The sequence below is a fragment of the Marmota monax genome, unplaced genomic scaffold (genome assembly GCF_021218885.2).
Source record: "Marmota monax isolate L192 unplaced genomic scaffold, Marmota_monax_Labrador192_F-V1.1 WCK01_AAM20220418_F8-fsc00035, whole genome shotgun sequence".
Taxonomy (NCBI): domain Eukaryota; kingdom Metazoa; phylum Chordata; class Mammalia; order Rodentia; family Sciuridae; genus Marmota; species Marmota monax.
The window spans coordinates 9,581,582-9,639,033 of NW_026691961.1; the positions used below are offsets into that span (position 1 = coordinate 9,581,582).

The window sequence follows — 57,452 nt, forward strand, 5'->3', positions numbered from 1 at the left end:
GGTCCAAAGGACATGCAGGGATAGACTCAGAGGCGTGAGGGTTCCAGGACCGCAGGGGTGGCACAACCTCTTGGGACCAGATTCCCTGGGGACCTAGGGAAATGGGCGTATTCCAAGAGGCGGAGGCCGGAAGCAGCAGCCTGAGGGAGGACAGACTGACCCTTGCTAAGCAGAGCACCGCACCTGCCAGGGAGACGAAGCGTGCATTCAGACGGTGGGGAGGGCCCAGCCGGCAAGGGAAGAAACTGGCTGTCCTCGGGGGCTGGGCAGGCTGCAAGTCTAGCTGTGTGTGGGGGGGTGCTAACTCGTTCTCTCACCAGCATCCAGACGCTGCTCGCAGCGCACTGGAGCCCGGGACCCCCCAATGCCCCGCGGCAGAGCGCTGGGACTCTTGCTGCCGGCAGGTGAGCACGTGACTGCCCTAGAGCGCAGCGCGCTCGTCTGCGTCCGACACCTGCGCTGGACCACCAGCAGGGGGCGCCCGGTCACCTTCGGGCGCCCTGGGGGCCGGAAGTTCCGCGTCCACCCTCCCGCTCCCGGCCAGCAGGTCCTGTCCGCCAAAGACCAGGGCTGGTTCCTCTGTCTCTCGGGAGCCTGTCTCCCAGAGAAGCCGTCCACCCAGGGGCCCACCGCGGTCCCAGAGGAGCCGACCTCCAGCGTGGACCAGGGCTGCGGAGCAGGTTCTACACCCCACCTGGCGCCGCCGCCTGGTGCCCCTGTGCGCTCACCTGGTTGGGCTGGGAGATCTGAGGACCCCGGGCTGGAGGCATCGAGGCCAGGGCGACCCTGAATCCCCGTGTTGAATAGTTTCTGCACCTATCTGAGCCCGTGTGGCCCTCGTCACCACAGAGTTTTGGCCCTACACCGGCGCACGGCTTCTAGGTCTGCTCAGTCGGACCCGAGTTCCCCGAGAACGCACGCAGCACCCCAGCCAGAGCTTGTCTCAATGCAGGGTCTGGCACGCAGGGCTCTCTGAGTGTTAGCTGTGGGCACCATGAAGGAATTCCCTTGAAAGTCCCCCAAAGGATTGCTGGTGCTGGCTTGCGCTCTGCAACCACTCCTTGAGAGGGCGCCATCGCTTTCCTTGCTGTCACGCTCCTTGAGCTCCCGGCCACCTCGACCTCTCCACCTCTCCACCTCTTCATCTTCCCTCACAAGGCGGAGCTGTCACTCATCAGCCCCATTCCTGACCATCCTTGTTGCCATACCAGGAAGCACTGGAAAACAGGGGCTCCCCTCCCCCGCTGCTGTCCGCCCAAGAAAGGACGAGAGTCTGGTTGATGCTGAAAACCAATTCCCCTTTTAGAAGCCGGTTGCAGGAAATAAATTAAGTGACAGGACTGGCTGCCCAGGATGGTGGAACCACAGGGAAGGTGAGGTGGGAGGTCCCCAGCCGACCCCAGTAGCTTCTCTTTCCCCACGAAGGGAAAAAAAAAAAAGGCACCGATCTCCCTTACAAGGCAACTGCATCTGCACTTGCCAGAATATTGTCTTAAATGGGTTTCATAAATACCTGCGCTCAGTGGCAAGGCTGGTGACAACCATAATTTCCAAACACTGATGGCTGTGAATTTTGAGGTGCCTGTGATAACTGTAACTGGCGTGGCAAATTCACAGGTGTCATGTCACATCAGGTTCATACAGAGGGGAACACAAACTATCCAATGGAGAGCAATACAAATAAAGACACCCCCACTCTACCCCATTCCTGGGTTCCCTGAGGTTACCGGGCTCTCGAGAAGCATTTTCAATTAAATAAAAATGAAAGTAGAGAACAGTATCAGAGTGGATCTTATGCAGAACACTTAGGATTTTGTGAAATCCCAGGGTTCAGGGTCCAGACTCTGCAGCTGGGCCCTAACTCTGCCACTCTGTGCCATGTGAGCCAGGTCAAGTTACTCTGTGCCCCATGCCTCAGTTTCCCCATTTTGCACCCAGAGAGATGGACATCTTGTCCGTGAGTTGCTTTGAGCAGGGCATGCAGCAGAGCCCTGTCCTCAGCTTTCTCTGGCTCTTCTTGCCTTTAGCTGAGTTTATTTCTGAGCCTGAGGTGCTCTCCTCACTTTGTCCACTGGTCGATTCTCCCTCATCCTTTAAGATTTCCTAGATCCTGCCTCCTCCAGGAAGCGATCCTTGAAGCAATGCCACCACCTCACTGCCAGGGTCCTGCCCTAGCGGGGTCCAGGGAGTCCTGAAGGATGAGTGGCGTCGGTGAAAAGATGAGACAGGAGTCGTTCTGCTGGAGCAACCTCCAGAGAGAGAGCTCTAATGCAGCTTTCTCTGGGTCATCTTTTATTGCATTTTTTCTCATCATTATAGATTCAGAATACGTCACTGATTATACAATTTAAAACTTTTGCCAAGACATGACATTTCCTTAACCATAATTAGGGGTACAAAAAATGTAACATTAATTTACCTTTTTCCAGGATATGACCTTTAGTTACTTAATTATTAAAAGTACAGAATCATTAATAAAATGCATCACTAATTTACATTTTTCAGATTTTCCCAAGATTTACTATTTTCCCCAAGATATGCGATTTTCTTATTAACTAATGCCAAACTACGTAACCAGACTCTAAGTCTCCTAACCAATCATTAACCTTTAAGTTTAAAGTACACCTTTACTTTATTTCTAATCTAAAATTCCCATCTAAAAAAGTCCCCTTAAATCTTATACTTAAAATATAAATCATTCTTAAAACATATCAGAAACCCATACAACTAAAAACTTAAGAATTTCTAAATCCAAAAATCTAAATAGGATAATATTTCTAACATTATTCTAAAAATACATCTTATAAAGCTACTTTAATTAATTCCTAAATTTATTCTCATAAAACTGGTTGAGCTGCTTTCTCAAAGAGTTTCTTTGTTTCTCAGTCAAGGTGCACTAGTTCTCATATCTTTATAATCTTTCTCAATAGAAAGTAAGTTCTAAACATCAGTCCACTTTCCACCAATATTAACTATGCTCATCATAAATTCCTATGTAAAGTAAAAAGGGTTTATAAAAAGAGAAGAATATATCTTTATATGTTTTAACTTTCCTAAGTGTATAATATAACTTTCCTCAATCAAGAATGAGGCTACCTATGGTGGGCTTTGTAAAATAAGCATAATAATTAGGTTTTCTAAGAGGCAGGAAATATGAGCTTGGGTTCTATTTGATATAATCAATGTGGTGCCTAAAATTCTCATGACCTTTCAGAAAATGATTGTTGTCCATTATCAGATTTGTCCTCAATGTACTGATGTGCTGAGGGGTAGTAGAACAGCCTCCAAGGCATGAACTACCTGCTATGTTCTAGCCATCTGAAATTTAATTTGTTTGGCATTTAACATACTCATGCCTCCTGTCAGAAACATAAGCATGAAAATGAAAAGTCCCAATTATATAAAAAAGGGTCTCATGGTTTTGGTTTCCCACCAACCAGCGTGGCCTTGCCAGCATTCATCCTCACTGTGACCCTGTCAAGACAGTGGGAGAGCGGCTTTGCCAGCGCTTATTCTCACTGTGACCCTGTCAAGACAGTGAGTGGGGGATCGCCTTCACCACCTCACCTTTGGGCAGTTGCCTATGCCTAACCACCTGCCAGCGTCCCCATCAGTGCAGATGCCCCAACACATTGCCACCATCTGCCTATGCATCTGTCCCATTGGAGCAGCCAGTTCCTCAGCTGGATGTTACTAGTCCTTCTCAGTTTCTTTCTTCTCTCCCAGGGGGAGCTGGTGTGGACCAGAGCTGGCAAAAGCTTGCTTTACGAACACATGAATGAACAAATGGCATCCCTGCCCCTGCTCACTCAGAGAAGCCTGCCACTGGCCCTGGTCAGTGGAGGTAAGCTGGATGGGCTCACCCCTCATCTCCACTCACTGGGCTCCAGCCCTGGGGACTTTGGTTCCTCAAACCCAAAGACCAAGCCTGGATGTATTCTGTTATTGCAGAAGTTTATTGATTGGTAAATTTACTTTTCAGGTCCATACTGACTCTGTGCATCCGCAGGGATCCAATCAGGGTAGCCGGATCCTTGTGTATCTAACATTGTTGGTGCCTGACCCCACTTAAGGGAAATGCCCCTGATGCCAAAGACACCACGTACACCACAGATGCCCTTGAGCACCTCGCCTTCTTCTTTGGGGAAGCCCGAGAACTCCTGGCCAACTCTCTTCCCAAACGAGGCACAACGTGGCCGGCTGGTGCACACAATCAGTTGCTTGAGGTTGAGTAAGAATGTGCCGTGGATCTCTGTGATGTATTCGTCCGGGCCCAGAATCAGTTCCTGAGACCTCCCACCTGGAATGCCTTGGACAGCATCCCAGAAGTCTCCAAGCTGCAACTGGATGCTGGGAGACAGACCAAGCCCTAAGCACCCAGTACTGCCTGGTCCTCTGGGCCCTGCCCCCTCCTGCACTCTGCTTCCTGAGACCCTGGGCCCCAGCAGTCGTGGGGCTTGTGATCTTGAATCCATTACCCAGCCTCCCCAGGGCTCCATTTCCTCCTGTATAAGGTGGGAATGACTGCTGGGCAGGGTCCCTGAGGTCATCCTGAGGAGAATTCAGGCAGGGTCCAGTCATGATGACCCATGACCCTCAGGAGGAGCTGGCTGCTGTCATGTGCCAAGCTTGACCTTCCTGAGTCACTTAGGAGTCTGAGTCACAGGCCTGAGGAGCTGTCCCCTCCAGGTGCACCAGTCCACCTACCCTGCCTGGCTGGGCTTATCTGAGTCCCTTTGCTCAATTGGTATTTCTTAGGGCTTCCCTATCATGCCCTACCCACACTCTGTCTGCTTTGCTTTTGGTGACTGTGCCCCATTCTCTCTCCCACATCCCCAGTAACCTCTAAGTGCAGAGCAAAGATCCACCCCAGACCTCAAGCAGGGGCATCCAGTATTAGGGTTTTCTGCCTTTAATACTTCTGGCCACTCATGTTCATTCAGTGGTCCACTCTGACCCCCACCTCCTTTTCTCTAGCATGATACACCTCCCCTTGGTTGTTCCAAGGGAACTGAGGTGCCATCTTTGGTTGAGTTGTTTGGGTTGAAAGGAGAAAGTAAGGAGAAGCATGGCCAACCCTCTCTGAGCAACTCAGAAGGTGACAGTGGAACTTACAAGTGGAGTCAAGAAGTAAGGTAATGAGCAGGAGAGGAGGTGGCTGGGGGAAGGGGACAGGTGGCTCTGTGACTCCAGGAATCATCTGGCTTAAAGAGCTGTTGGGAGCCAGGTGAGGATTTGGGGAAAGAGGCTGTAAGGGGTCCTTCTACCATGTTTCTGAGTCCGGGGACAGTTGGGTCACCAAGGCAAGGCCCCACCACCCAGGCCCCACTCACTTTAAAATGATGCCAAGGCCATTTGTAGACACCCGAATTCCCTTGACGGCTTCTCCATTGTACTCAGAGGAACAGAAAAACGTGCCCTTCCTGGACCCGTACATCTCTGTGTGGATAAGGACCATGGTGGGAGAAACACCAAGTCAAGGGGAAGTCTCCTCTACCCCAAGAAGCAGACCCCACCCCGCAACAAAGAGCGTGGTCTGGGGAACAGACCAGGACAGAACTGGGAGAGTCCCTGGGTCTCCTGGGTAGAGGGAGGTGAGATGGCCACCAGGGACATGGGCTGGAGGGGGCAGACCCACCAGATATATAATCAGCCCAGCAGGCCGGGCTCCCTAGGAGGGCGAGGATCAGCAACAGCAGCATGGCTTCTAGTTGGTGCTCAGGGCTCTGGGGAGGAAAGCAGAGTCACCTGATTCCTAGTGCAGGGCCTGCCCAACCTCCTGGCCCATTCAGGGAGCAGAGCACCTTACCTGGCTGGTAAGTCTCCTGGAGCCTGGGTGTCCTTCCTCTGCCCCTTATATGCTCCTAGTTCCTGTGGGCCCCCATCCAGAAGGAAGGAGCCAGGGGCCACCAGGGGGTTGGGAAGGAAGGAGCTGGGCAGTGGGGGCTCTTCCTGGGTGAATCCCCAGAGGCTTGTGGGGGAGGCTCCCGGATGTGCTGTGTTTGCTGCTTTGGCCCAGCAGCCTACACAAACAGGCCGGGACAGTGAATGGCACTTTACTGTTACTTCTGTGTTCTCTCATCAGCACTTGGATTGACCTGGATTTCAAGGTTGGGAGAGGCTTCTTGGAGCCCTTCCCTGGGCTGGACAGGCAGGTTTAGACCCTAGGGGGCTGGGGGCTTGGGGGTAGCAGGGTGGGTGTCCTCAGAAGCTCTCTGGGGTGCAGACCCCTGCCTGTGTAGAGCAGGTCCAGGGCCTCTTTCAGCCTGGGCAGCACCCCGGCTCTGGCGGGCTTTCCAGAGTCCAAGCCAAGCTTCTCCTGGCTAGAGAGCCAGAGTGGACAATCTAGCTCAACACTTGACCCTGTCTTGTCCCTCGGAAGGAAACTGTGGCTTCTCCGCTGTCTTAGGTCTAGGTGTAGTTGCGGGGTGGACTGGCGTTGAGGGAGAGAAGGACATCAAAGTTGGGGCTGGTGCCCCGTGGGAGGCAGAAGATCGAGAGAGGGTGGTTCTCCTGGCCAGTCCTTCTGTGAGCACCCGGGGGGTCTGCCCTTATTTGGGTGGTGCTGGTGTTTCTCCCAGGCTGGGCTCTGGGCAGCTTCTAGGTGCAGCAGACCACACCCCTTTGCCAACTTTCCCTATTTAGTGCCCTCAGCGCCCTCCAGGAGGAAGACTGGTACCTGGCGCACACAGGTCCCTGTTTGAGTTACACCGTTCTGAGTCTAGCCTCCATGAAGCAGGAGACTTTCTGCCTCCAAGATCTTGAAGGCCTAGCGCCTCCCCGCTGGAGAGGAACCCGGGTCTGGGAAGAGGTGAAGACAAGGGTGGCGGTGTGACTGGCTGAAGGCAAGGCTGTCCCCAGGGTTCCCACCTTTGGTTCAGACCCCGGGTGGTGATGGTCAACACAGGACACTGGAACTGGCTCAGGTGTGAATCCCAACTCCCTGCTCACCAGGGATGCGATCGTTTCATCTGTTACATGTGGATTGTTATCTACATAGAATCTACTCTTGGGGTTGCTGTGAGGATCCAGGTTCTCCACATAAGGGCCGGAATGCCAAGCCTACACTGTGTAGGCAGGCGACAGCCTGATTCCCTGGAAGGTGCAACAGGTTACAAACAGACCCGAGTGGCCAGCAATGACAGAGTACGGGCAGTGGTATCCACCACACTGAACCCTGCAAAGGTGTGGGAGGAGGGCCATGTCCCCACCCCGGAGTCTTTCACCCAAGGCAACCCTGCTCGTGTGGGGGGCTGTGTCTAGATACCTCTGTGTGCTTGTAAAAGAAAGAGTGGGGAGGGAGTGGCCTGGAATGTGCACAGACTCCTGAGAATGGGGACCCTGCTCTTATGGAATAGCAGCAGGGGAGGGGCTGCAGGATAGGCTCAGGGTTCCCCAGGACTTCTAGGACTCACCTGGGCCAGGTACTACCTATGCCAGAGGTGAGCAAACTATGGCTGTCAGGCCAAACCAGCCCACCACCTGTTTTTGAGCTAAGAATGCTTTTCACATGTTAAAACCATCAGAAAAAATTCAAAAGAGAGGGCTGGGGTTGTGGCTCAGTGGTAGAGCGCTTGCCTAGCATGTGTGGGGCACTGGGATGGATTCTCAGCTCCACATATAAATAAATGAATAAAATAAAGTTTCATTAACATCTAAAAATTTTTAAAAAAATTCAAAACAGCAATGTTTTGTGGCACATAAACATGTTGTGCAAGCCCGCGCCACTGTCCACAGAGGAAGCATCAGGGCAGGAAGCTGCACCCTGTCCCTCGCCGGCCGCCCAGGTAGCTCAGAGGGCTTGTGGCAGGGACCCTCAGCCCACAAAGCCCAGGACTGCACTATCTGGCCCTTCACACACTGTCTGCCCACCCGTAATGGACACCCATGCCGCACCCTGGAACAAACACAGCCGTCACAGTTGGGACTAAATAGGTGAAGTAAAGGTGACTGTGCCAACCAGCCTTTGGAGCCCTTGGTTCTGGCCCCTGCACTGTCTGCCTGGGGATGCTTGGTGGAATTCAGGTCCCCTCTGATCCCAATCCTACCTGTCCTCCCGGTGACCCTCTGGCGTGCAGATGCAGGATAGGCTGGGTCGGGGAGGGTAGTGGCCCCCTGCCAAGGCTGGGGGGGCCTTCGGTAGGTGGAGGAGCCAGAACCCTTGGCGGCGGCAGAGCTCTTGGAGACAGGGGCCTGGAAACCACACAAAGGCGGCTTGTGTTCTGTCCCAGCCCAGCCTGAAGGCATTTTTGCAGGTTTGCTGCCTGTTCCAATGCCTTCTAGAAGGATTTGGCACCAGGAGAAGGTCTGTCTGGGCCAGGACTCCAGGAAGCACCACCCAGGGAAGTGGGGAATTGGAAGAGGCAGTTGGCAGCCTGGCCGGAGGGAGGACATGCCCAACGGCACCCACAAGGCACATTTACACAGAGCAGGCAGGTGTGGCAACAGACTCACGTGCACACCCACGCTGGGCAGTGCAGGAACACACGCGGTACACTTGCTGTTATACACAGGAGGAGGCACATGTGTCAGCTCTTTGTGTGCACAGGTGGGAGGTCACCATTCTGAATCAACCTCACCCTGAATCCTCCAGCCACCTAGGCCTGAGTGCTGGCCCTGAGCCTATTCTCACAGATGCTCAACACAGCCCTTTGTCCCTTGGGATCAGGGCTCCCCAAGAGGAGGATTTACTGAGCATTTATTCCATGTACTGGGTACGCCCCAGTTTGCACTCTGCCAGGAAAGGGAACAATGAAGCCTTCTCCTTCCAGAGAGGTGGACCCTGGGCTTGGGGGCCTTGTATGTCAGCAGTTGGATTAGATCACATAGGCCTGGCCTCCCTACCCTCCTGGAGTGGGGCTTGGGGGGACCCGTCTGAGCACAGCAGGTCAGAACTTCAGTCCAAGGGCCAGGCTCGTCCTCTACAGAAAGTCCCAGCCTCACTTGAAGGCGGGAGCCTGGGTCCCTAGCTCTGGTCCTGGGACAGACTGAACTTTCTGGGGTCAAGCTGGGAACTGGCTTCTCCATGCACCCTCAGCCCATCGCTTCTCAGCCTCTTCTCAGAAGAGGCTGCTGGGAAGGGGATGGGAACTCGTGGGCGAGGGCAGAGGCTGGCCTTCATGTGTGGACTTCCCTTGAGTGGCTGCTGTTGGGGAATGAGGCCCCTACCCAGGAAGGCTTCGAGGAGTCGGGGAGTGGGAGGCGATTCCACCATGCGTCCCTGGGACCCTGCAACAGCACCACTCACGTTCACGTGGGCACCTCCCTACCTGCTGGGCATTTTATCTATCCTCCCCAGCAAAACTCAACACTAACTGGACCTCCAGACACACATTTTGCCTAATCTTTGGTGTAACTAAAATCCCATTAGTACAGGTATTAAATTTTTTAAAAAAAATTAAAATACATTCAAATTTCAAATGGGGCTGCAGGGCTGCCAGCGCCCACGTGGAGTCCTAATGAGCTCAGGCAGCCTTACAAGAACACCTTAGACAGCCAGGCTCCAGCCAGTTGTTTTGGAGGCTGGACGTCTAAGGTGAAGGTTCCTTGGGTTGGGTTCTTGGTGATGGTCGCTTCCTGGCTGGTTGACAGCTGCCGTCTCCCTGTGTTCTTGTCTGGCCAAGAGGAGGGCGGTTGAGGAGTGTTCTGAGGTTAGGACCTCTTCTTATAAGAGTCCTAGCCTCAACCTGGGGCCTCTCCCTCATGACCTCACCAGCACCCGATCATCTCCAAAGGGCACCCCCTATGTCACATCAGAAGTTACAAATTGAGGAGACTCTAACATTCAACTCAGAGCTGGCCTCTGTACTTGGGAGTTGAGGTGCCCTAGCCAAGCAGCGGTGGGGGGGGGGGGCAGGGGCTAAAAAGAGGCAACCCCTTCCGCTGGGGGTGGGGTGCCAGGCTGTGGAACTGCCTTTCCTCTCTGACAAGTTCCCTTGGGCCACCGTTCACCTGTGCCCTGCTGGACAATCCATTGAGCTGTGGCCAGGCTCAGAAGGATTCTCCTTCTCCAGGCCCCACCCTTTCAGACATCTCAGCAGCATGTGGTGTCGGGCTCCTCCCAATACCACAGGGTCAGTTGAGTTTGTGATCCACCTTTTACTTCTGAGTTGTTCCCTCTGGGCAGTTTTCTCTCTAGTCCACTGCTCAATGCCATCCAGAAGTCCCCAGACCTGACAGGGCCCCTGGCTCATCTCCTCTCTCTGGAATCAGCCACGTGACTCCAATCACACCTCAGGAGCTGCCTTCTGATCTGTACCCAGCACTTCCTACCTGCTGCATCTTCCTCCTCTCCAAACAGGGATTCCCCTGCCTGCCCCATGCATGACACCCCAGAACTCAGAGGGACAAAGCACCTTCCCTGCTGCAATTGTGGGGGACTAGCCAACCCACCCACCTCAGCTCAACTGCCCTGACGCAGTCTGGCTGGGCACAATTCAGGAGCCACTTGTCAAAAGAAACGAACTTTATTTTTAGAACCACACACTAAACCACACAGCTCCTCAGGAAAAACCTTTAGAGCCCAACTGCCACCACCGGCTTGCACAAGCCTCTCAACCTCCCCCCCTCCTCCTCCTGCTCTTGAGGCCGATTGGCTGGGTCACGTGGGCGGAGCCAAAAAAAGTCCCCCAATGAGCAGCTCCGTGGTCTGAAAGGGCGGGGAAACAGCCCAATGAGCATCACCGCAGAGGAGCCAATCAGTTGGCAGCTAGAAGTTGCTGGGGCCGCTGTGAGCCAATCATCAGATGGCAGCTGGAAGTTTGCTGGGGCCCCTTTCGGCTGTGGCTCTCAACACTGCCCACTAAGTGATGCAGACCCATAAGGCAGAAGGACAGCAAGGTAGTGGACCCCTGCCCAGAAGCCCTCTCCAACCTTCCTCCTAGGCTCACAGGTGACAGGAACATGTGCGTCAGAGGTACATTTTCCAGAAGTGGGGCTGGGGGTGGCACCAGGAGGGAGGAAGCTGGCCAGAGCATATCTATCTTCTGTGCTCACAGCATTTGAGGATTTTGCAAGACCCACTCTGCTTGAATAAGCTAGAGACCCCCCACCAAGGCTGCCTGGTGAACTGGTCCCTTGGCCATGCGAGGAGGGCCTGTGGAGTGCAGACAGGGTGGGTGCCTTCCCACTTTCCCACCCCCACCACTTTCCGCCACAGCAGGTGAAGCTCTGACTGACAGCCTCAGCTGGAGTCAGCTCCTGCGCTGGAGAATCTCATGCCCTCGGGACCACGCTGTGCTTTGGGGGTCAGGAGGAATGCCAGCCCTGCTGACCTTGTCCTCAGTGGTCCAGTGCTGCAGTTACCCACAATGGGAACCACCCTTTTGTACAAACTCTGTGCTTCCCTGCCTCAGTTTCCCCACTTCCTCACCTGTGCTTCCTGAGGTCACATCCCAAATAAACTATCTGCACCAAGTCCTGGTCTTAGATTGGCCTTTGGGGAATCATGGGTGAGAGCATCTGGCACTTGGGTAATGGGGCACTCTGAGATAGGGGTCCTTGGTCAGGAGTGTTTGCTCCCTGCGCCCTACTGCAGACTCCCTGCCCCAGACACCCTGGGCCTTTCCACAAGTCGTCTTTCTGATTGAACTAGCTGGTGAGGGTTCAGCTCTCTCCAAATCCTGTATAAGGGTTAGGAGTTAGAGACAGGTCTTGGGCTGGACTGGTCATGGGTGAACCCAGACAGTTGATCAGGAAGCCACTGGGTCCAAAGAAAGCTCTGCAGAGCACAAATTCAGGCATGCACTTGTGTTTATTAGCAAATGGGTCAGAAAGGGACTGAAGCCTGGTCCAGCAGGCTGTCCCCACCTGACCCTGAGTGTCCGCAGCCCAGGTGACTGTATAAGCACTGTGGTGCTCACATAGGCCAAGTGGACTCAGCCAACTCAATGAGTTGCAGAGACCTGAGTGTAGAGAGGAATAGCGGCATCAGGGAGGCATCTGGCCTGGGTGCACTGTGGGACATCAGTGACAGAGCCACCCGAAGCGCCAACTGACATTGGTGTAGACTCCAACCCGGTTGGGTCGACCACAACCCACTCCCCAGCTCACAATTCCAATCTGATACCAGAGCCCTTCCAGTTCGCAGACTAAGGGTCCTCCTGAGTCACCTGGGGAGAAGCCTGGGTGAGCCCAACCAGGGCAGGTGGGTGGAGCCTGCAGAGAGGCTGGGGGAGCAGGGTGGCAGTGCAGCTGGCAGGAGGGGTGTGAGTCCTATTCCCTGCTCCCCAGCAGAGAAGAGCCTCAGTTTCTGCATCTGCAAAGTGGGGCCTCAGTCTCTACCTCCAGGGGCTGACCGGGTGTGGGAGGAGGCACCACCAGTGGAGAATGAGCAGTATGTTTTGTAGGCTGGTGAGTAAGGACTGCCATTGCTTTACTCCAGGTGTGGGCTGGTGGGGGCTCGGAGCCTGCTCTCAGGCCTGGGGCAGGGTGGGTATGATTTCCTCATGGGGTGGGCACTCACGTGGCAGGTATCCCTGCTGCCATTCTCAGCACCAGCACAAAGCATGTCAAAACTGATGGAGCTGCGCTGAAAGGGCAACGCGAACAGCTCCCTGCACCTGCTGTTGTTGAGGATGGTGACCTGCACTTCCCAGAGGCGGTAGGGGGGTGGCAGAGGTACTGGGGTAGGACAGAGACAGAAAGCAAACTCAACCTCTCCTCTGCCATCTGGAGCAGAGCAGGATGCAGGACACATCTTGTAGCAGTCGGGAGGTCCCTGATGATCACCTCACATCATAGGCTATCAGCACTATCACAGAAGGACCCAATGGATGGGCTTGTTTTGCAGCTCCACCAAAACTTGGTTTCCTAATTTTTAAAATGCAGAAGAAAGTCCCAAGTGCACCAGTGGAGAGATTCCCCACAAAAACACAGAGAGTGTGGAACTTAAGGAGGCTGAGATAATTTGGGGCTGCAGGATCCAGAAGGAAAAATACAAAACTTGATGAAAGGCATGAAACTACAAATACAAGAGGCTACACAAGCTCCAATTTGGGTAAACACAAAGATCCACACTGAGACACGTTGTGATGAGGTTGTTAAGACAAAGACAGACATGTAGACCGCCAGAGAGAAGCAAGGCATCACTTTAAGGGACCATCAATAAAATCAACAGAAACCATGGAGGGCAGAAAGCAGTGGAAAGACACATTTCAAAGTCAAAGAGGGTGGGTTAAATGGTCATACAAGAATTCTCTATCATATAAAGCTCTCCTTCATGAAACGAAGGAGAAGTGAAGACATTCTCAGATAAACTACATCAGGATTCATCACGAGTAGATCAATTCTCATAGGAAATGGAAAAGGGGTGTTTGAGGCTGAAATGAAAGGAGGACACCAGACAGTAGCCCAAAGTCATCCAAGGAAAGAAAGAACAGCTTTGAAGGAAAATGCACTGGAAAATAGAAAAGCCAGTCTTATTGTATTTTTGGTTAATGACTCTTCTCTGTTTCTTAGCCAATGTAAAATACAAACGTGTGGGGCTGGCATGTAGCACTTGCCTAGCATGCCCTGCGCTCAATCCCCAGCCCTGAAAAAAAAAAAGGCAAATGCATAAGGCAATAATTGTAAATTCATGTTAATGTTCTGCATAAAGACATAGATTATGATAAGAAAAACATAAAGTGAAGGGATAAATCTATCCAAGAACCAAGATTTATTTGTACTATTGAGGCTAAATTGGTATTAATTCAATAGATATTGTTACAAGTTTGAGATACAAATTGTAATGCCCAGGGCAACCACTAATAAAATAATTGAAAAATATAAGAAAATGAGAAGAGGGCTGGGTTGTGGCTCAGTGGTAGAGTACTTGCCTACCACTTATGAGGCACTGGGTTCAATTCTCAGCGCTGCATAAAAATAAATAAATAAAATAAAGGTAATGTGTCCATCTACAATTAAAAAATATATTTAAAAAAGAGAAGAAAACCAATATGATATCCTAGTAAATCATTTAAATAAATGAAAACAAAAAAGAAATGAAAAACAATTTGGTGGTGCTACTTAGGAGGCTGAGGCAGGAAAATCATAAGTTTGAGGCCAGTTTCAAGCAACTTAGTGAGGCCCTGTCTCAAAATAAAAAATCAAGAGGGCTTGGAATGTAACTCAGTGGTAGAGCACCACTGAGTTCCATGTCCAGTACAGAGAGAGAGAGAGAGACAGAGACAGAGGAGAGAGAGAGAAGATATAAGAGATAGCTATAGATATAAAATATATATATATATATATATATATATATATGATATACAAAACAAACAAACAAAAAATAGAAGCAAGTCTTTCCTGGTCAGTAATTACTCCTTATGTGCAGGGATTAGATGCTCCATGTAGAAAGCAGATAGGCAGAATGATTTAGAATCACAGTCCAATTGTACACCGTCTACACAGGTTCACTTTAGATCCAAGGACATATAAAGGCTAAAGGTTAGCAACAGAGATTTCATGCAAATAATAACCAAGAGAGCTAAGGCTGCTAAACTAGATCAGCCAAGTGAACTTTAAATCAACACTTGTTACAAAGTCAAAGAAGGAAATTACATATTGATAAAAGATACCAATCCTTAAAAAAATGGCAATTATTAACATCCATATACCTAATAATAGAATCCAAAAATATATAAAGCAAAATTGACAGAATTGGTGGGAATAACAGAAAGTTGCATATTAATAGTTGGATGCTCTAATTTTCTGCCTTTAATAATGGATGGGAAAAGCAGAGAGATCGATAAAAATAGAAAATGTGAACAACACCATAAACCAAGTATATCACAGAAATATACAGTACAGACCATCCAAAAAAACCAACAGAATATACATTTTCCTGAGGTGTGTGTGCAACTGTCTCCATGACATGCAGTAGGTCGGTGAGTTGGAAAACACTGATACCAAGCAACACATCTTCCCTGGGAATTCCCAGGAGGGAATGCAGCCAGAAATCAGCAACAACAAGACCAAATAATTCCCATACCTGTGGGTGTTAAACAACAGTCTCTTAAATGACCCCTGGGTAAAGAGGAAACCACAGGTAACACTAGGATAGACCCTGAGCTGCAGGAAGATGGACACAAACCCACAGACATAGCAAAAGTGCTTGGAGAGGGCAACAAGAGCTGTCCATGCCTACCTAATAAAAGAGGGAAATCTTGGATCAGCGGCCCAGGGTTACATGGTAAGGAGCTGGATAAAGAAGCACAAACTAGGGGCTGGGGATGTGGCTCAAGTGGTAGCGCGCTCGCCTGGCATGCGTGCGGCCCGGGTTCGATCCTCAGCACCACATACAAACAAAGATGTTGTGTCCACCGAAAAATAAATAAATAAATATTTAAAAAAAAAAAAAAAAAAAAAAAAAGAAGCACAAACTAAAGCCACCGGGAAGAAGGAAATGAGAAGTTGGATATGTAGAGAAGACCAATGAAACCAAAAAGAGAAGCAAGCAGGAAGTACCATGAAAGTGGGGCCAGTAGTACTGACCCTACAGAAACAGAAAGGACGACAAGAGAACAGAGATGATCTGGAGGCAGCAGAATGATCCCCAGGAAGTCACAGAACACCAGAAAAGGCTCAAGAAGAAATCGAACATCTGAACATGTGTTATTTATATAATGAATAGGGATCGGATCAGTAATCAAAAATCTCCCAATGAAAAAAAGCTCAGGGTCGGGCAGCTTCACTGGTGAATTCTATCAACATCTACGAAGAACTGACACCAACCCTTCCTGAGCTCTCCCCATGACAGAACTGAGGGAAACACTGCCCTGCTCCTCCCCCGAGGCCAGCGTGAGCCTTACACCAGCCACAAAGACAACGCCACAGCAACAAAAGAGAAAACTGGAACGCCATCTCCCCCTTCGGAAAGCAAAGCCTGCTCTATAGGACTCCTTCCAGAGGACGGCTGGGCCTACATTTAGAACTCAGGATGGCATCTACATAATAGAACAAGGAAGAAAACACAGGATTGCCTTAATAGGCACAGAAAAGGCATTGACAAAATTTAGTGCCCTTTCATGATGAAAACACTCCACAAACAAGGAACGGAAGGGACCTGCCAACACAACCGAAGCCCTGTAATGAAAAGCCAGCAGTGAAAGTCTTGCTCAAGAGTGAAAAACCAGACAGTTTTTCCTCTAAGACCAAGAACAAAGCAAGGTTGCCTGATTCCACCCTTCTATTCACATAGTACTGGGATTTCTCACAAGAACAATTAAGCAAGCAAGAAAGAAAAGGTAACCCAATCAGAAAAAAAAAAAGGAAAAAAATGATCTCCATTCCCAAATGACATGACCTTATATGTAGAAATAGTAAGTCCACAAGAAATGTGTAAATAAACACCTTCTAGAGCTAATGAACAAATATACAGTGCAGGATACAGACTCAACATTCAAAAATCCTTGGTGTGCTGGGCACATGCCTGTAAACCAGCACAACTCAGGAGAACAGAGGCAGGAAGATTGCAAGTAAGGTGCCAGCCTCAGCAACTTAGTGAGGCCCTGCCTCAGAATAAAAGAAAAATGCCCTGGGATTTAGCTCAGAGTAAGGCCTCCCTAGGTTCAATCCAAACACTGAAAAAGAAGTCATTTATGTTCCTTTATACTAACAATGAACACTCCAAAGAGGAAATTAAGAAAACATTCCATTTACAAGAGTATCAAAAGAAAAAAAAATGAGTAAACTAACTGATGAGGTCTAAGACTTGTATACAAAAAGCTGCAAATCTTTGCTGAAAGCAATGAAAGAAGGTGCAAATAAATGGATGTTTGTATGTTGATGATTTTAGATGCATTAATATGGCAGTGCACCCTAAAACAACCACAATTTAATGCAATCCTGATCCAAATATCAGTGGCTTTTTTTAAAATTTTTTATTGTTGGTTGTTCAAAACATTACATAGTTCTTGATATATCATATTTCACACTTTGATTCAAGTGGGTTATGAACTCCCATTTTTACCCCATATACAGATTGCAGAATCACATCAGTTACACATCCATTGATTTACATATTGCCATACTAGTGTCTGTTGTGTTCTGCTGCCTTTCCTATCCTCTACTATCCCCCCTCCTCTCCCCTCCCCTCCCCTCTTCTCTCTCTACCCCCTCTACTGTCATTCATTTCTCCCCCTTGTATTATTTTTCCCTTTCCCCTCACTTCCTCTTGTATGTACTTTTGTATAACCCTGAGGGTCTCCTTCCATTTCCATGAAATTTCCCTTCTCTCTCCCTTTCCCTCCCACCTCTCATCCCTGTTTAATGTTAATCTTCTTCTCATGCTCTTCGTCCCTACTCTGATCTTAGTTACTCTCCTTATATCAAAGAAGACATTTGGCATTTGTTTTTTAGGGATTGGCTAGCTTCACTTAGCATAATCTGCTCTAATGCCATCCATTTCCCTGCAAATTCTATGATTTTGTCATTTTTTAATGCAGAGTAATACTCCATTGTGTATAAATGCCACATTTTTTTTATCCATTCGTCTATTGAAGGGCATCTAGGTTGGTTCCACAGTCTTGCTATTGTGAATTGTGCTACTATGAACATCGATGTAGCAGTGTCCCTGTAGCATGCTCTTTTTAGGTCTTTAGGGAATAGACCGAGAAGGGGAATAGCTGGGTCAAATGGTGGCTCCATTCCCAGCTTTCCAAGAAATCTCCATACTGCTTTCCAAATTGGCTGCACCAATTTGCAGTCCCACCAGCAATGTACAAGTGTACCCTTTTCCCCACATCCTCGCCAGCACTTGTTGTTGTTTGACTTCATAATGGCTGCCAATCTTACTGGAGTGAGATGGTATCTTAGGGTGGTTTTGATTTGCATTTCTCTGACAGCTAGAGATGTTGAGCATTTTTTCATGTACTTGTTGTTGACTGTATGTCCTCCTCTGAGAAGTGTCTGTTCAGGTCCTTGGCCCATTTGTTGATTGGGTTGTTTGTTATCTTATTGTCTAATTTTTTGAGTTCTTTGTATACTCTGGATATTAGGGCTCTATCTGAAGTGTGAGGAGTAAAGATTTGTTCCCAGGATGTAGGCTCCCTATTTACCTCTCTTATTGTTTCTTTTGCTGAGAAAAAACTTTTTAGTTTGAGTAAGTCCCATTTGTTGATTCTAGTTATTAACTTTTGTGCTATGGGTGTCCTATTGAGGAATTTGGAGCCCGACCCCACAGAATGTAGATCGTAGCCAACTTTTTCTTCTATCAGACGGCGTGTCTCTGATTTGATATCAAGCTCCTTGATCCATTTTGAATTAACTTTTGTGCATGGCGAGAGAAAGGGATTCAGTTTCATTTTGTTGCATATGGATTTCCAGTTTTCCCAGCACCATTTGTTGAAGATGCTATCCTTCCTCCATTGCATGCTTTTAGCCCCTTTATCAAATATAAGATAGTTGTAGTTTTGTGGATTGGTTTCTGTGTCCTCTATTCTGTACCATTGGTCGACCCACCTGTTTTGGTACCAGTACCATGCTGTTTTTGTTACTATTGATCTGTAGTATAGTTTGAAGTCTGGTATCACTATACCGCCTGATTCACACTTCCTGATTAGCATTGTTTTTGCTATTCTGGGTCTTTTATTTTTCCATATGAATTTCATGATTGCTTTCTCTATTTCTACAAGAATGCCGTTGGGATTTTGATTGGCATTGCATTAAACCTATAGAGAACTTTTGGTAATATCGACATTTTGATGATGTTAGTTCTGCCTATCCATGAACAGGGTATATTTTTCCATCTTCTAAGATCTTCTTCTATTTCTCTCTTTAGGGTTCTGTAGTTTTCATTGTATAAGTCTTTCACCTCTTTTGTTAGGTTGATTCCCAAGTATTTTTTTTTTTAAGATATTGAGAATGGAGTGGTTGTCCTCATTTCCATTTCAGAGGATTTGTCGCTGATATACAGGAATGCCTTTGATTTATGCATGTTGATTTTATATCCTGCCACTTTGCTGAATTCATTTATTAGCTCTAATAGTTTCTTTGTAGACCCTTTTGGGTCTGCTAGGTATAGAATCATGTCATCTGCAAATAGTGATAATTTAAGTTCATCTTTTCCTATTTTTATGCCTTTAATTTCTTTCGTCTGTCTAATTGCTCTGGCCAGTGTTTCGAGAACTATGTTGAACAGAAGTGGTGAGAGAGGGCATCCCTGTCTTGTTCCAGATTTTAGAGGGAATGCCTTCAGTTTTTCTCCATTCAGAATGATGCTAGCCTGAGGCTTAGCATAGATTGCTTTTACAATATTGAGGTATGTTCCTGTTATCCCTAGTTTTTCTAGAGTTTTGAACATAAAGGGATGCTGTACTTTGTCGAATGCTTTTTCCGCATCTATCCAGATGATCATATGGTTCTTATTTTTAAGTCTATTATCAGTGGCTTTTTAAAAGATATTGACAGCCTGCCTCTAAAATTTACCAGAATATCCAGGAGCCCTAAGTAATTAAAATAATATTGAAAAAAATAGAACAAAGTTGAATGACTCACTTCCTGATTTCAAAACATACTGTGAAGCTACATGAATTCAATAGCACCGTCCTGTTTGATTGCATAAAGACAGACATATAGACCAGTGTAAAAGAAATGTGAGTCTTGGAGATAAACCAACACATCTAAGGAGGATTGATTTTTCACAAGGTTCAATCAAAGTTCAGTGGTATTTAACAAATGGTGCTTGGACAACTGGCTAACCACAAGGAAGAGTAAAACTGGACCTCTACTTCTCATCATGTGCAAGCCTCAGCTCAAAATGAATCAAAATCATGAATATAAGAGCTAAAACTACAAAAGAAAACATAGGGGTCAATATGTAAATGTTCAGGATTCTGGATCTGACAATGTTGTTGCAGATATAACACCAAAACCTGGGTGCGGTAGCACACGCCTATAATCCCTATGACTCCAGAGGCTGAGGCCAGAGAATCACAAGTCTGAGCCTAGCCTCAGCACTTTGGCAAGGCACTGCCACAAAAAAAAAAAAAAAAAAAATGGAGAGATAAAAAAAAGAAAGAAAGTTAAAAAAAAGAATAGGGCTGGGGGAGGTAGCATATTGGTAGAATGCCCCCAGTTCAATCCTCAGTACAGGGGAAAAAAAAAAGATAAAATTCCAAAAGTACAAGCAACAAAGGAAGAAAAATTATATTATATGCATTTGTGAATAAGTCAAAATGAACCTCACTATTTATAATTATAATGTACTAATAAAAACAAAAGAATAAATAAATAATTTGGATTTCATCAATATTAAGATTTTGGGGGGCTGGGGATGTGGCTCAAGTGGTACCGCGCTCGCCTGGCATGCGTGCGGCCCGGGTTCGATCCTCAGCACCACATACAAACAAAGATGTTGTGTCCACCGAAAAATAAATATTTAAAAAAAAAAAAGATTTTGGTATATTGAAAAACATTACCAAGAAAGTGAAAAAAGCGGTAGAGCACTTGCCTAGTATGTGCAGGGCCCTGGGTTCGATCCTCAGTACCACACAAAAATAAATGAATGGAATAAAGGTATTGTGTCCAACTAAAAAAAATTAATAAAAAAAAAGTGAAAAGAAAATCCAGATAATGGGAGAATGTATTTTTCAAATCATATTTTCAATAAAGGTCTACCTAGAACAGAACAGCATTATGACTCAATCAAAGACAACCCCATTAGTAATGGGCAAAGGATTCATAAAGCTAGTTTTCCTAGGGATATAGAACACATCAGTGAGCACATGGAAGAAGCTCAATGTCATTTGTCACTAGAGAAACATAAGTGAAAATCATATTGAGGCACCACATCCCACCCACAAGGACAGCCAAATTTAAAGAGTGGAAAATGGGGAGGGGGTGTGCTTGAGCAGTAGAGCACTTGCCTGACATGCTTGAGGACCTCAGAACTAAAAAGGAAAAGAGAAGAAACCATGACGATAATGCATGTCAGCAAACATATTAACAGGAATGTGAAGGAGTTGCTGCTGGGCACTGCCGGTAGCTCCACAGGTTCAACAGAGAATCACCACGTGGTCCAGCAACCGCAGCCCCAATGATACCTGAAAAGAGTCATCAAACGAAAGTGTGCGTGTGTGCTCACAGCCACTGCAGCCACATCACTCAGCAGGTCAAAACCCCAAGTGTCCATCAGTGAATGAAGGGATGAGGACTGTGGTCTAAACGAATGTGCCCTAAGTGGAACGTTCATGGTCCCCAAGAAGCCCTGACGCTCAGACCCGGGCTATCGCGTGGATGACAAAAGAGGCCAGAGCAGGGGACATTTCTCTGGATACTTAGAAGAAGCCAAGGCAGAGGAGAAGTCTGGCTGGTGGCTCTTGGGACTGCAGGGAGGGCCCCACGTGGAGCCACAGCTTGGTGGCATGGAGGTCTCCCATGGAGTCCTCCCTTGTACAGTGTCATGAATATGCTGAATACGCCAAGCTGTGCATCTTCACACGTTAAGTGGCTCATTTGATGTTCTGTGAATTATACCAAAAAAATAAAAGAAGGAAAGAAAAGAAAAAGAAAAAGAAAGAGGGCTGGGGATGTGGCTCAGGCGTTAGCGCACTCGCCTGGCATGCGTGCGGCCCGGGTTCGATCCTCAGCACCACATACAAACGAAGCTGTTGTGTCTGCCAAATAAATAAATAATTAAATATTTTAAAAAAAAAGAAAAGAAAAAGAAAGAAAGGAAGGAAGGAAAGGAAAAAAGAGGGATGCAGGACTGAGGGACACGCAAACGGGACGACCCTGGGAGACACGACAGCACGTGCAAGAAGCAGATGCAAAAGGCCACACGCTCTGTGGCTGCGTTGGCAAGGAATGTCCAGAGCAGGCAATCCATGCAGGCAGAGGGCAGGCGGTGGTTGCCAGGGGCAATGAGCCCAGGCCACCAGGCACGGAGAGGAATGATCAAGGAGGGCGGGGACTCCTGCTGAGATGGAGCTGTTCTGAGGTAGAGGGTGCCAGGATGGCCGCACAGCTTTGGGAACGCCCCGCAGATCTCTGAACAGCCTGCTTCGCCACTGCTGGCTATAAGTTTGGGTTTGTGAACTAAATCACAGTGGAAGGAAGTTAACGGCAGAGGCCCTTGGCAGGAGGCTGTCCTGAGCCTGCCACCCCTGCTGGCTAGCAAAGGCACATGCCAAGCCGGCCTCCTCTGCACCCCTGCCTTCTGGCCCACACAGTGTCTGCAGGGAAGGGGATGAGCCTGTCTTCCTGCCCTTGCAGTGGGAGCAAGAGGAGGGCAGCCCCTGAGGAGAGAATGCTGAGCGGGTGCCCAGGTCCAGGAGGGGCAGCTGGACCTGGTGGCTAAATGGGATGAGGATAGTGCCCAGCCCAGCCCTCTGTCCCCAACCTTACCCATATTCTCATGGATGACTCCCCAACCAGTCACCCAGCAGTCGGACCGGTGCAGGAACATGAAGGTAGAAGACAGGACACAGACGGGCTGGATGTACTTGCTGTAGGTGACCGAGGAGGCCAGCCTCAGCAGGGCGATGTCATGGAACTTCCCTCTAGCCTGGGGGTTCACAATGATGTCCTTCACTCTGTACCGGTTTCGGTGGGCCCGCAGGCTCCAGAAAGATTGGCGGAGAGTCAGCTCACCAAGCTGGACTATCCACCTGGAAGCACGAGAGAACCTGGCAGGGGAGAAGAGAGCGACCTCCAGGGCCCGGGGAAGGGGGCCTGGCCATCTGAGCACACCTGGGCTGGGGTGATGCTGTGGGGCTGCTACTACTTGCTCATTATGGACACCATTAGTGTCCATGGCAAGTCCTTCTTATGGTCCCAAGGCCTTCTATAGAAGCCACAGAGCCTAGACAGGCAGGACCAGAGCACTGTGGAGGGAGAAGCAAGAAAGTGGCTCCACACACTCCCAGGGGGTCTTGTCACCTCCCAGAGCTATCTTAAGGACAAAGAAATTCATCCCAGTTTTTCTGGGGATGCTTGTGCAGTCATAAATGATTAAGCAAATGTGGGGGTCAGTGTTGGGCCTCAGGCAGGATGAAGTCACACATCTGGTCTGGGGAGAGCTCCACAGGGCAGGGTGGTGACCAGCACTGGCCCCACATCAGCCCATGTCTCCTACACTTCTGGTATCTATACTTTGTATTGCTGTTGTTTTGTTTTGTTTTTGTACCTAGGATTGAATCCAGAGGCACTTAGCCACTGAACCCCATCCCCAGCACTTTATTGTAGTTTATTTAGAGACAGGGTCTTGCTAAGTTGCTTAGGACCTGGTTAAGTTGCAGAGGCTGACTTTGAACTCGCCATCCTCCTGCCTCAACCTCTTCAGCTGTTGGCATTAAAGGTGTGCGACAGCCTTGTATACTTTACAAGTGGGTATGGACAATAGTACATTTGGGTTGAGAAAAAAAAAACGTGCAATACACCTCGAGGTGCATGGAAGTGTAGAAGAGCACTCTGGGAGCACTAGAGTGGCCTTGGCTCCAGGGGAACCAGCAGAGAAGGCTGTAGTGTGACTGTTACAGCAGAGACTGGGGCTCAGATGAGGTTGCAAGAAGGCAAGGCGCACCCTCTGCAGGAAGAGAGGTTGCTGTCCCTTGTGGACACCAGACTCACCTTCTGAAGCAGTGCGCCCAGCACCCAGCGGCGGCTGAGCAGGCTCCCTCCGCACGTCTTGACATTGCGCACACGCACCAGGGCTTGCCACGGCCAGCGCCAGCGCTAGGACTCCACTCCGCCCACGATCAGAGGGCGGACCTCCCGGCGGCCGCAGGGCAGATACGCGGTGAGCTCGCCGGGCAGGCCCACCGCTGGATGGGGGGGGGGGGGCTCTGGGGACGCACCCACCCGCCCCTCCCCAGGGCCCGGCCTTTACTTGAGAGCAGCAGGGTGTTCATGGGACCTGAGGCGGAGGAGAGGGAGAGATGAGGCGTCCTCGCACCGTCCTCTGCATCCGACGCCCGCGCACCACGCAGGGGGCTCGTCGGGGGCGCCTTACCTGACTGCGGGTTCTCTTCCTGCGAGTCTGCGTGGAGGCCAGGAGGTGAGCGCCCCTGACCTCCACGATGCCCGCGGCCCCCGTCGCCCCGCCCTGCCAGCAGCGCCCCCTGAATTCACCCTGCTTCTCCAGTCCCGGGCGCCACAGCAGCGCCAGCAGCAGCAGCGGCGGCAGAAGTGGGCAGCTCCTCTCGCCCATGGCCTCTTCTGCAACCTGGCGCCCCCTGGGCTCCCTGCAGCTCCTCTCCAGACCCTGCCGGCGCCCCCTGCGGGAGAGGCAGCAGGCTGAAAGCCCTGGCCACCACCTTCACCCAGATGAGCTCCCTGGAACCAAGGGATCCTTGGGGACCACAGTGCCTTCGGCTCCTACAGGAGTTGGTCAGCTGGCACACGTTTTGATGTGGTGCTGCAGCCAGTGAACCCCAACACCCCTTTCTTGTCTGCAGCCCATGAGCGCTGGCTGCCTCCTCTGATGCCCTCTTTCCCCCACCCACAACTCCCCCAGGAACAAGGACATGGCCCTCAGCCAGGAGCCCCCCCCCCGGGAAGCCCACTAGCACCTCCTCCTGGCAGGCTGATCTGGAGTCAGCAGTGTGGCGCCTCCTGCTAAAGGTGCTGCTCCTTTGCAACCATGGAGCTGGGCTGCGACCATGCACAGGGCTTGAGCTCCTTCTCTGCCTGCTGCCTGCAGTGGGCCTCACACAACTGCCCGGGCCTCCAGGGCCTCTGCTTCCTGTGGGAGTGGGGTCAGTGTACCAGTCCCACTTGTGAGTGGACAGCCAGCCAGGCATCAGCACCAACACCCCCTGGGTCAGAGAGTCCCCATCGGGTCCCATAGAACTCAAAAGAGTCAGTGTGCTCCTGGGTGAGGACACAAGCGTGAGCCTCTCTCCAGATGTGTTCCCCAGCAGAGGCCAGTGGACAGGGCTGAATTCTCTCAGAGTGGACCTGAGACTGCTGGCCCGAAGGAGTGCCACAAGGGAAGACAGCAGCTTCTGGTCACCAGGGCTGTACTGAGGCGTGGTCAGGGAGGCATGAGATGCCCAGGTGGGAACCTTGGTTACTCAGTCTCAAGCCCCTGCACCAGTCCAATGGTGCCATGTGGCCCAAGCCCCTCGGGGAATCCCACTGTTAGTGGGACCTGGAGTGGCACCATTCTCCAAGGTTGCAGGGACACTCCTCAGGAAGGACCATCCAAGGGCGCCTGTGGTCTCCCCAGAGCTGGTCAAGGGCCAGTGCTTTGCTTGGACTGCGCTGGATTGGAACACCCTGCTCCTGCTGAGTTGGCCCTGGACGGCCCAACAAGGAGGATGGAGAATGTTCCAGGAGAACTCGGGCCTTCATCAGAGGGTCTGTTGCAGGGAGGTCAGCTGACCACAGAGGAAGCCCAGATAATCCACGGAGAGCAGACAACTGGGAAACTACTTATTTTGTTTTTCATACCCGAGATAGAGCCTGGGGATGCTCTAACGCCCAGCCACACCCCCAGCCCTTTTAAACAAAGTTTCAGACAGTTCAGTCACCAAGGCTGTGCTGGATGTGGGATCCTCCTGCCTCAGCCTTCCCGTCACTGGGATTACCAGCATTCACCACTACACCCCTCTACAACTGGGAAACTTGGAACTAGTGTCCCTCAGAAAGATTCAAGAGGAGTCTTCCAGGAGGAGGCAAGGATTGTCCAGGAAAGGAGCAACTGGAGAAAAGAGAGTGTGGAGAAGTTTAAAATATCACTGCTGAGCAGAACATTGTAGCAGAAGGGCTCAGCACTAATTTGGTCAAAGCTAAGGAATGCAGTGGTAAGCTGGAAGAGAAAACAAAGAAAGGAACTCAGAAGGCAGAGCAAGGATTTGGAGGAGGGATTCCACGAGAGAAGGCTGTAAAGACAGATTCAGCCAGAAGTGGTGGCGAATGCTTGTAATCCCAGCAGCTCAGGAGGATGAGGCAGGAGCATCCCAAGTCCCAGACCAGCAGCCTGGGCAACTTTGATAGTCCTGTCTTAAAATAATAAAGAGGGAGAAAGAGAGAGAGAGAGAGAGAGAGAGAGAGAGAGAGAGAGAGAGAGAGAGAGAGAGAGAGAGAGAGTCTACCCCCCCCCGAATGTTGGGATTTAACTCGGGGACAGAACACTTGCCTACCTTGTGCAAGAATCTGGGTTCAGCTGCCAGTGCCACATGTAGATGGGTAAATAAATAAATGAGAAGGTAATGATGGCCTCTGCACTGCCAAGTGTCCAAGCTGGAGTGGGCAGGGTGCTGTTGGACTCTTGTGCCTCAGTGTGCACCCACATTTCCCACAGTAAAAAGTGTTTGAAACAGAGAGTGGGCTGGGAGAAAGCAAAGGGCCAGTTGCACTCCAGGATTCCCCCCAGCAGCTCATTCTGGGCTGGGATATGCTGGGGTCCCGCCCCTGTGCTCCAGCTGTGTGTGCAGAGGGCAGTGTCCAGACTGAACGAGTCTGAAGATGCTGGCGCTTTAGCTGCACTTGGAACATTCCTGACACCACATGGGCTGAAGCAAGTGATGGGCACCCTCAGAGGGGAGGACTTGGAAGGCTCTTGCCTTTCCCAGGAAATAGGTCACCAGGGCCAGGGAGAGTCACCTCCTCAGCACCACACTCCGCAGCTGAGCGACTACCAGTGAGCACAGCTCATGATGGCTGCAGCTCTTGGGAGTTCCTGGGAGGAGCTCACTGATGCAGGCGATACTGGACAGATGACAAGGACTGTAGTGATGTCTTCAAAGGAGGTTACAGGCCAGGCACTGGATCTCATCCACTGGGAACTGCTCTGCACAGTACAGAAACCCCCCAAGTGGGAGGACTGTGTCTTTATCCCTATAAGTTTTCTGATTCATGTGAAACTTCAGTTTCTTTTGCAATTGCAAACTCCATCATTGAGTTAATGAGAATATGTGAGTATCTTTTCCTTTTCTTTCTTTTTTAAATGGTTCTGGAGATTGAATCCAGAGACACTGAGCTACACTGACATTTGTTTTTGTTGTTGTTGTTTTTGCTGCAGGTCTTGCTAATTGTTGAGGCTGACCTTGAACTTGCACTCCTCCTGCTTCAGCCTCACAAGTCACTGGGATCACATGTGTGGGCCATCACACTTAGCAACAGTGGATATTCTTACAAGATGCCAAGAAGTACATTCCTGTGGGTGCAAGCAGAAGTGGGTGGAGAAAAGATTTTTGTTGTTACTGTTTTTTTAATTTTTCATTTGTAGGTGGATACAATACCTTTATTTTACTTATTTATTTTTATGTGGATCTGAATATTGAACCCAGTGCCTCACACATGCTAGGTAAATGCTCTACTGCTGAGCCAAAACTGTAGCCCCGAAAGTTTGGTTTTTTTTTTGGTCATTTCTTTCTATTTGATTTTTGTTGGTGGTACCAGTGATCACCCCCAAGGATTTGTGCATACTAGGCAGGTGTTTTACCAGTGAGCTACATCCCCAGCCTGCCATTTCTTTCTAAATGCTTTCTTTCTGTTTCAGCTTTAATATACATTGTCAAAAGAACTGCACAAAAGATGAAAGCAGATGAGGAAATTTTAACGTCAGATAAAACATGTCCAAGGATAGAGGTCTTTGGTTTGAAAATTGAGGATCTTTTCCATAGACAAAAGTTGCATTCAGGGGCTGGGGCTGGCGCTCAGTGGTAGAGCACTCGCCTAGCACGTGTGAGACACTGGGCTCAATTCTCAGCACTGCATATAAATAAGTGAATAACAACATCAACATCTAAAAACAAATTTTGTTTAAAAAGTTGCATTCTGAAGCTGGCTCAGTGGTAGAGTGCTCACCAAGCATGTTTAAGGCCCTGGGCACCACATAAAAATCGATCCTCAGCACCACATAAAAATAAATAAAGATATTGTGTCCATCTACAACTAAAAATAAATATATATTTTTTTAAAGTTGCATTCCACTGAAAGATGTAGGAGGCATGTCCCTCTGTGTCCCCAGAGCAGAAGTCTTGGGAACACATAAGCAAAAAAGTGTTCAAAATACTCAAGCAACTAAAATCCAGATTTCCCCCCTCAGAATTCGGGAGATCAGTTAGAGATGAAAATGAACAAGTGGAGAAGCCATCACACCAGTGTTGTCACCATGCATGATTTCCACTGCATTGCAGCATTTGGGTGCTCACTGGGTCATCCTGTCCCTGGGGCACTGAGGCCCTTGGAAGTTGGTTACCTGGAGGTGAGGTGGAGGGCAGCCCCAGTGCTTAGGCTGGCCAGAGATCCCTGCCCAACAGCACATCTGGGAGGCCCCTGATCCCAAGAGACAGGCCCACTGCCGCCCCCTGGTGGCAAGTGGGCAGATGTCAAGGCACTGGCTGTGGGTGGTCAGAGGGCAGGTACTTCCATTTTTCCTGTTGAGATCCATTGTCCTTGATTAATGAGTTTACCTCTCTCACCCCTTGTGTCCTGGCCCACCTAAGGCCCACAGAGCCTGGGGAACAATGGCCAACAGGGCAGAGTGGGTGTGTTTGTCCAAGATGCCTGTGGCAAGTTCTGGGCTCTGTACCTCCACTGCCCATCCAGCTCCTTCCTGTTCAGAGCGGGTGATAAGGTGGGAGAGCCAGAAGGTGACTCTGCAGGGCCTGGTCCTGACGACCTCCCTTGGGGCCAGCTGCCCCTGCCTCCACCCTCATACAGACTTACACGGAGGAGCTGCACCTGCCAGGGTGGTGCCTGTTGAAACAGTGCCACATGAGCTTGTCCCTGGGCCACTACCCTCAGCCCCCAATGGTCCTCCCAGCACCCAATAACCAAAAGATGAGTGCTGGGCCCAGCAGAGGGAGGGAGTAGGTCTCATTCAAAGCCAGCTTTGAGGAAGATGGGGAACTTTTTCTTTCTCAGATCTCCATCTTGAGGGGATGTAGAGGTAGAGGAGCACAGTGGGACAGAAGGCAGGAAACATACATATGTGGATTATCTATGTTGTGAACCTGTCACAGTCCTGACACCCCTCAGGGCCAAGGGGGCTTCAGCTTTGTTCTCACTGTGAGGAAGCTGGGAAGTTAAAACGATTTGCAGCTTTTAATTTCAAAGTGGGTCTTTTTCCATGGGTTGCACCCACAGGGCCTGCCTGGACGGTCCTTTCTAGGTGGTCTCCAGCCTCCATGGGTTGCCGCAGTCTGGCTGGGCACAATTCAGGAGACACTTGTCAAAAGAAATGAACTTTATTTTTAGAAGCACACACGCCAAACAAAACCGCTCCTCAGGAAAAACCCTCAGAGCCCAACTGCCACCACCGGCTTCCCACAAGCCTCTCTCACAACCACAAGCCTCTCCACCTCCCACAATCCTCCTGCTCTTGATGCCGATTGGCTGGGTCGCGTGGGCGGAGCCAAAAAAGTCCCCCAATGAGCAGCTCCGTGGTCTGAAAGGGCAGGGAAACAGCCCAGTGAGCATCACCGCAGAGGAGCCAATCAGCTAGATGTTGCTGGGGCCGCTGTGAGCCAATCATCAGCTGGCAGTCTGAAAGTTTGCTGGGGCCCCTTCAGCTGTGGCTCTCAACATCTCCCCCTCTCTGTTTAAACAACAAGCATGTGGCTTAGGGACTGTGCCTGCCTTAGGTTGTCCAATAGTACATATGGTCCTTACCCGTTATCGGATGAGCTGACCTCAAGGCGTCAGCCTCCTGTCTTAGGTTGGTACCATTGTAATTGGATCTTACCCGTCACTGACTACTGGTCTAGTATACAGCCACACCTGTGGAGAGGTCTTTGTACCAGCAGGGGGCGGTGAGGTTCTTTGCCTCACCTCTGTTGGCCCCCAAATTTTAGCTGAACAATCATGACAAGCAGAAGGGAGGAAGATACACCAAGTCAATTGACGGCTCCTTTTGGAAAAATTGTACCACCGATGACATCATCAGCAAAAATACCCCAACACTACCACAAGTCGCTGCACCAACAGATAGTTCACAATGCATACAGGTGAGTTCACAATGCATACAAGTGATACATAGTCCAGGCAAGTTGTGCAAGCAGTTCAGTGATGGCTATTGCAGAAGCTGTAGATTGGTTTTATCTTTGTCTTCACCGGCACTGGGATGAAGATAGGAATTCTGGCAATAATGGCTAAAGAAAAAATTATGTAACATTCCAGAAGGCACTAAAAGAAAACAATTTTCTTAATAATTTACATTGTCTTGAAGAGAATTATTAAATATAATGAATAGGAAAAGTGAAAGTAAACAAACAGATCTGTTAACCTCCTTTTTTGTTCACATATTAAAACAATCCTCAACAGTTGTTTACCCAATTTAAATTAAACCATTTAAATCACGTGAATAAAAAAAATATTTGGATCCATTTTTTCATGAGCGCTCATCATATATGATATATGGACATATGCACATTCAAACATATAACACAAAACACAAGTGTGCACACATAATATAATACATACAACACATAACATAATAGTAAAGGCCTTATAACTTTTTACAGGTGAAATCTCCATTGCAATGTTTATAAACTCTATAGTCAAAAAATAGAATTGATCAGCAAAACATTAACCTAGGTCTGTATGAGCTCAAAAAACAAAATAGAACTTCATGATGTGGGAAAGGGCAATAATAAAATAGATATTGAAAAAAGCATCCTGGTTCTGTCGCAGATGTAAGGATAGCCAAACTGGAGTTTTGGATATCAGCTGTTATGGATTTGAGCCAAATCATCTTCTTTTTGGTCTGTAGAAGTCGCTTTAGTTAATCTCTCTGGAATCCAAATCGGCTGCTGTTCTCCCTGTGGAAACACACAAACAGACCCCCGACTCCAGACAATTACTGGGTCAGGACCTTTCCATTGTCCTGTTAGAATATCCTTCCAAAGTACCTTGGGCTTATGCACATTTTTTGGACACATATGCCTTTCCGCAGCACTAAGTCCTGATGAATCCAAATTTTAAAAGTTTGGAGTAAAAAGCGTTATTTTAAGTTTATCTTTGGGGAATATATACCCCTTCCCAATTCCTTCTTTTTGCTTTAATAAGTACATTTTAATAGTTTGATGAGCTCTTTCAACTATGCCTTGTCCCTGTGGATTGTATGGGATTCCTGTTACATGAGTAATGCCAAATGATGAGCAAAATTGTTTAAAAGAGGTAGAAGTATAACCAGGGGAATTATCTGTTTTTAACTGTTTTGGAACGCCCACAGTGGCAAAATTTTGTAAGCAATGAGCTATAACATCTTTAGTTTTTTCTCCGGCATGAAGGGAGCCCATCAAAAATCCAGAAGAAGTATCAACTGTAACATGCAAATATTTTAATTTTCCAAATTCTGTCAAGTGTGTGACGTCCATCTGCCAAATATGGTTAGGTATCAATCCTCTAGGATTGACTCCAAGATTAACTTGTGGTAAAAAGGTCACACAATTTTGACATTGTTTTATTATTTGTCTAGCTTTTTCCTTAGTTATTTTAAAACGCTTTTGTAAAGTATTAGCATTGACATGGAACCTTTTATGAAAATTTATAGCTTCTTCTAGTGTAGAGAAAATATGTATGTCATGTGTAGTTTTATCTGCTAAATCATTGCCCAAACTAAGGGCTCCAGGCAATCCTGTATGTGCCCTGATATGTCCTATAAAGAATGGATCTTTTCTGTCCCAGATTAGACTTTGTATAGTGGAAAGCAAAGAGAAAACAGTAGAGGAAGGGGAAATCCGACCAGCATCTTCAAGGGATACTATAGCATTAACTACATACTGACTATCGGAAAATAAATTAAATACAGAATCTTTAAACATCACAAAAGCTTGTAATACTGCATTAAGCTCTACCTTTTGAGCTGATTGTTTGGGTACTAAAAATGTAAAAGTTTGATCAGGTGTAACTGTTGCTGCTGTACCATTATTTGATCCATCAGTGAATATATTTGGAGCATTCATGATAGGTGTTTTTCTTGTCATTTTTGGAAAAATTACAGGATGCGATGACCAAAAAGACAATAAAGGATTAGATGGTAAGTGGTTATCAAATGAAACATTAGATTTGCACATGATTATTGCCCAAGTATTTAACTCATTAGCTAACTCATCAATTTGATTCATAGTATATGGAGTAATAATTTTATTGGGAGAAATTCCAAACACTCCCTTTGCTGCTTTTATTCCTTTGAGTATTAATTGTCCTACAGCCTCAGGATACCTAGTAAGAATAGTGTTAGGAGAATAAGATAAATGTATCCATAATAATGGACCTTCTTGCCAAAATACTCCTGTAGGAATATTTTTTGTTGGTAGTACAATAAATAATAAAGGCAAACTTATATCAATTCTATCCAAATGCATATTTTCCATATATGTTTCAATGATTTTTAATGCCTTTCTTGCTTCAGGCGTTAACATTCGGGGTGAATTTGGATCTGATGGATCTTTTAGGATATCAAATAAAGGTCCCAACTCTCCTGTTGGTATACCTAGATAAGGCCTTATCCAATTTATGTCTCCTAATAACTTTTGAAAGTCGTTAAGTGATTTGAGTTTATCTACTCGTATTTGAATTTTTGGTGGACAGACCATGGTTGAGGATAATAGAACTCCTAAATAATTAATTGGAAAATTTAATTGTACTTTATCTATTGCTATCTCTAGATTATAATTTTTTAATAAGTTTGTAAGTGTGGCATAACACTCTAGCAATGTGTTTTTATCTTTGTGTGCTAATAATACATCATCCATATAGTGAAATATTTGTAGTTCAGGATTTTGATTTCTAAGTGGCTGGATTACTTTGTTAACATAAATTTGACACATAGTTGGGCTGTTAGCCATCCCTTGAGGGAGTACTTTCCATTCATATCTCTGATCAGGACCTTCATGATTCAGTGCAGGGATAGTAAATGCAAGACGTGGACTATCCTCAGGATGAATTGGAATTGAAAAAAAAAACAATCTTTAATATCTATAACTAAAACATACCAAGTTTTTGGCAAAGCAGACAATTGAGGAATCCCCAATTGAGCAGGTCCCATAATAACCATCTCATTATTAATGTCTCTTAAATCTTGCAACAATCTCCATTTACCAGATTTCTTTTTGATGACAAAATGGGAGTATTATGGGGAGATACAGAAGGTTGTATGTGTCCTTCTGCTAATTGTTGTTTGACCAGGTCATGGGCTGCTTGTATCTTTTCTTTAGTCAGGGGCCACTGAGGAACCCATACTGGTCTTTCTGATTTCCAAGTAATTTTTATTGTCTCAGTGGCCCTTTCTGAAAATCCAACCCATGTCTGTCTGTTCCTTGATCTATTTGTATTGGTGCTGCTATACCTTGTTCTTGTTTTTCTAATCTTTTTCCTTTCCTAAAACCTTGTCTAGTCGTAATAGTGGGTGCATTTTGGTTGATGTTATTTGTTAATGTCAAACCTAATTGATCTAGGACATCTCGTCCTCATAAATTTACGGGAAGATGATCCAATACATATGGCTGTATAGTTCCTTCACATCCTTCAGGATCCTTCCAATCTAATACCATTGCACTTCTATGGGGATTAGTCACCACTCCTAGGCCTCGAAGCGTTTGAGTGGCTTGTTGTAATGGCCAATGTTTTGGCCATTCTTGACGAGAGATGATGCTAAGGTCTGCACCTGTATCCAGTAGCCCATTAAATTCATGTCCTTGAATATTTAGTTTTAGCATGGGGCGAGAATCTAAATTTAAAGAAAGCATAGCCCAATCTACACCTGTGGAGCCTAATCCCTTGGAACATCTTTCTACAGCACAACTGGAAAATTTATCATGTAGGCTGGGTATTATTAGTAACTGTGCTATTCTATCTCCTGGTGAAATTACTGATATACCCTTTGGAGAACTGGCTATAATTTTTATTTCACCTTCATAATCGGGATCAATTACCCCAGGACTTATGATAAGTCCTTTTAGAGTAGAAGAGCTGCCTCCCAATAATAAGCCTACTGTTCCTTTGGGAAGAGGTCCTTTTACCCCTGTGGGAATGATTTGAACTCCCATCTCTGGAGTTAGTACTGATCTGGTGGAGGTGCAGATGTCCAACCCTGCGCTCCCTCTGGTTTGTCTGATGAGGGATCTGATGGACAATGTGTCCTGGGCACTACCCTGATGGGGTTGCTGGGTTCCTCCAGTGCTCCGTATATTTGTGGTTTTGGGCCCCGGAGCATTGGGCCCCCCTGTCCATTTTTTGGCAATGGAGCCCGATGCCTTTCTGCATGATATTGTGGATAAACACCTGGTCCTTGTTCATTTTTTGATAATGGAGTACCCTCTATGGTGGTTTGAGAACGGCATTCATTAGCCCAATGTCTCCCTCTACGGCATCGTGGGCAAATACCCGGTATTCTACTCCTTTGATACCTAGTTTTGTTAAACCCTCCTCCTATGGGGCAATTCCTTTTAAAATGTCCTGTTTGTTCACAATTGTAGCATGTTCTTGGCCTGGCATCTAAAGCCTGTTTTACTGCAGCTGCCACAATTTGCCCTTGTTCATTAATGTCTCTGGCATCTAAAGCCTGTTTTACTGCAGCTGCCACGACTTGCTCTTGTTCATTAATGTCTCTACATAATTTAATATATGTGTTTAAATCTTCATGTTTCCATGGTCTAATGATATCTCTGCACCAACGATTCGCTTGGTCATAAGCCAGGTGTTTTAGTAATGGCATTGCTTGTTCTGTATTCCCAAAAACTGTGGCAGCTGTTTGAATAAGCCTATCTACAAATTCAGCATAAGATTCATTAGCTCCTTGTATTACCTTAGATAATTGACCTTGTAAACTTCCATGTCCTTGTAAAGTCTTCCATGCCCTAACCTCCTCTACAGCAATTTGTGCGTATATGCCAGGATCATATGTAATTTGTTGCTGCTTATCCTCATAAGGTCCCTTTCCTAACAACATATCTAGATTTCTCTGAGGATAACCAGCTGCTGCATTTTGCCTAGCCGTCTCCTTGCAAAATTCCTCATTGGCAACCTTCCATAACAGATATTGACCTCCATTTAGCACAGCTTTACACATATTAGCCCAATCTGCTGGCGTCATGTTCAAGTTGTTAATGGATTCGACCAAGCTTACAGTGAAGGGTGCTTGAGGACCATGGGTTGTTACAGCCTCTTTTAGCTGCTTCACTATTTTGAAATTTAAAGCATGGTGAATTCGCTGCCCTCCTACCTCAAATACAGGACATGTTAATACTTGAGATCCTGTCTCAGGATCCGAACTATCAACTGCGGGGGTTGAGGGCCTCCCAGCATATGGAGGTGGCCTTGTTAGTTGGACATTTACATCCTCTGGTGATAAAAAGGTGTTAGTAGCAGTCTCCTGTAGAGGTGGTGCTGTTGGTTGGACACTTACGCCCTCTGGTGATAGAAAGTTGTTAGTAGCAGTCTCCTTTTGTAACTTTCCCCCTGATGGCTTTTTCTGCTCTAAGCTTTCTTCATCTATCTTTGTCTGAACTGAAGGCTTTGGACTAAGCAAACCAGATACGAATGTCCACAATGGCAATGTGCCAACTGGCAGAGTCCCTGGGCTGTTCTTTTCTATTCTTTTTAAATCTTCACCATGATGGTTCCATTGTGATATATTTAACAACTCCTCCTTAAAAAGCCATGGGCTACATTTTTGTATTGTATCAACGTATGCCCTGACTATTCTTGATTTTACTGAGATGCCTCCTTCCTCTAACAATTTACTTAACACTCTTTCAGTTTGTTTTTTACTAATTTCTGATCCCGTATTTCTACTATAATACAACCCAACAAGATGACGCCAAACAAAACTGAGACAGAATGAAATAAAAAGGGAACAACAAAAAGTCATTATAGCCTTTCTATCCTCCTGACATGTGCATCTGTCCTTTCTCCCTATCTGTTCCTCAGATGTAAATAGTTTTTCCTCAGATGTGAGTGGTTTTTCTTCCGTCTCACTCATCTCCAGGGACAGGCAACTTAAAACAAAAGTGAAGCAAAACAAAAGAGGAATCTTAAAATGGCTACCCATCCTCTCGCCCTGCCCTCAGGGGCGAGCAGTTTACCTTATCACTTACCCTCAGTCGCTCCCCGTGCGAGCCACCAAATGCCGCAGTCTGGCTGGGCACAATTCAGGAGACACTTGTCAAAAGAAATGAACTTTATTTTTAGAAGCACACACGCCAAACAAAACCGCTCCTCAGGAAAAACCCTCAGAGCCCAACTGCCACCACTGGCTTCCCACAAGCCTCTCTCACAACCACAAGCCTCTCCACCTCCCACAATCCTCCTGCTCTTGATGCCGATTGGCTGGGTCGCGTGGGCGGAGCCAAAAAAGTCCCCCAATGAGCAGCTCCGTGGTCTGAAAGGGCAGGGAAACAGCCCAGTGAGCATCACCACAGAGGAGCCAATCAGCTAGATGTTGCTGGGGCCGCTGTGAGCCAATCATCAGCTGGCAGTCTGAAAGTTTGCTGGGGCCCCTTCGGCTGTGGCTCTCAACACTGGGTCATGGATCTTTCTCTGTGAGGGAGATCTTGTGAGTGCCAACCTGATGGGGTTAATGCATGGGTTGCATGGTATGATACTTTGGGGGCATTTTTCAAAGGGTCGGTGACTGTCATCAGCTTCAGCTTCAGCTTCATCTTCATCATTGCTCACATTTGTGACAGCATCTCATCTCAGTCTGCTGGAGCTGTGCCGCAGTCTGGCTGGGCACAAAATCACGAGCCACTCACAGCCTTGTAGATTCAAACAGCAACTCTTTATTCCTGAACTCACACTGGCACTCTACAATCACGTTCTGGGGAAATCCACGTTCTCTGCCCAAATCCACTACCACTGGGCTTCTGTCTCCCAAAAAATACTGTCTGAATCCCGTGAGAACTCAAGGGGAACTCAGGCAGCAGGATACGCCCTATTCCCAGCAGGAATAATCTTAAACCTGGAACGCCCTAAACCCGATTATCCTAAACCGGGAACACCCTAAACCTGGATCCGCCCTGGTCCTTGAGCAAGGTCACCTACATGCAATGTCACTGCAAAATGTCCTATTTCCACAAGTCCTTCCACTAAGCAACATGGGGTACGCTGGCAAGGAAATTGTCATACCTACTTGGCTAATGGCTCCCAGCATCGCTGCCCTAACAAATGACCACAAACTGAGAGGCTTATAAAGCAGAAAGGTGTTCCCTCTCAGTCCAGGAGGCTGACGTCTGAAATTAAGGTGTTGTCTGGGTCTTGCTCCCTCTAGAGGTTTTGCAGAGTTCTCTCCTTGTCTCTCCCAGCCTCTGCTAGCACCTGGTCGTCTTTGACTTTCAACATATCACTCCAGACTCTGCCTCCATCTTTGTGGCTCCTGCCCCATGTGTGTCTTCCTGGACCATCTCTTCTTCAGTCTTTTATAAGACACTCTCACCCTAATAATCCATGCTGATCTCATCTTGACTAATTGCCTCTATCTGCAGAGCCCTTATTTCCAAGGTCACATTCTGAGGTTCTGGGTAGATGTGAACTTGGAGGTCACACTATTCAATTCACTCTACTAAATCACCTTTGACCTGAGACTTGGAAAGCTGAGCAGAGTATGCATGGTCATGTGGATGTCACTTGACCACGGTCCTGGGCCACTGAGCATCCATCCCACCCTGCTGCCCCACCACTGAGAGAGAGGAGAGCCCCACAGAGCCACCCCATATCTATGTGTTTGCCTGGATGGAGAAGGAAGGGAACAAGTCTCCCTGGCTTGTGAACATTCATTAAGACAATCAGTGTTCTCCTGCTGGGGCTACCTTGGCGTAGGAGTGGGATTTCATGCAAATGAGACCCCTGCTCCGGGAAGCAGAAGGAGTGGTTTTTATCATTAGTCCATCCAAGTTGGTGTTTGGGGCTAACCAGCTGGGAGTCAGGAGGTGAGGACAATGACCTCCTCTTACCCTTCACCCTGAAGTATCTGAGGTGCCCCTCTTTGGCTCCTAGACCTGTGACACCTGCTGGAAACCCACCGTCCTTGAGGGTATGCTGTGTGCCAGCTTTGAGGAAGGCCAAGAGGACTCCTGCCCAGTGGGATAGCCACACCCAGCCCTCCACCAGAACCCCCCAGTGGGCAGAGTGTTGCCCTCCCCATTATCCCTGGGAACCTCCCAGGACAGAGGTCAACATCTTTTTTGTTGTTGTTGTTGTTTTTAAGATGTTGACGGACTTTTTTATTTTACTCATTTATTTATATGTGGTGCTTAGAATTGAACCCAGTGTCTCACACATGTGAGGCAAGCGCTCTACACTGAGCCACAACCCCAGCCCCCTCAACATCTTTTTTTTTTCATTTATTTTTTAAAATACAAAGGTCAGTTCTAAAAGAAAGTCCACAAAGTTCCCAAGCCCCATCTCTCTTTCTTTTTGTGGAGCTTTTGTCTCTCTTTCTTTGCGGTGCTGGAGATGGAGCCCAGGTCTCATGTAGGCTAGGCATTTGCTCTACCACGCAGCTACACCCCAGCCCTTCTGCCTTTGAAATATTATATAAATACGATGGGGGTCAGGATGTAGCTCAGTGGTAGAACACATTCCTAGACTGTGGGTCCCCTCCCAGCACTGAAAAAAAAAATCAGAACATTCAAAATCTGAGACTGATCTTATCTCTCTCTTGAGAGTTTTTCCTTTGGGGCCAGAATACCCCCCCAAAAAAAGAAAAAAAAAACACTGTGAGCCTTTGACCATATTTTCATGCAGGGCAAGTCATTTCTGGGCTTGATTGGTGGTGTCTTTTCCTGTCTGCTCTTACATGCACCTGCCACAGGCCTCACTGTTTTCCCTCAAAGAAGAGAGATTTTACATAGAAAATGAAACAACTGGAAATGTCAGTCAGCAACTCAAAAGTGATTCTCTGAGTCTCAACTCTGAAATACACAACTATAGCAGAAATTTAAGTTTTATTTAGAAAATAGATGGTCCCTGTCACACTGCCTGTCCCATCTGCAGGAATTCTATCCCCCTCTAGTTCCCAAACCAGCCTCCCCTACCTGCTCCCAAAAACTCTCAGTGCATTGACCCTCTTCCTCCTAGCTCTGGGCTTGAAGTGCTTGAGGGAGGCTGGGGGACTGGGGTAGGGGTGGAGAGCCCGGTTTCTGTGTCCAGGAGAACTGGCCCTGGGCATCCCTGCACCTCTGGACACTTGCTTTCTCCCCAGGGTGATTCCAGAAGCCCCCTGGTCTGTGACATTGGTGGCATCTGGGCCCAGGCATGAGTGGTGAGTTGGGGGAATGAGTATAACTTCCCCAAGAAACCTGTTGTTTACACCAAAGTCAGCCACACGCTGCCCTCCACCCCATGCCCTGCCCTCTGGAGCTCTCTCGCAGAAGACCTCCCCACATCCCTTCTTTAGACCTTGTAAGCCTCTGCTAAGCCCTGGCCTCCGGCTCGTCCCCATGGGCCCTGAGCTGTTTCTCACCTGCCTGGTTGGCCTGTGGTTCCCCATGGACAGAGCCTGGCAACTTTTTCTCCTTTCTCATCCCCCATCCAGGGTCGAGCCACAGGGTGCAGCCATCACTCAAAATATCTTTCTTTGCTGGTTTCTGGAACTCCTGGGGCTGGTCTGGGCTCCCTGCAACGAGCCTGTCTTTGAGACAATAAAGACTGGACCCAGCAGAACATGTCCACCCAGGCCTACCAGCCACAGCCTCCATTTGCAGTATGGTCCGATGCTCACAGCGGCCCCGGGAGGTGCTCATTGTTCTTGGCCCCATTTTGCAGACAAGGAAACAGGAGTGGGATCTCCTGGTGCCCAAGCCCACTTTTTCTCAGCAGTGCTGTTCATAAGCAAAGTGGGCATGAGAGCAGCACATCCAGGGGGTCTTGGAGTCATTGACAGGACCAGGGGATAATACCAAGAACTTGAGCAAAGCATGGGTGAGTCCTGGGGTCACAGGTGGCATTGGGTAAATCTGAGGGTTTTGGGCAGACCTGGGGTCTACAGTTCATTGGTAGGGGTTGATAGATCCCAAGGTGATGAGCAAGGCTAGGGGTCATGGCAGAGCTAGGGTCAATCTCAGAGTCATGGACAGGTCTGAAGTTCAATGCCAGGGTTGTGGTCAGGGCTGGGGGTCAGGCCTGGGTCTGCCTGGACTGGGCAGGTGGTATGACATCTCACACCTGCTGGGTGTAAATGGCACAGGATTGGTAGCAGACTGGGGGTGCTCTTAGTCTTCTCCTTTCTCACTCTTCTTCCCAGTCTCTCCAGAGAACTCTGGGTTCTGACCAAAGACAGCTAAGAAGAGAGCTGGAGGCAGAAGTACAGGCTGGGACCCCAGCAGGGGTGGAGGGGCAAGTGGGGACCCCTAGGTCCAGAGGCAGGAGATGGGGGCAGTTTGAGCCTCTTTGGGTGGGAGTTTCAGCCTCCATCCCAGGACACCCCTCTCCCAGGGCTCCTAGAGCCCCTGGAGTCATAGGTCCCCTCTGTCACAAGCCCCCACATGGGCCCTCCTCACCCTCTTTGGCCTCTCTGGGCCCTTGTGCTTGTGCTTAGGGCTTCCTCCATAGTGTCCCTGCCCTGCTGCCTCACTCCCTGGACCTAGGCATTCCCTGGAGCCTCATTTGGGCATCTGGGGCATGTAGGCTTCTGCCACTTCTTCTCAGCTGCTGTGACTGGACTGTCTGCCTCCAAGAGTGACTCGTTATGGGTGGTGAGTCTAGCAGAGCTAAGCAAAAGCTAGGGATGGGGACAGAGAGCTGTGGTGCTGGTAGGGATGGGGCTATAGCGAGGAGGCCAGAGACCAGGGGGTGCAGCTGACCATGCTGGAAGGAAACAGCCTACCCTCTTTTCAGATCAACCAGCTGGTCATTCAGATAAGACTTCAGCTGACCACCAGGGACACAGCATGGTAACCTGGCCCCAAAGCTCTTACATGCTATATGTGACATGGAACCCTGTGTGGCCTGTCTGGGGTGCAAGAGGAAGGAGCATGGCCCCCTCCACTCATACAGAAGACCCCTCCCACACCACACAACAGCTGCTGGGGAACATATTCCTTCACAGGACTTTGTTGGGGATAGGAGCTGGGGGGTAGCCAGCCTGGGAGGCTATAGGAGAGCAGAGAGGAGAGGAGGAAGTGCTTCCCCAACCCCATGATATCCAAGGGACTTCTGAGCCTGGCAGATCTTGCCTCTGGCTTCCAACATCTGAGATTCTCCAAGGGCATCCATGGAGCCGCTCAGTGAGGCCCCTGGCTAAGCCACTCTTCTGCAGGTTGTCCCACTGATTTGCCTCCAATCCAGAGCCCTCAACCCTGGCAACACTGTGCACCTCCTGTTCCTCCTCCTCCAGCCCCTTCCTTCCTTTTGTACCCAACAACCATCCAGTTCCGCAAGTGTTCCCCAAGCCTGCCTTGAGCAGAGTTTGGAGGTGGCCAATAACCATGGCACAACCACCAGATGAGACCATTTCAGCCACACTGCTCAGTTCTGGGGCAGTGAGTGGACAGGTAGTGGGGGCCTTTATGGTTTGCTTTTCATACAGAGCAGAGAAAGCCTTGTTAAGGAGGTGAAGTTGGGGACCTGAATGCCAGGAAGAAGCCTGTCCTGCTGCTGTCTGAGGGCTGGGCTGGAAGGGGCTCTGGAGGCCTTGGGCAGTCTGTGGGGTTTGGTCAGGACCTGCAGCCTGAATGCTCCCTTGGGCTGCAGTTGAGAAAGTCTCCCTGTGCCTCCCCACAGCATCAGAGTGGTGGCTGGCTGTGTGTCTTGGGTGATGAGCTGTGTTTGGTCCCAGTGGCCAGGAATGCTCAAGAAACTGGCTCAGATACAACTGCTGGAGGGCTAAGGGAAGCAGAGGGGGATGATTTAGGGAAACTCTTGCCCCTTGCTATGTACATGGACTGGGTCTCTCCCCAAGCCCCAGCCCACTATTGAGGCCTGTTCTGCCCGAGTGCTTTGATTTGAGCCCAGGTCCACTGCCACTATCTCCGCAGGGGTGACCTGGCCACTGATGTGTGAAGTCAAGGAGACATGGAAGTGAGCTGGTGTAACCACAGCAGCACACCATGTGCCCTATGTCAAGGATGCCATCTGGGAATGATCTCTGCTGTGCCTCCAGCCAGGGCCTCTGCAGACCCCTGCCTCAGCACTTGTCCCAAGACCCAGGACTCCCAGGAAGAGGACACATTTGGGACACTCCTGCAAGTCCTGACTGTCCTGCCTGGAGGGAGCTCCCTGAAGGCAGTGCTGGGGACGTCAACACTCCTCAAAACCCACCATGTCCCTGGGAGTGTTTCAGACACAGAGGGGTACCAGGCAAGCACACCCTCCACAGACCCCCTCCAGAAGCCTCTGGTCACAAGGACACTGGGATAGCCAACCCAGTGGTGTCTCTGTCTCCCTTTCCACTCATTCCTTTGACCCTCGGACAGTAACATTTGTTAAAGGCAGTTTCAGCTCGGTCAGGATTCGTATTGGTTGTCCTTCACCACAGCTTCGATGTGAGTGGGCAGCACTGAGCACAGCAAGACATCATGATTCAGCCCAGTGTCGGATGAAATCCTCTCATCTTCAGGAGCATTTATGAGCCTGGACAACATTGTGGTAAATTAAGTAAATTGGGTCCAGAAAGAGAGAAACTGAATGTCTTCGCTTATATGTTGAAGCTAAAAACACCTCATCTCAAAGAAGTAGAGAATAGAATGGGGTCACCAGAGGCTGGGAAGAAGGGGGAGGATGGTTACCAGGTGCAGGGGTGCAGTTACAGAGGAGGAATAAATTCTAAAGTGCTGCACCCAGTGAGGGAACTGTAGTTGGCAATTTATTGAATATAATATATAATATAATATAATATTATACTGAATATAATATAATGATAGATTAGCTAGTGTAGAGGATTTTGAATGTTCCCAACACAAAGAGGTGATAAAGGTTTCTGGTGATGAATATGATCCCTGCACATTGTATGCATGCATTGAAAAGTCACATTGTACTCATACGTATGTACAATTATGTGTCAGTTAAAGACAAAAAATATACCAGTGATCCAAGAGGCTGAGCAGGAAGATCTCAAGTTTGAGAACAGCCTAGGTAACTTAGCAGCAGGCCTGGCTCAAAAAATAAAGACGGCTGGGGAGGTAGCTCAGCTGTAAGGCACTCTTGAGTTCAATTCCCAGTACCATTAAATAAATAAATTTAAATGTACATATAAATATATTTAATTTTTTAAAAAATTAAGGCAATCCACTAATAGTGTGTACCTCCAATTTAAAGGGGAAAAAAGGCTCAACGAGGTCAGCGAAGGGGGCTTGCCGCTAGGGGGCAGCCTAAGCCGGTGGGGACCAGACTGCTGCCCGCTAGCAGACACAAAGCCCAAGGCCGTCACAAAGTCCCCAACAAAGTCCTGTGAAGGAATATGTTCCTGGCCTGGCAAACAAGGAGGAGGTGCTAATAGGCTTACCTGGGGGCTCCTGGCTGAAGGCCAGGTCCTTGGTCCTGGTGGAGCAAAGCGGGCAACAGAGAAGGCAGCCAGGAGACAAGAAAGGGGTTGTGAGGCTCACTGGCCGCTGCCCCATATCAAGGAGTGCAGAGGCTGACCAACCCCCGTAGCAGCTGAACCCAAGGGCTTCAGCGTAGGCCCAGGGAGCTCCAGCTGGGAGAATGTGGTGGCCAGGGCTCCCGCCTGCTGCCTCTCCCCTAGAGGGCGCCAGCAGGGCCTGGAGCAGTAGGAAGCAGAGGGGGCGCCAGCAGGACCTGGAGCAGTAGGAAGCAGAGGGGCGCCAGGTTGCAGGAGAGAAGGCCATGAGCACTCGGGGCGAGAAGCTGCTGCTGCTGCTGGCGCTGCTACTGTCTCGGGTGGAACCCGAGGAGGAGAAGGGTGAGTGCAGGGGGCGCTGCTGGCAGCACTGGTGGCAATGGAGGGGATGACGGGTGCCGAGGTCAAGGGCGCTCACCTTCTCGCCTCCACCCAGAGTCGCTGGAAGTGGACCTGTTGTCAGGTAAGGCGCCCAGGATGCCCGCTACCTGTGTGACTGTGGTGCGCCTGCACCGGGGTGCAAAGGACGCCTCATCTGTTCCTCTCCCTCACCCCAGATTCGAGGACTCATCTGTGTTTGAAAGTAACGGGGCCCTGTGGGAGGGCTGGGCCTGCGGGCCACAGGGGAGGATCCCAGAACCACGTCTCCTTCCACAGCCAGACCCAGGATGCGCGGGGCCTCGCGCGGGGCCTCGATGGAGCCCCTCGGGGCCAGGGACCCCGGGGGCAAGCCGGGCGGGGTGGGCCTGTCTCGTTCAACACAGCCACAGGTCCGTCTGACCATCCCAGGGCCATGCGGCCACCGGACCCTCCCATCTCGCGTGGTGGGTGGAGAGAACGCGAGACTCGAGAGCTGGCCATGGCAAGGGAGCCTGCGCCTATGGGGCAGCCACATATGCGGAGCCAGCCTGCTCAGCCGCCGCTGGGTGCTCACTGCCGCCCACTGCTTTGAAACGTGAGTCGGGGAGAGAGCTGGGGGCGGGTGGGAAGTGACCGTGGCCAGTGCCACACTTGAGCACCCATTTCAGGTGTATGCAGCCCAAGGCTCTTGTACTGAGCTCAAGGCTCTGCTGCAGCTGGTTGTACCCACCTGAGTTTCTGTGGGTGCCCCTGGAGGGAACCTTTTTCAGTTTCCTCCAGAATGTTCTTCCATTGCATTCCCATGCACCGTTGAGTGTATTGCTCACCCTTTTCTTTCTCTCTCCCCTTTCTTTTCCTACCACCCTCCACCTACCTTGCAGATGTATACCTCAGGAGTCGGGGGCTAAGGGGTGGGGCAGGTGCTGGCCAAGCAGCCTGACCTGTGGAGCTGTCTCCAGAGCAGCGGTTTGACTCAATCCTGCCCAGCACCCACACCACTACCCACATCTGTTCAGTTCTTTTGGGCTACATAGGGGTTCATGTCATTAGGACAGCTCTTGGAGGTGACAAGACCACTGGAGGGAGCCACTGTCCTCAGAGTGCCCAAAAGTGAGGGCTTTGGTTGTGTCTGTCTTGAGGGCCCATCAGAGGGACTTGCTAATGGTGTTTGGGATGAGCAGGTGGTAGTGGCCCCGCAGTGTCCCATCAGGAAGGGGTGTAGGTATACTCAGGTGGCCCGCTCTCTTCTCCCCCACCAGTTCTCTTGATCCCTTTGAGTGGACGGTCCAGTTTGGGGAGCTGACTTCTAGGCCAGGTATCTGGAACCTGCAAGCCTACTACAATCGTTACCAAGTGGAAGATATCTATCTGAACCCCCAATTCAAGGGGAAGGCACCCTATGACATTGCCCTGCTAAGGTTGGACTCCTCTGTCAAGTACACAAACCTTATCCAGCCTATTTGCATCGTTCCCTCCGCGTTGGAATTCGAGAACCGGACTGACTGCTGGGTGACCGGCTGGGGGGACATCAGAGAGGGTGAAGGTGAGGCTGGGGATAGGTGGGTCTGGGAGAAGGTACTACTCATCCCATTTAGCCACCAAGCTCAGCTGCCCCTCTCTGGACTTGGGCACCTGCTCAGCATTCTCTGCTCAGAGGCTTCTCTCCTCTTGCTCCCACTGCAAGGGCAGGAAGACAGGCTCATCCCCTTCCCTTGTAGACACCATGTGAGCCAGAAGGAAGGGGTGCAGAGGAGGCCGGCTTGGCCAGCCTGAGAGATGGGGGTCCTGAGGGTGTGGAGAAGAACCTCAGCCTTGCTTTATTCGTGTGTCTTCCCACTTCCTCAGCCAGCCCACCACTGAGCCTCAGTGTGCCTTCTGCAGCCACCCCAGTTCCACTTGCCTGTCCCAGAGAGCTGAGCCCTTTCTTCTCAAAATTTCCAAGCCACAGGGTGTGGCCAGCACAGCTGCTCAGTAGGTTGAGGCAGGAGGATCTCAAGTTCAAGGCCAACCTGGGCAACTTAGTGAGACTGTCTTAAAATGAAAAAAAAAATTTTTTAAGAGACTGAGAGAGATTTTTTAATATTTATTTTTTAGTTTTCGGCGGACACAACATCTTTGTTTGTATGTGGTGCTGAGGATCGAGCTCTTAACCTCAGGGTAGCTCTGAGGTTTAACAGGGTTAGCACCCAAGCTCTTAGAAGTGTCCAATGTAGAAGAAGCACTATCTGTGTGTCAGCTCTTGTCATCTTTTACAGGGTCCTGTGGTAACTGGACCCAGACAGGAATTGGGTTCACATCAGGCTCTGACACTTCTCTGGTGCCTTTCTGGAGGTGACTTTTCCCCTGACCTGTTCTTTATCTGGGAGTGGGTCTTGATGCCCCACCATCCCAGAGGTGATGAAGGAACCTTGAAAGCACATGGTTCAAGCCTTGGAGGTGCCCCGGGTGTCATCAAGGAGAGAGCATCAATGGATGGCTCCCACCCTGTCTGGCATCTGGATGCTGCAGCAGGGCTTTGTTAATCATAAAACCATTTCAGCCATCTTAACCCCTCCCCTTATGCTTATTTTGACCGAGGAATCACCCCACTGCCTCAGGCAGGAGCTTTGTGTACATTCTACAGTGAGAGAAACTGAGTGTTGGCAGAGTGCTAACAGCCTGTACTTCCACTGGTCCCTCTTCCTTCCTTCCTTCTTCCTTCCTTCCTTCCTTTCTTCCTTTTCTTTATTTATTTTTTGGTACCAGAGATTGAAGACACAGATGATAAACCACCAAGCAACATCCCCAGCCCTTTTTAAAAAAAATTTTTAAGATGTTGATGGATCTTTATTTTATTCATTTATTTATATGTGGTGCTGAGAATTGAACCCAGTGCCTCACACATGCTAGGGAAGCGCTCTACCACTGAGCCTGCTCCCAGGGTCTCACTGAGTTGCTTAGGGCCTTGCTAAATTGATGAGGCTTGGTTTGAACTTGTGATCCTCCTGCCTTAGCCTCCTAAGCCCCTGGGGTTACAGGGGTGCATCACTGCACCTGTTTCCACAGGTCCCTCTTTGATATTGTTCTTTTGTGTGTTGCAGGGGTTGCTGGGGATTCAATCCAGGGCCTGGAACATGCACTCTACCACTGAGCTACACCCTAGCCTTCTTCTGTAACTTGTTGATTGTTCCTGAGTACAGGGCTGGAGCCCAGGCCCAGCAAGAGACAGTTGCAGGCATTGTTGGTGCCCAGGGTCACCCCTATCCAACAGCCTATGATGTCTCTCCTCAACCCCAGCAGAGAATCAAGTTGCCTGTTTCTCTGTCCCCTGTCCCCCACAGATCTGCCATCTCCTTACACCCTCCAGGAAGTGCAGGTCTCCATCATCAACACCACCATCTGTAACCACTTGTACCAAATGTCAGACTTCCGCTATAGCATCTGGGGAGACATGGTTTGTGCCGGACAGCTCGCAGGAGGCAAGGATTCCTGCTTCGTGAGTGTCACCCCAGCCCACCATGATCTTCTGCAACTATTATCCCACTTTTCCCAGCCCCAGGCCAAACATCAGCTTGTTACCCTATACCTCATTTGATCTCATGCTAATCCTGGGAGGTAGAGACTGTCCCACTTTGTAGATGCAGAAACTGAGGCTCTGTCCCTCCTGGGGAAGAGACAGTAGAACTCATACCCAGTCTCCTGGCTCCACAGCCACCCCTGCTCCCCCAGCCTCTCTGCAGGCCCCACCTACCCTGCCCAGGGCTGGGCTCACCCAGGCTTCTCCCCAGGGTGACTCAGGAGGACCCTTAGTCTGCGAACTGGAAGGGCTCTGGTATCAGATTGGAATTGTGAGCTGGGGAGTGGGCTGTGGTCGACCCAACCGGCCTGGAGTCTACACCAACGTGAGTCAGCACTTTGACTGGATCCGGATGCTGATAGCCCGTAATGGCATGCCCAGGCCTGACCCCTCCCCTGCACTGCTGTTCCTTACTCTGCCCTGGGCTCCCAGGCTCCTGGGGCCAGTCTAAATGAACCTGGCCTTCGAGGGTTGGAACCTTCCGCTAGTTAAAGCTTTGGTCCTCTTCTGTTCTATTGGCTAATAAACACATTCAGCATTCTTCCAGACTTGGTGGCTTCCTTGACAGTTTCCTCCTGTTCACCCCTGTCCAGTTCAGCCCAAGACCTGTCCCCAACTAACCAAAAGCTCGGCTAATGCAAACAGCAGAACCCTCTCCATTTAGTTCAATCAGATAATTTACAAGAGGGGTGTAGTTGTAAGGTGTCTGGGGGCTGGGAAGAGTGGGGGTGCAGGTGCTGGAGAGCATCCCAGTGTACACCATCATGCAAATGTCAGTCACTCTTTGTGTTACTCTGGTCCCCTAAAAGCCAAACTAGGACCAGGCCTTTGGTGCAGGTGAGGAAGTTGGGAAACTGAGGCAGGGAAGTACTGAGTTTATACAAACAGTTTCTCATTGTGGGTAATCTCAGCACTGGTTCACTGAGGACAAGGACAGCAGGGTTGGCATTCCTCCTGACCCCCAAGGCACGGGTGGTCCCAAGGCATGGGATTCTCCAGAGCAGGAGCTGACTCCAGCTGAGGCTGTCAATCTGGGCTTCACCAGTTGCAGCATCAGCAGGAAGTGGTGGGGGTGGGCCAGTGGGAAGGCACCCACCACCCTATCTGCATCCGAAGGCCCTCCTTAGTGTGGCCAAGAGACCTGCTCACCAGGGCGGCTTTGGTGGGGGGTCTCTAGCCTATTCAAGCAGAGTGGGTCTTGCAAGATCCCAAATGCTGTGAGAACAGAAGATGAAGATGCTGTGGCCAGATTCCTCTCTCCTGGTGCCACCCACAGCCCCACTTCCTGGAAAATACACACCCTGAAGCTCCTCTCAGGTGTGAGCCTGGGAGGAAAGCTAGAGAGGGCTTCTGACTCCCTACTCTGGGAGTAAGCCGCAAAGGATGTACTGCCCTCTCTACACCGTGGCCTGGTCTCCTCTCCCCCGTCTTGCGGTTCCCATAGAGAGATTAAAAACCCTTGTGGACAAGTTCCGTCAGCACTGAGCCCCACCGGCAGCCTCCTGTCCCAGCACTCCTGCGCCCTTACAGAGCCGCCACTCTCCTCCAGGCCCCCCTGGCTGCTCCACCCGCACTGGCTGCGGGTCTTGTGTGTCCGCCCAGCCTGGCCTCAGCAGGCGCCCGTTCTCCGTCTAGATCGCCCAGGCAGCCTCGGTGCAGCCTGCGCCCACCTGCTGCTGGCTGGACCTGCTCCTACCGCACTTAACACCTCTGTCCCTTCATGCCCAATGCCTCGCGGGATGTGTTCCCCGCCGGGTGGCCTGCAGCCTGCAGCGGCCTGGAACTTGGAAGAGTGTTGGATCCTCCCGGCTGAGGTCTGCGCCCGGCGGGGCCGCGGGGGAGAACGCGCAGACACGTGGGTCCTGCCCAAGCGCGGCCCCTCCGCTGTGCAGCCCATGGGGGCGACCGCTCGTTGGACTGAGGGACCCCAGCCGGGACATCCTGCCGGGTCAGCGACTGGGGAGGAACAAGGGAGAGACGGCTGGGCAGACCCTGCAGCCCAAGGCGGGACGCCCCCTGCCGTCCGCCCCGCGCGCCCGTGGGGTTGAAGCTGCTGCGCGGCCCGCGGACCACGCGCCCGAGGCGGGACCCCGACAGCAGTGGCGCGGCTGCGGCCGCCGGGTCCGCCCTGCTCCGGAGGCAGGAGTCAGGGGGAGAAACTGCGGCACCGCCCAGGGCCGCCCCAGGGCCTCCGCGTCCTCCGTCGGATAAGGGCCCCAGCCGGCCAGCCCTAACAGTCCCTCGGCTGCGCCTCCCAGCGGGGCGACCCTGAGTTCCGCGTCGCGTCCCCGCCGCGACCAGCGGTGCTGGCCTTGCAGTGAGTCTGAACTCACCAGCAGCGGCCTTGGAGACACACCCTTCCCTTTGCCTCACTCACGCTGGAGAAGGAAACTGCGTCAGGGGTCGGGGGACCCCATCTGGAGAGGTCCTGTGCCATTTGGATCCAATGCCGGTCTTTTGCGGTACCGATTGGCGCGAGTACGGATCAGGAACTTCAGTCTCCGCTTGGGGACTTTTAGGCCTTTTGGGTCCACGTGGTGTGTTTGGGGTAGTGAGCAGCTTGACACAGCCAGGGAAGGCCGCAGTCCAGTTTCTCCTCTCCGGGAACTTGTTTTGGAAAGGTGCCCTGTTTATTCCGGTTTCCTTCGGTGGGTCGGTGGGTCGGTGGTGCCCTCTGAGAACTCCTGCAGGCGCGTCCTGGTCAACTTACAGCACTCAGCCTGAATCTAAGCAAAAAACGGTCTCTTCAGTAATAGACCTGGCTCTGGTATTTTTTTGGAATAAAAAAACAATTTGAAAGTAGTTCCTGAAGACAGCATTGGACAGGATTTTATTCAAACTCACCAAGGTTAAATTGCCCCTGGATTCATAGACACAGCTGGGGTGTGGGGAGCAGGCTATGGCTCCTTTTTTTTTTTTTTTCTTAGTAGAGACTTTTCTGCTCACATTTTGTCATTTTGTTTTAACATCATGGAGGTTTGTTTATTTATTTTGTTCCCCGGGATTGAACCCAGGGGACCTTAACCACTGAGCCACATCCATCCCTTTGTATTTTATTTAGAGACAGGGTCTCACTGAGTTGCTTAAGCCCTTGCTAAATTGCCCGGGCTGGCTTTGAACTCCCAATTCTCCTGCTTCAGCCTCCTGAGCCGCTGGAATAACAGGCATGTGCCACAGGCGCTGACTCTTCACTGGCTTTTTTGTTTGCTTGTGTTTTAGTTGTAGATGGACAAAATGCCTTTATTTTATTTATTATTTTTATGTGGTGCTGAGGATCGAATCCAGTGCCTCACATATGGTAGGAAACGCTCTGCTACTGAGCCACAACCCCAGCCCCACAACTTGTAGCTTTCTTAAAAAAGTAAATGAGGGCTGAGGTTGTGGCTCAGCGGTAGAGCACTCGCCTAGCACATGCAAGGCGCTAGGTTCAATCATCAGCACCACATAAAAATAAATAAAGGCATGTGTCCAACAACAACTAAAAAAAATATTTAAAAAAAAAAAAGTAAATTGACTTTTGGGTTCTGTCTGCTTAGATTAATACTTTTGTTTGATTGGCATGCCTAAGATATTTCTGCGAATGGTTTTAAGTTACTTCTTGAACTGAAATTACAGGTTTACATGAATGCATTGGATTTTTTTTTCCCTTCTGCCTAGACAAAGATAATTTTGTTATTCAAGTTTGCTTGGAAATTTGTACTTTTAGTTAACCCTAGGCAGAATGCAAACATGTAAGTTTACTTGGATTCATTTGAGACCGGACCCAAAGGAGCAAAAATGTAAATCAGGCTTTTTAAAATGCAAGCAGCTGTGGCCCAACTCCGTGCTTGCCTGTAATTCCAGAGACTTAGGAAGCTGAGGCAGAAGGATAGCAGATTTGAGGTCAACTTGGGAAACAGGGTGGGCTGGAGAGCTGAGGGACTCTCATTCCCCAGAAGGGCTCCAGGTAGGAGGAAGAGCAAGATATTGGGAGGGCTACGGCCATCTTGCACTGCACTTGTACACCTGACTGGTCTTGGGGCCTGAGTTCCCAGACACTCTGGGAAGAAGGAGATGATTGCAGCTCATGGGCTACTGGGCTCATGCTGGGGTGGGGCTGGGCTCACACCTGTCCTCCAAACTTGGGCAGGGCCTAAGGCCTCCACACAATGCCTGAGAACAGGGGTCCAGGCCTGCATGATCTGGGGTCCTTGACCCAGCTCCCAGGGCCCCCCCGCCCCGCTCTTGTCCTGGAATCACAATACCCACCTTTCACTGGGTGCTAGCTGCTAGCTAAAGTACTGAGTGCCTGGCCTGACACCTCCTGTAGGACATACCCCCTGCCCCCAAGAGCTCTTATGACCCCCAACTGTGCAGCAGAGGAACTGAGACTGCAGGGTGAGGACCTGCTGAGTCCCACAGGAATGGGCAAAAAATTCTACCTTCTGCTCTGTGCTGCAGCTGACTGTGTCTCTGTGGGCTGGATGGGCAGTGGAGCTGTAGAGCTCAGAACCTGCCACAGGCATCTTGGACAAGCACACCCACTCAGCCCTGTTGGCCATTGACCTTCCATCCCCAGGCTCTGTGGGCCTTAGGTGGGCCAGGACACCAGGGGTGAGAGAGGTAAACTCATTAATCAAGGACACTGGATCCCAACAGGAAAAATGGAAGTACCTGCCCTCTGACCACCCACAGCCAGCGCCTTGACATCTGCCCACTTGCCACCAGGGGGCGGCAGTGGGCCTGTCTCTTGGGATCAGGGACCTCCCAGATGTGCTGCTGGGCTTGGCACTGGGGCTGCCCTCCACCTCACCTCCAGGTAACCAACTTCCAAGGGCCTCAGTGCCCCAGGGACAGGATGACCCACTGAGCACCCAAATGCTGCAGTGCAGTGGAAATCACGCATGGTGACAACCCTGGTGTGACGGCTTCTCCACTTGTTCATTTTCATCTCTAACTGATCTCCTGAATTCTGAGAGAGGAAATGTGGATTTTAGTTGCTTTGAGTATTTTGAACGCTTTTTTGCTTATGTCCCAAGACCTCTGCTCTGGGGACACAGAGGGACATGCCTCCTACATCTTTTAGTGGAATGCAACTTTTTTAAAAATTTTGTTTTTAGATGTTGATGGACCTTTATTTTATTCATTTATTTATATGCAGTGTTGAGAATCGAGCCCAGTGTCTCACACATGCTCTACCACTGAGCCCCAGCCCCAGCCCCTGAATGCAACTTTTGTCTATGGAAAAGATCCTCAGTTTTCAAACCAAAGACCTCTAGCCTTGGACATGTTTTATCTGACATTAAAATTTCATCTGCTTTCATCTTTTGTGCAGTTCTTTCAATAATGTATATTAAAGCTGAAACAGAAAGAAAGCATTTAGAAAGAAATGGCAGGCTGGGGATGTAGCTCACTGGTAGAACACCTGCCTAGCATGCACAAGTCCCTGGGTGTGATCACTGGTACCACCAACAAAAATCAAATAGAAAGAAGTGACAAAAAAAAAAAAAAACAACAACAACAACAACTTTCTCCACCTACTTCTGTTTGCACTCACAGAAATGTACTTGCTGGCATTTTGTAAGAAAGTCCAGTGTTGCTGAGTGTGATGGCCCACACCTGTGATGCCAGAGACTTGTGGGGTTGAGGTAGGAGGAGTGCAAGTTCAAGGCCAGCCTCAGCAAGTTGGCAAGACCCTGCTGCAAAATAAAAATAACAAAGGACTGTGAGTGTAGCTTAGTGCCTCTGGGTTCAATCTCCAGGATCATTAAGGAAAAAAAAAAAAAAGAAGAAGAACAAGAACAAGAAAAAGATATTCACATAGTCTCACCAACCCAAAGATGGACTTTGTGATTTCAAAAGAAACTGAAGTTTCACATGATTCAGAAACTTTATATGGATAAAGACACAATCCTCCCACTTGAGGAGTTTCTGTACTGTGCAGGGCAGTTTCCAATGGATGAGTATATCTCCTTTGAAGACATCACCACAGTCCTTGTCATATCCATCATCCTCTGCCTCAGTGAGCTGCTTGCTCCCAGAGGTGCTCTGTGAGCTGCAGCCATCGTGATTGACCCTCTCTGTGCTCATAGCTCCTCTGCTGAGTACGATGCTGAGGAGGTGACTCTCCCTGGCTCTTGTGACCTATTTCCTGAGACAGGCAAGAGCCTTCCAAGTCCTCCCCTCTGAGGGTGCCCATTACTTGCTTCAGCCCATGTGGTGTCAGGAATGTTCCAAGTGCAGCTAATGCACTGCATCTTCAGACTGGCTCAGTCTGGACATTCCCCTGCTGCAGAGGCCATCTTTACCTTCTCATTTATTTATTTACCCATTTACATATGGCACTGGTAGCTGAACCCAGATTCTTGCACAAGGTAGGCAAATGTTCTATCCCTGAGTTAAATTCCCACACCCCCGGGGGATGGGGGGGTCAGTCTCTTTCTCTCTCTCTTTTTCCCTTTTTATTTATTAAGACAGGGCTCCCAAAGACTTGGGATGTTCCTGCCTCATCCTTCTGAGCTACTGGGATTACAAGCATTCGCCACCACTTCTGGCTGAATCTGTCTTTACAGCCTTCTCTCGTGGAATCCCTCCTCCAAATCCTTGCTCTGCCTTCTGAGTTCCTTTCTTTGTTTTCTCTTCCAGCTTACCACTGCATTTCTTACTTAGCTATGACCAAATTAGTGCTGAGCCCTTCTGCTACAATGTTCTGCTCAGCAGTGATATTTTAAACTTCTCCACACTCTCTTTTCTCCAGTTGCTCCTTTCCTGGACAATCCTTGCCTCCTCCTGGAAGACTCCTCCTGAATCTTTCTGAGGGACACTAGTTCCAAGTTTCCCAGTTGTAGAGGGGTGTAGTGGTGAATGCTGGTAATCCCAGTGACGGGAAGGCTGAGGCAGGAGGATCCCACATCCAGCACAGCCTTGGTGACTGAACTGTCTGAAACTTTGTTTAAAAGGGCTGGGGGTGTGGCTGGGCGTTAGAGCATCCCCAGGCTCTATCTCGGGTATGAAAAACAAAATAAGTAGTTTCCCAGTTGTCTGCTCTCCGTGGATTATCTGGGCTTCCTCTGTGGTCAGCTGACCTCCCTGCAACAGACCCTCTGATGAAGGCCCGAGTTCTCCTGGAACATTCTCCATCCTCCTTGTTGGGCCGTCCAGGGCCAACTCAGCAGGAGCAGGGTGTTCCAATCCAGCGCAGTCCAAGCAAAGCACTGGCCCTTGACCAGCTCTGGGGAGACCACAGGTGCCCTTGGATGGTCCTTCCTGAGGAGTGTCCCTGCAAACTTGGAGAATGGTGCCACTCCGGGTCCCACTAACATTGGGATTCCCCGAGGGGCTTGGGCCACACGCAGAGACTGAGTAACCAAGGTTCCCACCTGGGCATCTCATGCCTCCCTGACCACACCTCAGTACAGCCCTGGTGACCAGAAGCTGCTGTCTTCCCTTGTGGCACTCCTTCGGGCCAGCAGTCTCAGGTCCACTCTGGGAGAATTCAGCCCTGTCCACTGGCCTCTGCTGGGGAACACATCTGGAGAGAGGCTCACGCTTGTGTCCTCACCCAGGAGCACACTGACTCTTCTGAGTTCTATGGGACCCGATGGGGACTCTCTGACCCAGGGGGTGTTGGTGCTGATGCCTGGCTGGCTGTCCACTCACAAGTGGGACTGGTACACTGACCCCACTCCCACAGGAAGCAGAGGCCCTGGAGGCCCGGGCAGTTGTGTGAGGCCCACTGCAGGCAGCAGGCAGAGAAGGAGCTCGAGCCCTGTGCATGGTCGCAGCCCAGCTCCATGGCTGCAAAGGAGCAGCACCTTTAGCAGGAGGCGCCACACTGCTGACTCCAGATCAGCCTGCCAGGAGGAGGTGCTAGTGGGCTTCCCGGGGGGCTCCTGGCTGAGGGCCATGTCCTTGTTCCTGGGGGAGTTGTGGGTGGGGGAAAGAGGGCATCAGAGGAGGCAGCCAGCGCTCATGGGCTGCAGACAAGAAAGGGGTGTTGGGGTTCACTGGCTGCAGCACCACATCAAAACGTGTGCCAGCTGACCAACTCCTGTAGGAGCCGAAGGCACTGTGGTCCCCAAGGGTCCCTTGGTCCCAGGGAGCTCATCTGGGTGAAGGTGGTGGCCAGGGCTTCCAGTCTGCTGCCTCTCCCGCAGGGGGCGCCGGCAGGGTCTGGAGAGGAGCTGCAGGGAGCCCAGGGGGCGCCAGGCTGCAGAAGAGGCCATGGGCGAGAGGAGCTGCCCACTTCTGCCGCCGCTGCTGCTGCTGGCGCTGCTGTGGCGCCCGGGACTGGAGAAGCAGGGTGAATTCAGGGGGCGCTGCTGGCAGGGCGGGGCGACGGGGGCCGCGGGCATCGTGGAGGTCAGGGGCGCTCACCTCCTGGCCTCCACGCAGACTCGCAGGAAGAGAACCCGCAGTCAGGTAAGGCGCCCCCGACGAGCCCCCTGCGAGGTGCGCGGGCGTCGGATGCAGAGGACGGTGCGAGGACGCCTCATCTCTCCCTCTCCTCCGCCTCAGGTCCCATGAACACCCTGCTGCTCTCAAGTAACGGCCCGGCCCTGGGGAGGGGCGGGTGGGCGCGTCCCCAGAGGCCCCCGGCCCAGTGGTGGGCCTGCCCCGCGAGCTCACCGCGTGTCTGCCCCAGGGCCCTGCGGCCGCCGGGAGGTCCGCCCTCTGATCGTGGGCGGAGTGGAGTCCTCGCGCGGGCGCTGGCCGTGGCAGGCCCTGGTGCGTGTGCGCAATGTCAAGACGTGCGGAGGGAGCCTGCTCAGCCGCCGCTGGGTGCTGTCGGCCGCGCACTGCTTCAGGAGGTGAGTCTGGGCGTCCACTGGGAAGGCGACCTCCCTTCTTGCACTGGGGCGCTCTTGTATGTTGATAGGGCTTCGTGTTTTCCTTTGCTTCAAGCAGGGCTGCAACTGGTAACAGACAAATGACTTTATAAATGACTTTCCCTGGCATCCCTGGAGATGACCCTGTTCAAATTCTAGCATCACTTTTTACCAAAACATTATTGTGCATTTTTCTTGTAATTTTCTCTTCTCTTTCTAACCAAATGGAACCACCATAGTTTCACCTCCCAATGGAGTGGGAGGCTTGAGTTGAGGAGGGAGCTATGCTGGTCACCCAGTCGGCCAGTGGAGCTCTCCCCACCCAGCTGTTTGACTTCCAGTCCGAGGACCAGCACTGGCCTCACATCTGCTTTGTTCTTTCTGAGTGGCACATGTATACTCCTACAAGACTGTGCTCTATGTCCTTAGGACAGCTGTGGGAGGTGACAAGACACTAGGGGGAGCCACACTCCTGCTCCTCCCACCTCAGTACTCAGGTTGTGGCCTGTCTTGGTCTGAAGTTTCTACATGGGTCCCTTGAGCCCATAAGAAGGACTTGCCATGGACACTAATGGTGTCCATAATGAGCAAGTAGTAGCAGCCCCACAGCATCACCCCAGCCCAGGTGTGCTCAGATGGCCAGGCCCCCTTCCCCGGGCCCTGGAGGTCGCTCTCTTCTCCCCTGCCAGGTTCTCTCGTGCTTCCAGGTGGATAGTCCAGCTTGGTGAGCTGACTCTCCGCCAATCTTTCTGGAGCCTGCGGGCCCACCGAAACCGGTACAGAGTGAAGGACATCATTGTGAACCCCCAGGCTAGAGGGAAGTTCCATGACATCGCCCTGCTGAGGCTGGCCTCCTCGGTCACCTACAGCAAGTACATCCAGCCCGTCTGTGTCCTGTCTTCTACCTTCATGTTCCTGCACCGGTCCGACTGCTGGGTGACTGGTTGGGGAGTCATCCATGAGAATATGGGTAAGGTTGGGGACAGAGGGCTGGGCTGGGCACTATCCTCATCCCATTTAGCCACCAGGTCCAGCTGCCCCTCCTGGACCTGGGCACCCGCTCAGCATTCTCTCCTCAGGGGCTGCCCTCCTCTTGCTCCCACTGCAAGGGCAGGAAGACAGGCTCTGTCCCCTTCCCTTGCAGACACTGTGTGGGCCAGAAGGCAGGGGTGCAAGGTGGGCCGGCTTGGCATGTGCCTTTGCTAGCCAGCAGGGGTGGCAGGCTCAGGACAGCCTCCTGCCAAGGGCCTCTGCCGTTAACTTCCTTCCACTGTGATTTAGTTCACAAACCCAAACTTATAGCCAGCAGTGGCGAAGCAGGCTGTTCAGAGATCTGCGG

At 50.1% G+C, this 57,452-nt stretch overlaps 3 protein-coding genes, 1 long non-coding RNA gene and 1 pseudogene across 4 annotated transcripts in view; 3 read left to right on the forward strand and 2 right to left on the reverse strand.

Moving 5' to 3' along the window:
* Positions 1–475: 475 nt before the first annotated feature.
* Positions 476–4,114, forward strand: LOC124091948 (uncharacterized). The gene is made up of 3 exons (XR_006851471.2): positions 476–1,373; positions 3,727–3,844; positions 3,983–4,114. It is a non-coding gene; the product is annotated as an uncharacterized LOC124091948 (long non-coding RNA).
* On the reverse strand, positions 1,282–6,312 carry Zg16b (zymogen granule protein 16B). Its single transcript, XM_046443179.2, has 4 exons — positions 5,810–6,312; positions 5,639–5,726; positions 5,334–5,439; positions 1,282–4,350 (listed from the first exon to the last, which is right to left on the reverse strand). The coding sequence occupies exons 2-4, from the start codon at positions 5,700–5,702 to the stop codon at positions 3,972–3,974; spliced, it is 549 nt and encodes a 182-aa protein (XP_046299135.1). The 5' UTR covers positions 5,703–5,726; positions 5,810–6,312; the 3' UTR covers positions 1,282–3,971.
* A 3,162-nt stretch (positions 6,313–9,474) lies between these two features.
* Positions 9,475–26,104, reverse strand: LOC124093584 (serine protease 41-like; annotated as a pseudogene).
* Positions 26,105–43,656: 17,552 nt separating this feature from the next.
* On the forward strand, positions 43,657–47,757 carry LOC124093590 (testisin-like). Its single transcript, XM_046446117.1, has 6 exons — positions 43,657–43,732; positions 43,827–43,973; positions 44,048–44,345; positions 45,010–45,293; positions 47,071–47,225; positions 47,518–47,757. Exons 1-6 carry the CDS (start codon positions 43,657–43,659, stop codon positions 47,755–47,757), a joined length of 1,200 nt encoding a protein of 399 aa, XP_046302073.1.
* Positions 47,758–49,045: 1,288 nt separating this feature from the next.
* LOC124093599 (serine protease 41-like) overlaps positions 49,046–57,452 on the forward strand; it is a 10,111-nt gene continuing 1,704 nt past the window's right edge. Inside the window, exons 1-5 of the mRNA XM_058580040.1 lie at positions 49,046–49,161; positions 55,442–55,587; positions 55,680–55,829; positions 55,930–56,095; positions 56,821–57,083. Of these exons, the coding sequence (XP_058436023.1) occupies positions 49,046–49,161; positions 55,442–55,587; positions 55,680–55,829; positions 55,930–56,095; positions 56,821–57,083 (841 nt within the window). The remainder of the gene's footprint in view (positions 49,162–55,441; positions 55,588–55,679; positions 55,830–55,929; positions 56,096–56,820; positions 57,084–57,452) is intronic.

Coding starts and splice junctions, on each gene's coding strand:
- LOC124093590 (XM_046446117.1), top strand. CDS start 43,657: ATGAGCACTCGGGGCGAGAAGCTGCTGCTGCTGCTGGCGCTGCTACTG. Junction 45,294..47,070: donor GGACATCAGAGAGGGTGAAG/GTGAGGCTGGGG, acceptor TGTCCCCCACAG/ATCTGCCATCTCCTTACACC. Junction 47,226..47,517: donor GAGGCAAGGATTCCTGCTTC/GTGAGTGTCACC, acceptor GCTTCTCCCCAG/GGTGACTCAGGAGGACCCTT.
- Zg16b (XM_046443179.2), bottom strand. CDS start 5,702: ATGCTGCTGTTGCTGATCCTCGCCCTCCTAGGGAGCCCGGCCTGCTGG. Junction 5,440..5,638: donor CTGGGCTGATTATATATCTG/GTGGGTCTGCCC, acceptor TTATCCACACAG/AGATGTACGGGTCCAGGAAG. Junction 4,351..5,333: donor GGCCTTGGCATCATTTTAAA/GTGAGTGGGGCC, acceptor TCTGTCTCCCAG/CATCCAGTTGCAGCTTGGAG.